Raw genomic sequence first — 72,089 nt, 5'->3', positions numbered from 1 at the left:
ATGTCAAACCAGGCTAAGAACTGCTCCACCAGCAGCACATTTACTAAGGTTGTGGAATGACTCCTTTACCTTTGATCTGGGAAAAACTTTTTTTATTTTATTTTATTTATTTTATGTCTTTGCAAACAGTACATTGAGATTTTGTATTTACAATAGTGGGTTGCAATGCAAAGAGAGCCTCTATTATGCCTAGGCATTATGGGCCAACTTAACATTATTGGCTTACAGTCTATTTAATACTAAGGAGTATATCATAGTTGTACAGTAGGATAGTAATTATAAATAAATCAAAATTGTATAATACAAAGATATATTTATATTCGAAAATGCTTTTTGTGAAAACAATGATTCAATTATATTCCTGTGAGCAATGGATAAAAGGTTCAAAGTGATTGTTTCAGTTATGATGTGGGAGTACATAGGTGAGTATGTGTGTACTGAGTATTTAGCATTTTAGTCTAGGTTGATTAAGTGGCTTTTGAGAAGTGTCTTAAATTGATTTTCAGACTGGACAGGCAAACTCGCAGCATACATGTTTTTTTTTTTTCACAATAATTGTCTGCCAATACGTTGTGACACCATCAGCCGCCTCCCATTGGTGCTGAAGATTACCGTCCTCAAATGCAAAACGTTACTATGCGTCCAGTGGTTCATGATGGCTGCCACCTTTTTTTGCAGGCTAGTCTGGTGCTCTTAGGTGTTGCATGATGGGCTGCAGATCATGGTCTTCAATCTTCAGCTTCCCAGTATCAACCACAGCATTTCTGGCTCGAGAAGTCAGGCAGCATCTCTGTACAGGAAGTTCTCTCAACTAGCAAAGGGAAGAGACACCTCCAGGCACTATTTGCATTTTCATGCTATCATCATGAGCAATACTCGATTTCAAAATTATATTGACACTACCTGCCAGTCCAGAATGACAATTTTCCCCCTCTCAAGAGTTTCAGGATCAGCAGCCACCACAGTGTCATGTGAGCAATACAAACTCTGAATTTAGCACCACAGATGGAAGTGGTTCAAGCTCTTTATGAAAGTTAACAACTCCTGGTGATGCAGCAGTTTTGTTGTGTTCCTGGTCATTCTCTTCTGTAACATCCCCCACCCCAACTTCCTCCAACACCCCAACTTCCTGCCTCGCTCCACCTTCCTCCAACACCCCAACTTCCTCCCCGAACCCAACTTCCTTCCCACTCACATGTGTACAGCAAACCGGGAACCAGGAAACCAGTACCTGAACACTTATTTGGACAGTTTTCACCTATAGAAAGAGGAGCACTGCAGGAGAGAAAAGGGCCCATAAGGGGTAAGACCAAAAACACAGGGAGATGAAAGTGGGGGATAGAACACCCAAGGCAGAAGAAAGGAAACCCAAAACAAGAACAAGGAAAAATAAAAAAGGAGAAAGGTAGAGAAAGGAGAAAAAAAAAATCAGGTTAAATCACGTGTGTTCTGAAGTTAGGAGCATTTGACAATGTAATGAGAAAGGAAGGCATCTACAGAGACAGAGCCAGGACTAAGATTCATACTAGGAAAGTTGTGTATAAGGGATGATTCAACAAGACGGCAACTGTGAAAGTTAGAAGTATGGTAGACAGTTTTAGCAGATGACCAGTCAATAGGATGACTGTGATCTCTAACATGACAGAAAAAAGCATTACTGGTGTTGGCAAGCCTAACACTACTTGTGCATCTTAAATCTGTCAGAAAGAGAACAGCTAGTTTCTCCAAAGTACTGAAGAGGACAAGAGGAGCCTGAAACAGAGTAGTCACCAGGGGCATCTATAGTGGGAGAAGAGGTACGAACTATATTACTGCAAAGGGTGTTAGTTTGGCAAAAAGTAAGCTTGACGAAGATTGAGACACTTATGCAACATATGGGAATCTTTATTTAGGAAACATTTCGCCACACAGTGGCTTCATCAGTCCATTACGAAGCAGAAAGGTGTAAGGAGAGGAAGAGTTTGAGGTAATCAGTCCCTCAGCCTGGAGTCGATGTGTTCAGTCCATCAATCTTGTAGAATGTATGGCATATGGTAAACTCCAGATGTGGCTTGTCGGTTTTCAAAACTGTAGACTTTTCGGTATTCAAAACGATTCATCACAACTGTCAGACACTGCATCATCATGGGGTCTTGATACAAAGAATTCTTCAAACTTGTCCAACCTTTGGACGAAGACCTGCTTCAACTAGTGGATGGCACCACTATGACCCCGCCTCCTGATTCGCCTCACCTGACTACAGTATATAAGTCACGTCTACGGCCCTATGCTGTACTTTCTACAAGATTGATGGACTGAACACATCGACTCCAGGCTGAGGGACTGATTACTTCAAATTCCTCTTCTCCTTACACCTTTCTGCTTTGTATTGAACTGATGAAGCCACTGTGTGGCAAAACATTTCCTAAATAAAGATTCCCATATGTTGCATAAGTGTCTCAATCTTCAACTTGTCAATTTTCAAAACCATTCATCACACACAGTAAGCTTGATGTCTAAGGAACAGAGAGAGTTGTTGAGCTTAGAAAGACTGGAAATAAGGAGAAGGCAGAGAACAGGATATTTCACAGGAGTAGAGTTTGGGAGAGAAGAAAATCCATTTAGACATGAGAAGGCAGAGTTTTTGAAATGGGACTGGCTCCATCTCTCTTTTCTGTTAGTGTGACTTTGTAAATGGGCCAAGTCAGACCGAAACCTCATCATAAGCTCCTCTCTCCTATGTGCAGGTTATTTGTGCATTAAGTGCAATCCTCATGTGGCTCTTATTCTGGTAGATCATAAACAAGGGTTCTTCAATAGTCTCAACTCCACGTGTCATGACCATGAGAATGGCCTTACCTGGAGTTTACCTGGAGAGGGTATACTGCCATACCCTGATTACAAGTTATTTCAGATTTGTCTATTTAACTGACGTATGTGCATTTCCATGCGCAAATAAAATGTTTGCAATTTAAAAGAGTATTATTTGTAAGCACGTGTTTGTTTTCTCTACATTGGTAGCTGATATAGAGGAGGTGGGAGAGGAGCTGGCCGAGACAGGCTTCGGGAGTCCAGCGATGGAGAGAAAACAACACATCCCTTCTGTATCTCCATCACTGTCTTCCTCCAACAACAGCAACTCCGGGAGTTTGGCAAGGGAGAGCCAACACCAGCGGTTCATCGTTCCTGAGCCTCCATCATATCCTCCTTCCTCCAACAGCATCTCCAAGAACTTGAGGGAGAGGCAGCACCAACACCAGAGGCACCTCCCTCCTGCAGCTCCAATACTGCCTCACTCCAGCAACAGCAGCACAGAAAATAAGACAAGGAAAACGGGGTAAACTATCAAAAGCATTTTCCTTCGTTTTTATGTATCAATATGGATTTCAAATGTTCAGAAGAGTTATTGTAGGCTTGAATGTAACTCATAACAGTTATTATAGCCATATGAAAGTAATGTATTTTGTGTATATATTGTAGCCGAGGACATGATGGCAGGCCTCCTTCAGTGAGAACAACCCCGACAGACCAACCCACTGATTCCCTTCGCTGCCTCAGTCACCATCCAGACCTACCTACCAAGGCCTCTAGACCATCAAAGCCATCATCTCTTGAGGTTAATGCACTATTATAATTTGTTTGGTTTATATTAAAACGAATATATACTATTCCTTAAATTCACATCGGCTAAACAAAAGTGATTTGGAATCTACCACTCTCCATCTTGAATAACAAGTCACAATACAGTGGCTGCAACAAGTCACATTAACCAACAAATTAGAAAACTGTATTACATTTGCATTTCCAATTTTAAATCAGATGTGAACACATCCATCTTTCCTGACAGACCGCAAGCAGCAATTGGCGAAGGGCAGAGTCTAAGGCCCAAGAGCTGGTGCTCGACACCATCAAGACACAGGAGCCGATGCTTGACCTTGCCAAGACCCACACTAATGGTGTCAAGTCCAGGAGAGAGAACAGGCACCAGCAGGACCGCCATCAACACCCACCACAAGTCACGTAATACCACCTCCCGTGTTATACACAACGGGCATTATTTTTACACCAGAGATGGGTCTTCTAATGCTAACATAGGTTAAACACAAAATATACTCGTTATTGATGTTTTAAGTTTGATTAATGAATTTAACATATCTTTGGTGCCCCTCCAGGAAGGAACTGATCGGGCTGCCAACTGACTTCCAGCATGTCGCTCATGTCGGGTTTAACAACGCTACACATGTCACTGACGACCGACTGTCACATGATTCTACTAAATCGGTGAGCATTCAGTTAGGTACATGTGCGTACTTTGGTTTTATTTTAGATTAAGTTGGTTTCAGTCTGTGGTGGATCTTATGCTTTCTCCGTATTCTGCCAACAGAATACATGTACTCTTGGAGAGCAGCAGATTATGGATAGCAATACCCTGAACCTTTCTTGTGATAACTGGGACGATGGAGACCAGCAGAATGACCATCATTCCTCAACAAATGATGATGTGGACCAAGAGGAGGTTCAATGGGTGAACAAGGGCTGGTCTAGATCCGACAGTGTAGACAACCCCATCCTGTCGTTTCCTCTGCCTCCTGCAGTACTCAGGTACGACTAGCCATTAAGGACTGTTGCCATACCAAAGATACATGAGCTATAGGACTTTCACTACGAACCTTGAATTATCTGTTGTCATTTTTCCCACTTGGCAGTAAGGCGATGATTGGCCTACCTACTGACTTCGAGCACATACTTCATATTGGGCGAGACACAGATGACCTCGAGCTGCAGAAACTTATGGAGATGGTTCGTTGTTCCACTGAAGTGTTAAAAATATATCTGTTTCTAATTGTAGTAACCAGATAACTGCTAAATTTGAACACTTCAGATTTACCTTATTTTAACATTCTTTAAATTTTTGTTGTTGATTATGAATTTATGATTGTACTTGCATTGTCTTGGAACTGATACTAGCTCTATTGCTTTGCTGAATTACCATTCATAAACAGTAACAGACACACTCTTAACAGGCCAGTCTTAGACAAGAACAAAGACCTAATTGGAAAAGTCCTGATTGTGTGGTGGGTTTGGAAATGGTGGAGGGTCAGTCCCACGGTGCCTCGCCCACCACAGTCAAGACCTCAACTGCTTCCACTACCAGAGCCACATCTTCTACCACCAGTGCCTCACTTTCCACCAGAGCCACATCCACTATCAGAGCCACATCCTCCACCAGGCTGCCTCCACCACCCCCACCACCTAGGTAAGTTCACAAGTTTAAAATTCATTCTCAAAAATGTTTACATGTGTAGTGTACAAAGGACAAATAATTATGTACACAATAATGGCACAAATTCAAGTTATGGGATTTACATGAGCTTGCATGAGCCTTTTCCATGACTCTCCTGATGCATATCTCAGAGAGCCTCAATCTCTCTCTGACTTCTGGTAAAATTTAAAAACTGGACCATATCTAGAATTAAGCTATGTATGAGTGACAGTCATGACAACTCACAGGAAAGACATGATGGGACAGCCCAACCACTTGCAGTATGCCCCTCACAACAGGTTCAACATGTCAAGGCAGAATTATGAACATCAGCAGCAGCAGCAGCAGCCACCCATCATGGTTAGTCTTGCATCCTAAGTCTCAGGGTTGTGGCAATATTTTATTTGCTGTCATCGCGCATTAATATTCTGTACTTCATCAGCAAAGGAATAATGTTTATGGGTTTGAACAATTAAAAAAAAAGTTGCAGTTTAGTGTTGAATTTGCTGTTCTTTAACTTTTTTTCTCAACATTGAACATAATTAATTATAAAAAGGCAATTAAAGTTTTTAAAATCATGTCACTTAAATCATGAAATATTATACTCACTTACCCAAAGTCTTGTTCTCCTTTCATGAGACTTACATCACAGTCTGCCTTAGGGACAAGCTCCAATATATTTTCATTGTCTATCGCAAAATTTGACTTGTGGTTACAATTCCAATACCACTGTACAGCTACAAGACTCAACTTGTAATACTCATGACAGGCCTGTATGGAGGAACAAGAACACACATCAGACTTCAAGACTCACGACTTAATTTGCGACTTGGTGGAGGGCGAGAGGGAAGCCGAGGATGAGAGAGAAGAGTGGGAGCATCGAGGAGCCTCAACTAACACTACTGGTGACTCTCCTCCGCCCCTTCCTCCACCACCTGATGACCTCGGGTACACTTCCTTAGAATCACTGTTTACTCTTGAAGCAATAAGATTGGAATGTCATACAGTATATTATACTTCAAGATTATTTGTCACAAAATAACACAATAAGCCTCTTTCCTCTATCCAGTAAGGACGTGATTGGTCCACCTACCAACTTCAAGCATGTTTTACATATAAATCATGATACAGCCGATCAGCAGTTGCAACAACTGACAAAGGTAACCTGTGTACAACATTTTATTTTCAAATAAACTCCGACATACTGACAAAACAAGAGATGACAAATTTCAAACACCTTCAACCATGCTAGTGGCCATATATTCATTCTTTATGTTTTTAAAAAGTAAAGTATACACCTTCCAGGAAGGTCGTTCAAGAAGGCGCGTGAACCCTCTAAAGACTCGAAAATCATTACCGAACTTGTATGAGGGGTGTGAGGCTCCAAGAGAAGATAAGGATCTTCAGCCTCAGTATGGGAGACACCAAGGCAAGGTTCCTCCTCCCAGGATGCGAGCGCCCTCTCCGAAGTTGAGGTAGGGGAGATCTAAGGACTCGAAGAAGTAAAAGACAAAAGAGACTGGCATTATTGTGTTGATAAAGTGGGGTAAAATATACAGCATGTTCTTCATACATCTGGACCTGAGTCTCTTCTAATTTTCCAGGAAGGACATGATTGGGCCACCCTATAACTTCCAGCATGTTAAACACGTCGGGTTCAACAGCACTTCGACTCAGGGCACCACTGAGGAACAACTGGATGACCTCTCCAGAATGGTGAGTGCTCCATCCCTGTGCCCACTAAACTAGTGCTGTAACGTGACTCATGAAATCGTAATGACACGATTGCGACGGTCTGGAGTTTTGAGACTATGACCGCGGGTTCAATCCCGGCCGAGGTATGGTTTGGCTAGTACTATACTCTGAAGGATTACTCAAGTTAAATCTCCTATAACGAAGGCTACCATTTCATAACTATTGTATTCAGTTCTGATTGATTTGTTTGACAGGTTTATAAATGTTAAGTTAATTGTTGGGAAGCCTAAAGACAGTTTATTAGGTTAATGCAATTAATAAAACATTTATCTCAGCTATGTTTCGCTCACTGGAACCTTTTTAAAGCCACTACAAATAGTATATTGGAGAGACACAGAAGATATATGAAGAGTAAGATGAGGTGTCCACAAGACTGAACCTTCATAAAGATAGTAATAGTGGTAACTTTAGAATAGTAGTAGTGGGTGACCACTACCACTGCTATATAACTACTGTCACCATTATAGATACCTTCAAGCAGGTGCTGTTTTCTGAACACCTCTCCTCTGTCCTTCCACTATATTGTTTACACTGGCTTGACAAGGTTCTTAAGGAGCAAAGCGTAGCTGTGGTATATGTCTTACGAGTTACACAGATGGCCATTGCCTAAGCTAACTTTATTAATGAAAATAATATACTAGTGCTTTTACAAAAAAAAATTTAGTTTTTACAATATGTAGTAACATTAATGATTGAGCAGTGGTGATAAATTGTAAAGACTGTACGATAATCTGGCTAATTGAAATAGCATGATTTATGTCCATTAAACTCCCTTCGGTATCTGTTTTTGTCAATATAAGTCTGAAATCTTTAATCTCAATAATACTGCTGTTGAAAAGTTATTATATCTGATGTTCTGCTACCATAAGAAGTCAAGGTCAGATGTGGAGACAGAGGAGAGTGAGAGACAGCAGCAGGAACCCCAGTGGCAGGAAAGACAGCAGCAGGAGCCCAAGTGGCAGGAAAGACAGCAGCAGGAGCCCAAGTGGCAGGAAAGACAGCAGCAGGAGCCCAAGTGGCAGGAAAGACAGCAGCAGGAGCCCAAGTGGCAGGAAAGACAGCAGCAGGAGCCCAAGTGGCAGGAAAGACAGCAGCAGGAGCCCAAGTGGCAGGAAAGACAGCAGCAGGAGCCCAAGTGGCAGGAAAGACAGCAGCAGGAGCCCAAGTGGCAGGAAAGACAGCAGAAGGAGCCCAAGTGGCAGGAAAGACAGCAGCAGGAACCCCAGTGGCAGGAAAGACAGCAGCAGAAGCCCAAGTGGCAGGAAAGACAGCAGCAGGAGCCCAAGTGGCAGGAAAGACAGCAGCAGGAGCCCAAGTGGCAGGAAAGACAGCAGCAGGAGCCCAAGTGGCAGGAAAGACAGCAGCAGGAGCCTAAGTGGCAGGAAAGACACCAGCAGGAGCCCAAGTGGCAGGAAAGACAGCAGCAGGAGCCCAAGTGGCAGGAAAGACAGGAGCAGGAGCCCAAGTGGCAGGAAAGACAGCAGCAGGAGCCCAAGTGGCAGGAAAGACAGCAGCAGGAGCCCAAGTGGCAGGAAAGACAGCAGCAGGAGCCCCAGTGGCAGAACCAGAGGTGGTCAACACCTCACATAGTGGAAGTGTTCCCACCGTTCACACCACTATCTTCTGCACTGAGGTAGGTGGGTGTGTTTAACATCATTATACACTCCAGACCCATCCTGTGGGTGGCAGTCAAAAGATTACAGAAATATATAATGGGTCCAGGGACTGGGCCTCAAAGTTACTGTGGAAATAAACTATTTACATGTTTATATCTGGTTACAGTTGTAATGAGTTATTTATGCAGATATGAATTAGGTCACAAAAATATTGTGTGTATGTCATTTGGCACAATCTGTTGCGAATGATATTTCAGAATGTCTGTAGCTATAAACATGAGTATGGATGATATTTTTGCAACCACATCCTTGTACGTAACATCGTAAATATGTCCACTAATAATGTCATGTTTCTTTGGCGGCAGTAAAGACATGATTGGTCCACCCACTAACTTCCAGCACGTCTGCCATATCGATCACGACACCATCGACTGGGAACTCAACAAGAAAGATGTAAGTTATGTATGTTTGTTAGTTTTGTGATGATGAATGGATGAGGGAGGAATGATGGAAGGGAGGGACAAGAATATTTAATACTGTATAAACAAACTTGGGCACTCCCGCAGTGATGGAGCAAAAACAAGCTATGTTTTCCTTGTCACATACAACCAGGCAGAATGGGTTGCTGCATGCACGAGGAAATGGCATATTACCAGGATATTACCAAGCAGTCCACTGTGAGTTCAGTAGCTGTGGCACCTTAAATGGCTTCCTTCCAGCAGGACTGGACTTACTATTACATGGGAATTACCATCTCTCAGAATAGAAGGAGAAAAGGGAGAGAGGGTGGAAAGGTAGAGAAAATATAGAAAGGGAAGAAATATTGAAGAGGAAAAGAAAAATTCTTGCCCAGGTATCTATAAAAATATATCCCTTGAATTTCATTTCAAAGGCAAGCCTGTAAATTTTTTGTGCTTTTAGTTATTTAAAAGATATTTAAAGCAGAGTTAATGTTACACATTTTTCTGTTATGTATTTGTGTATAACATTGTGGTAGTGTATACCACTGTATGAGATATGTGCACAATACGTAGCATTGATGTATAATGTATATAATGTAGGTCTCATGATGTATAATATTTATATTGTATACGAACAGGAAGATGACAGATCCAGCAGAGGTTTCTCATCCCACCATGCCCAGGGCAACACTCAACCTGCTAGGCTCAGGTAAAGTTATCCAAAAGCCTGCTAAGCTCAGAGGTTAAAAAGCTTGCTACATCAAGTAAGGTCACCATTGAGGATAGCATCACTGGTTCCAGCACTGATCCTTGTGGCACTGCAGTGGTGACTGTACCATTGAGGATAGTGTCACTGGTTCCAGTGCTGATCCTTGTGGCACTCTGCTTACAGTTACTGATAATAGCATTGTTTCTTCAGGAAGGTGATCGGACCACCCACCAACTTCCAGCACGTCGCCCACGTAGGCATCAACACCTCGTGGCAGGCAGGTGATGTCCGCCAGTAGAAATAGCACTAGATGTAGCAATAGCAACAGCAGCAGATGTAGCAGCAACAGCAATTTGCCAGAATGGTGGGTTCAGTGTAATGGTAGTGGTGATTTTAACCCTTTGACTGTTTCGGTTGTATATATACGTCTTACGAGCCACCGTGTTTGATATATATATACGTACTCATGAATTCTAGCAGCTTCAAATCAAGCAGGAGACAGCTGGTAGGCCCACATGTGAGAGAATGGGTCTGTGTGGTCAGTGTGCACCATATAAAAAAATCTTGTATCACACAGTGCATAATGAGAAAAAAAAAACTCCAACCGTTTTTTTTTTTTAATTAAAATGCCGAATTTGTGGTCTATTTTCGTATAGTATTTATGGTTTTATTCTCGTTTTCTTGGTCTCATTTGATAGAATGGAAAACATATTATAGAAATAGAGGTGAATTTGATCGGTTTTACTATGAAAAGAACCTGAAAATGGAGCTCAAAGTAGGGGAAATGTTTGATTTTTGCCGATGCTCAAAAGTAAACAAATGATATCATTGTCCAATAAATGTCCAAGTAGCCATTCTAATATGCAGTCATGAATGGGTTAACATTATTTATACAATTATTGCAATATTGCAGTAGTCTGCATAACAGTAAATCTTCTATTTTTTGTTTGAATAAATTCAAAATAGAAAGCAAGAGTAATATTAGAAGGGCCTGGAGACACGACTGATGAACAAAGAAAACGTTATTTTAGAGCCAAGAATGTCTGCATTGTTCATTCTGGACCCTATTTTGAAATTGTCATATTTTTTAATTTTCATGAAATTGGCCAATTTGCAAATTTCTGACCATGTTATTGAGTAGTTGAAATTGGTAAATGGGCAGTTTCTTGTACTCAATCGATAGAAAAAATGGAGTTCTAAAGAAAGAGCTATGAGTTTGGTCAACTGGAACAACAGAATTAGCCGAAAATATAGCTCAAAGTGGGCGAAATTGCCGATTCGTAAATATCGCCGAGGTTGCTAACTTCGTGAGAGCGTAATTCCGTCAGTTTTCCATCAAATTTCATTCTTTTGGTGTCATTACCATTGGGAAAAGATTCTCTATCATTTCATAAGATTTTTTTTGTTTTTTTTCCAAAAAATTTTTGACACCAGGAGACACCTCAGGATTTGGGGTTTCGACAGTCAAGGGGTTAAGTGTTGAAGGAAAGTGGTGACTTTCTCTTCTGTACTTAAAACAAAATATTTACCATTGATTCAGATCAAAGATTTACACGTGCAATTACCTAGATTCATATTTTATATCTAAATAATAGTTCTACTTACAGCTAGGGACTGCCAGTACAAGGCTGTAGTGGAGACTTCCTAGTTAGCTCAATGGATTCGTGAATTCAGTTCGGCCAGACACTGACTCATTTTGCCAGATATATTCTAGACATCTTGGAGATATGCCCAGTAACTCGAAGACCTGAAAACTGAACCAGCTAGTAATGGTGACTGGGAGACTAACTTTTAACACTGAGAAGCAGGCAAATCACCACCTAGTGGTCGTGGCTCTGGAAGACAGTTTACAGTTACAGCCAAGCAATTTTCTCCCAATATATAAATTTTTCAATTTAAATGTTGATTTCTGCAATTTTTTTTAAAGGGGTGAACCAGTAAGCCAGCAGAAGACCTTGGTTAGATGACCAAAACCTCCAACTGCTGGTCATCACTAAGACCCTTTAGGGAAAATTTATCCATTTCCTGACAAACCTTAACCTACTTTCCAGGTACGACTAGCCTACAGAGACTAGTACTCTTCCAGTTCTGCTAGACTAAAAACAAGCAATCTTCAAATATTACTAAGCTACAGAGACTAGCAACCTTTTTCCAGTGGTACTAAGCTACAGAGTTGAGCAGTCTTCTTCCAGTACTACTAGGCTACAAAGATGAGCAACCATCTTCCAGTACAACTAGGCTACAGACCAGCACTCTTCCTCCAGTTCTACTAGGCTAGAGACCCTAGGGAATAAACCCTCAAGACTCTATATACATTCGTCTCAATAATTATATATGTATTCAAATGTTTTCTATATACTACGTACAAATATTTTTAATACGTTTTTTATTTATGCCTTTTCAATTTTATATTAAAGAAAACTTTATTCACTATTATTGATTGTATTTATATATATATCAATAAATGTAACCCTCACGTATTTAACGCTTGTTAAATAAAATATAAATAATTAAGATAATTATAAATGAAGATCATAAGCGTGATTTTTGGAGAATAAACACTATTAGAAACAGACCATTACCAGGTATATTTATCAGTAATTAAGAAGTCATACACTGGATATATACACTGAGGTGCATGTCTCAGTGTATGTAGCCCATGTGTATGTCTGTGTATATACATGTACATTGATGGTGTACTTTAAATGCCTATATTAAGTATGTAAGTATTTTGACTGGTGGTGTATAGGTGACGTGCAGCCTTACTGACCCTCATATAGCAGCTAAGCTTTAACCTCATTAACCAGTCAATCAATAATAAAATATTCATAAAAGAATGTATCATGATTGTATAATGCATCACTGAGGATGTAAAATACAAAAACAGGGCTGCAGCAACTTTATCGCTATCAGTTCATAGATAAGAGATAAAATATACAAGTCTGCTAGTTGGGCATTTTTTTGAAGACCTGAGAGAGATTAATAAAAGCCCACACAAAATTTTCATAAAATTCAAAGTAAGTACTGCATTATGCATAATTAAATTCAAAGTCGAAAAACATGATATGGCAGGTACATAATGCATACAAGATTTTTTTTTTTTCAACACGTTGGCCGTCTCCCACCAAGGCAGGGTGACCCAAAAAGAAAAAGATCCCCAAAAAGAAAATACTTTCATCATCATTCAACACTTTCACCTCACTCACACAATCACTGTTTTTGCAGAGGTACCCAGAATACAACAGTTTAGAAGTACAGTGGACCCCCGTTTCACGATATTAATCCGTTCCTGAGAGCTCATTGTAAACCAAAATTATCGGAAAGCGAATCAATTTTCCCCATAAGAAATAATGGAAATCAAATTAATCCGTGCAAGATACCCAAAAGTATGAAAAAAAAAACTTTTACCACATGAAATATTAAGTTTAGTGCAATATAATAATTACAATAACAATAATAACAATAGAATTATCACAATAGAATAATTGACACTTACACCCTACTCTTCTTCACTCCTAAAAGATGGTATACCTCCCTGGCCAGTGCATGAAATTACTGCCTCCCTTTCTTCGTCGATATTTAAAAGTTCCTCAAAATATTCTCCCCATCTACTAACTCCCCTACTCTGTTTTTAACTGAAAAATCCATTTGTTCCCTAGGCTTTCTTAACTTGTTTAACTCACTCCAAATTTTTTTCTTATTTTCATTAAAATTTCTTGACAGTGCCTCTCCCACTCTATCATCTGCTCTCCTTTTGCACTCTCTCACCACTCTCTTCACCTTTCTTTTACTCTCCATATACTCTACTCTTCTTATAACACTTCTGCTTTGTAAATACCTCTCACAAGCTACCTTTTTCTCTTTTATCATGCCCTTTACTTCATCATTCCACCAATCACTCCTCTTTTCTCCTGCACCCACCCTCCTATAACCACAAACTTCTGCCCCACATTCTAATACTGCATTTTTAAAACTATTCCAACCCTCTTCAACCCCCCCACTACTCATACTTGCACCTGCCCACCTTTCTGCCATTTTTTTTTTTTTTTTTCAACAAGTCGGTCGTCTCCCACCGAGGCAGGGTGACCCCAAAAAAAGAAAGAAAATCCCCAAAAAGAAAATACTTTAATCATCATTCAACACTTTCACCACACACATACATTATCACTGCTTTTGCAGAGGTGCTCAGAATACAACAGTTTAGAAGCATATACGTATAGAGATACACAACATATCCCTCCAAACTGCCAATATCCCAAACCCCTCCTTTAAAGTGCAGGCATTGTACTTCCCATTTCCAGGACTCAAGTCCGACTATATGAAAATAACCGGTTTCCCTGAATCCCTTCACTAAATATTACCCTGCTCACACTCCAACAGATTGTCAGGTCCCAAGTATCATTCGTCTCCATTCACTCCTATCTAACACGCTCATGCACGCTTGCTGGAAGTCCAAGCCCCTCACCCACAAAACCTCCTTTACCCCCTCTTTCCAACCCTTTCAAGGACGACCCCTACCCCTCTTTCCTTCCCCTATAGATTTATATGCTTTCCATGTCATTCTACTTTGATCCATTCTCTCTAAATGACCAAACCACCTCAACAACCCCTCTTCTGCCCTCTGACTAATGCTTTTATTAACTCCACACCTTCTCCTAATTTCCACACTCCGAATTTTCTGCATAATATTTACACCACACATTGCCCTTAGACAGGACATCTCCACTGCCTCCAACCGTCTCCTCGCTGCTGCATTTACCACCCAAGCTTCACATCCATATAAGAGTGTTGGTACTACTATACTTTCATACATTCCCTTCTTTGCCTCCATAGATAACGTTTTTTGACTCCACATATACCTCAACGCACCACTCACCTTTTTTCCCTCATCAATTCTATGATTAACCTCATCCTTCATAAATCCATCCGCCGACACGTCAACTCCCAAATATCTGAAAACATTCACTTCTTCCATACTCCTCCTCCCCAATTTGATATCCAATTTTTCTTTATCTAAATCATTTGATACCCTCATCACCTTACTCTTTTCTATGTTCACTTTCAACTTTCTACCTTTACACACATTCTCAAACTCATCCACTAACCCTTGCAGTTTTTCTTTAGAATCTCCCATAAGCACAGTATCATCAGCAAAAAGTAACTGTGTCAATTCCCATTTTGAATTTGATTCCCCATAATTTAATCCCACCCCTCTCCCTAACACCCTAGCATTTACTTCTTTTACAACCCCATCTATAAATATATTAAACAACCATGGTGACATTACACATCCCTGTCTAAGACCTACTTTTACCGGGAAGTATTCTCCCTCTCTTCTACACACCCTAACCTGAGCCTCACTATCCTCATAAAAGCTCTTTACAGCATTTAGTAACTTACCACCTATTCCATATACTTGCAACATCTGCCACATTGCTCCTCTATCCACTCTATCATATGCCTTTTCTAAATCCATAAATGCAATAAAAACTTCCCTACCTTTATCTAAATACTGTTCACATATATGCTTCAATGTAAACACTTGATCTACACATCCCCTACCCACTCTGAAGCCTCCTTGCTCGTCCGCAATTCTACATTCTGTCTTACCTCTAATTCTTTCAATTATAACCCTACCGTATACTTTTCCTGGTATACTCAGTAAACTTATTCCTCTATAATTTTTACAATCTCTTTTGTCCCCTTTCCCTTTATATAAAGGGACTATACATGCTCTCCGCCAATCCCTAGGTACCTTCCCCTCTTTCATACATTTATTAAACAAAAGTACCAACCACTCCAACACTATATCCCCCCCTGCTTTTAACATTTCTGTCATGATCCCATCAGTTCCAGCTGCTTTACCCCCTTTCATTCTACGTAATGCCTCACGTACCTCCACCACACTTACATTCTGCTCTTCTTCACTCCTAAAAGATGGTATACCTCCCTGGCCAGTGCATGAAATTACCGCCTCCCTTTCTTCCTTAACATTTAAAAGTTCCTCAAAATATTCTCGCCATCTACCTAATACCTCCCTCTCCCCATCTACTAACTCCCCTACTCTGTTTTTAACTGACAAATCCATACTTTCCCTAGGCTTTCTTAACTTGTTTAACTCACTCCAAAATTTTTTCTTATTTTCATTAAAATTTCTTGACAGTGCCTCTCCCACTCTTTCATCTGCTCTCCTTTTGCACTCTCTCACCACTCTCTTCACCATTCTTTTACTCTCCATATACTCTGCTCTTCTTATAACACTTCTGCTTTGTAAAAACCTCTCGTAAGCTACCTTTTTCTCTTTTATCACACCCTTTACTTCATCATTCCACCAATCACTCCTCTTTCCTCCTGCCCCCACCCTCCTATAACCACAAACTTCTGCCCCACATTCTAATACTGCATTTTTAAAACTATTCCAACCCTCTTCAACCCCCCCACTACTCATCTTTGCACTAGCCCACCTTTCTGCCAATAGTTGCTTATATTTCACCCGAACTTCCTCCTCTCTTAGTTTATACACTTTCACCTACGTCTTACTTGTTGTTGCTATTTTCCTCTTATCCCATCTACCTCTTACTCTAACTGTAGCTACTACTAGATAATGTTCCGATATATCAGTTGCCCCTCTATAAACGTGTACATCCTGGAGCCTACCCATCAACCTTTTATCCACCAATACATAATCTAACAAACTACTTTCATTATGTGCTACATCATACCTTGTATATTTATTTATCCTCTTTTTCATAAAATATGTATTACTTATTACCAAACCTCTTTCTACACATAGATCAATTAAAGGCTCCCCATTTTCATTTACCCCTGGCACCCCAAATTTACCTACTACTCCCTCCACATTTTTACCCACTTTAGCATTAAAATCCCCAACCACAAGTACTCTCACGCTTGGTTCAAAACTCCCCATGCATTCACTCAACATTTCCCAAAATCTCTCTCTCTCTCCTCTATACTTCTCTCTTCCCCAGGTGCATATATGCTTACTATAACCCACTTCTCACATCCAACCTTTATTTTACTCCACATAATCCTTGAATTAATACATTTATAGTCCCTCTTTTCCTGCCATAGCTTATCCTTCAACATTATTGCTACTCCTTCTTTAGCTCTAACTCTATTAGAAACCCCTGACCTAATCCCATTTATTCCTCTCCACTGAAACTCACTCACCCCCTTCAGCTTTGTTTCACTTAAAGCCAGGACATCCAGCTTCTTCTCATTCATAACATCCACAATCATCTCTTTCTTATCATTTGCACAACATCCACGCACATTCAAACTTCCCACTTTGACAATTTTCTTCTTATTCTTTTTAGTAATTATTACAGGAAAAGGGGTTACTAGCCCATTGTTCCCGGCATTTTAGTTGACTTTTACAACACGCATGGATTACGGAGAAAAGATTCTTATTCCACTTATCCATGGATATAAAAGGAAAAGTAATAAGAACAAGAACTAAACTAAAATCAAAGAAAACTCAGATAAGTGTGCATAAATAAACGTGTACATGTATGTTTAGTGTGACCTAAGTTTAAGTAGAAGTAGCAAGATGTACCTGTAATCTTGCATATTTATGAGACAGACAAAAGACACCAGCAATCCTACCATCATGTAACACAATTACAGGCTTTCGGTTTACACTCACTTGGCAGGATGGTAGTACCTCCCTGGGCGGTTGCTGTCTACCAATCTACTACCTATGAAATACTAAATATCTGCTAAACTTCCGAGCAATTGTTAAAAAATCCTGTTTTTAAAACTAAGTGAACGTCAAAGTGAACTTATCTGTGGAACTTGCAGCTCAGAGCTCAGCAAAATAGTCATTCAGGCCACTGCTACGTTTCAGCTCACAATCTCGTTCAGGTCACTGCTACATCTCAGCTCTAATTCAGCCATCATACTGGCTTTGCCCTGTGGAGTAATATCCCCTACCATGGCAAATAAAATTCCTCATAACTTTAACAGCAAGACATCTTGGCATTTTTAACCATATATGTATTATAAACTCAATAACTATCTTAGCATTTGCTAAAGAAATTTGAAGAAAAATATATAATATTAATGGATAATGCAATGCAAACAACTGTTTACATACTCATTACCTGTTAACCTGACTGAATCAATGTCAAAAATGACTTATATTGATCCACGCACAGGAAGCGAGGGATGTATGTCTTAGTGAATAAATGAGAGTTCACTTTGATCCCTATTTTAGGTACAGTATTAAAGTATTCTTGACTGGTGATGAACAGGTTATGTGCAGCCTTATAATTAATGACCCTCATGTAGTCTATAGGCTTCAAACCCCATTAACCAAGCAATAGATGTATTATTTATAGTTAATAAGTGACTGCAAGGTACTCTGTGACATGACACCCTTACAGGTTCAATGTTTCCACGTGAACACAGTAATATGAGGCCTCGACATAGTCATCTGAGGAAACAAGAAAGGTGGGACAAAGATGAGGGCAAACAATTTAAATGGAAATTAATCACCTTAATCAAAGAGCTAAAACTCGTAGGGGTCATACAAGGCCTGGTCAGAGGTGACTGAAACCCACACGGCCATTCCTTCAGCCCCCAAAATAAAAATAATAAGGTAGGTTCAAGACAAGTCCCCTAGTCCCCACTCTTATTCCAACCACACTGTCACCCTTAAACCCCTCCTATATAAAACTTCTGGAGCTCCCTTTTTGTAGAATGGGAGAGGGGAGGTAAGGGGGTTTATTCAGGGTTGATACAAGGATTGGGAAGGTAGCTCCTATTCCTCGCATCAAAAACTCTTAACAAGCATCAAAGCATCTCAGTTGAAAGGTGATCTAGTGAGGGAGATAATAAGGAACTTGTTCAGGACGAGTGACACCAATGCCAGACCCAAGATCTGGAGCCTCTCTAAGAAAACAATACTTCCTGTATGTATTTTTAATAGAAGCATTTAAAGCATGGTAAGGGTTAACATGGACCTACTGGGCAGAGTTAGATGTAGCAATGTTAATCAGCTGATGTACATTTGGTGCATGTAAACATAAAAAGTAAAGCCAAATCTCCTTACCAAATTGTACCAGGCTTAATCATGAACATTTTCAACAACTGTACAAATGCAGTTACAGTACATACATATGTCACTGTTAAAGAAACACTATTGTGTGATTACAAATTATAATTTTTTTTTTTCAACAAACCGGCCGTATCCCATCAAGGCAGGGTGGCCCAAAAAGAAAAATGAAAGTTTCTCTATTTAAATTTAGTAATTTATACAGAAGGGGTTACTAGGCCCTTGCTCCCGGCATTTTAGTCGCCTCTTACAACACACATGGCTTACGGAGGAAGAATTCTGTTCCACTTTCCCATGGAGATAAGAGGAAATCAACAAGAACAAGAACCAGAAAGAAAATAGAAACCCAGAGGGGTGTGTATATATATGCTTGTACATGTATGTGTAGTGTGACCTAAGTGTAAGTAGAAGTAGCAAGACGTACCTGAAATCTTGCATGTTTAAGAGACAGAAAAAAGACACCAGTAATCCTACCATCATGTAAAACAATTACAGGACAAATTATAATAATGTATGATATTAGGTTACTAATCTTCAGGGTTTAATAATCTGAATTAAGTCTTCTTCCTCTTCTATTGAAATTTTGTCAATTCCTGATATTAATACATGTATATTGAATAATCTCTTCAAACATTTTATACAGGACTCATGAAATCGTAATGACACAATTGCAAACAAACCAAACCATACTCTCTAATTGCGGGTTCTATCCCCGCCCGTGGTATGGTTTATTTTATACAGATCTTTTATATAAACTAAGCATTCATAATCTACACAAAAATTGGAAAACATTAGTTAGGTAAGAAAAATGCAGTCTAGAAGACATGACTTGCTCTTGCTGAGTACAAGCAGTGGGAGGCTGGGGGCGGGGTGTTGCTTATAGCCTGGTAAACAGACTAAGAAATATCTCTGGAGTGTACTACCCAAATTTTGGAAACTGCTTAATGTATGTACATATGTACATATTTTATTACCATTGTGTAAAATCGAGATTGTTTTGTGCCATGAAATTTTGATTGCACTTGGTCAATTTTGTTTACACAAAATTGTACTACAGTATAAAAGGTTGCAGTATAAAAGGTTTTACTGTATATGTGTTCAGTATATGCATGTCCTTTTTAGACAGAGCTTGTATTCTTGGATTATAAAGCAAAGATCATTTTGCAAAGTGTAGCTTGATTTTTGCAGTTATTGCAATAGTAGTCTCAATGTCACAAAATAAATATATTTAACTGATGTAAAATATTACTAACTAAATTTTAACTGACTTAACATAAGCTGGGCGAGATTAAGCTAGATTATAATAGAACCCCCATATCTGCAGGTTCGGTTTCCAAGGTTCCAGTAATCCATGGTTCAAGGTGGCCTGGAAATATTAAGAGGGAAGCAGGCTTCTACTAGGTAATTTTTAATAATAGTTTAATTTCAATTATTTTTTATTTTAAGTTAAGGTGGTCCAAAGAGAAGTTTGCCCAAAAATAAGAAAATAAATAAAAATAATGATTTTTGATATGGCAACACCTTGGTAAAATTTGTGCCAAATTGTTAACATTTAGGATGTTATAGTTAACTTTATATGAACAAGGTTAAAGACGAACTGCATAGAAGGAATTGAACAACATATCATTATTCTGCATCCTCCAAAATTCTTAATTTATTTTTGGGTATTTTAAAATAAATAAAACAAACAGTAAAGGCTATTACAAATTCCCTTCATGGGATTGTAAAACCATGATTCCTTCTTTTCCTCAATCTCTCCCCAGTATACAACACAGATTTTCCACCTACTGTTTGCCAATTCTACTCCTCTTTGCATCGCTTCCTCACTAGTCAATCACCTAACACAATCACAGTACCTACACCATCACCTCACTTCATCTCATCCTCACAGGCACTGTATCATCATCACATTATATCATCACAGCAACAATAAAGAACTGAGAAGCTGGTGAGTACCTACAATAGGCTAAGATATTTTATAATTAAGGGGAGGTAGCCAAGCTTGGGCAGGTATGAAAACCATCAAAAATATTTGGAAAATAAGTTAAGGTTACCAAAAAACAGTTCAGCAATCTGGCAACATTTGGTGTAAATCTCAGCCTTCATCCATACCGTCCCGACCAACAATCTACCCCCACACAATCTGCAGATACAATTTTCCCCAAGGCCACACGCTCACACCTATACCATTCTCCCCGCAATCACCATTCCCTCATGGCCATATATCCCCTATGACCTCACTTGCACACCTTACCTGACCTTTCACCCTAACATGCTGTCACCATACCTAATCACTTAGTTACCCACCACACTCATTACCACCAGCTGTATAATTGTCCACTCTGTCACCCATCATCCAATCACCACCTACACCATGCCAATGACAAGCACACCTTTCACCCACACCACTCCCTGACAGCTTCAAGCCCACATGGCCCCACACCATACTCATGCTTTCACTCACCACTCCCTGACAGCTTCAAGCCCACATGGCCCCACACCATACTCATGCTTTCACTCACCACTCCCTCACAGCTTCAAGCTCACATGGCCCCACACCATATTCATCCTTTCACTCACCACTTCCCCACAGATTCTAGCCCTCACTGCCCCACACCCCCACCTTACCCATGTTTTCATGCCCCACACATTCCCCAAACATTCCATTGAGCCACTAGCCACTCTAATTACTGTCCACACCAACTGCACACTCACCTGCTCAACATCCATCATCCACACTACCACCCACATGGTCACCATCACACCTCATTGCTTCCAGCATCCATCCCTATACCCCTCCAAAACCCAACATCATAAGTACAAAAAAATGACATACTGTATATAGGATTCACTACTATCCACGGTTTCAGTATCCGCAAGTCTTGGAACTTATCTCCCGTGGCTATGGGGGACCTAATATTGTTTTAATTTAACAAAGGTTGGTAAGTTAGTTTAAAAGAAAAATTAAATATTTATTTTTCATGTTGATTCTCAAAAATTTCTGTATCAACAGATACAATTTTTTTTTTAATTTAAAGGCAGTTTTAGTGTCTCTTGCTCATCTTTTACTTTCCAATATACTCATGAAACTTACCATTTCAATTCTGATATGACTAAGAACACACAAAAAGTTGCTCCACCAATAATAATAATGCTATTTTCTATTATTTTTTAAATCATAGCCATACCCACAATAAGTTAACTGTCTGCCAAAAATATCTAACCTTATTGAAGCCCTCACAGATGTCATCTTGTTGAAATGCCACATATATATACAAAATTCTTCACGTAAATCTTTGCCCTGGTAATATTTCTGTTTATACTGGTCTTCCCAGTACACTGTCAAATGCTCTAATCATCAGACTTGACCTGATCTTGGCTGCCTCCTCATCTCTTCACCTGACTTATTGTCTGGTTTTCTCTACCTCTTTGCTCTTGCTTGCAACTTAATAATGATCCAGGACACATGTTCAAGCATCGTCTTCAAACTGTGGATTAGTCTTGAATAGTTCCAACATCAGCATTGTGACTTATTCTTTTATTATTATTACTATTATTATTAACAATGACTGGTACATTAAAATAATGGCTATGCAAAAAATTTAAAAAATCTGCATGAATCACAATGGTTCAACGCTTGTTTTTAATATACTGTACTAATAATACTGTATTTTGATCAAAATATTGTACTGTAGACTGGCACTGATATAATCATGACATGAAAATACAATTTTATCTTTGAATTGTTATCCACACTTATAAAATTTCACATAAAAAGTTAAGTAAAAATATTACAGCATCATACTCACTGGAACAGCAGGACTCAGAATTTCATCAGTGCATTTTTGTGCTTCCTGCATGGTAAGGTGCATGGGTACCTCTCTTCTTTGCATAATTTCTAAAAATCGTGACAAAGTTGCAATATCCTTTGAAATACTTAAAGGTGATACGTCCAGCACAAACAGCTTGTCCACAACGGAGGGCTGGAAAATTAGTTTACTAAAAATATTGTAGAGTACCATGAAGATGAACCAATATACAAGGTACTGCAGTAATGTGACAACCCATGATCATCATTGGAAAACATTCATAGAGAAAAGATAAAAATAGTGATGGCATTTTCTTGAGGTGAGAGGCTAATATAAGCTCAAATGTCGAACTATCGTAACAGTTTAACATGTGATAAATATTTTAGTAACTATCACCTCTGAATTATTATTTTATTTTTTTTTTTTTTTTCAACAAGTCGGTCGTCTCCCACCGAGGCAGGGTGACCCAAAAAAAAAGAAAGAAAATCCCCAAAAAGAAAATACTTTCATCATCATTCAACACTTTCACCACACTCACACATTATCACTGCTTTTGCAGAGGTACTCAGAATATAACAGTTTAGAAGCATATACGTATAGAGATACACAACATATCCCTCCAAACTGCCAATATCCCAAACCCCTCCTTTAAAGTGCAGGCATTGTACTTCCCATTTCCAGGACTCAAGTCCGACTATATGAAAATAACCGGTTTCCCTGAATCCCTTCACTAAATATTACCCTGCTCACACTCCAACAGATCGTCAGCTCCCAAGTATCATTCGTCTCCATTCACTCCTATCTAACACGCTCATGCACGCTTGCTGGAAGTCCAAGCCCCTCACCCACAAAACCTCCTTTACCCCCTCTTTCCAACGCTTTCGAGGACGACCCCTACCCCTCTTTCCTTCCCCTATAGATTTATATGCTTTCCATGTCATTCTACTTTGATCCATTCTCTCTAAATGACCAAACCACCTCAACAACCCCTCTTCTGCCCTCTGACTAATGCTTTTATTAACTCCACACCTTCTCCTAATTTCCACACTCCGAATTTTCTGCATAATATTTACACCACACATTGCCCTTAGACAGGACATCTCCACTGCCTCCAACCGTCTCCTCGCTGCTGCATTTACCACCCAAGCTTCACATCCATATAAGAGTGTTGGTACTACTATACTTTCATACATTCCCTTCTTTGCCTCCATAGATAACGTTTTTTGACTCCACATATACCTCAACGCACCACTCACCTTTTTTCCCTCATCAATTCTATGATTAACCTCATCCTTCATAAATCCATCCGCCAACACGTCAACTCCCAAGTATCTGAAAACATTCACTTCTTCCATACTCCTCCTCCCCAATTTGATATCCAATTTTTCTTTATCTAAATCATTTGATACCCTCATCACCTTACTCTTTTCTATGTTCACTTTCAACTTTCTACCTTTACACACATTCTCAAACTCATCCACTAACCTTTGCAATTTTTCTTTAGAATCTCCCATAAGCACAGTATTATCAGCAAAAAGTAACTGTGTCAATTCCCATTTTGAATTTGATTCCCCATAATTTAATCCCACCCCTCTCCCGAACACCCTAGCATTTACTTCTTTTACAACCCCATCTATAAATATATTAAACAACCATGGTGACATTACACATCCCTGTCTAAGACCTACTTTTACCGGGAAGTACTCTCCCTCTCTTCTACACACCCTAACCTGAGCTTCACTATCCTCATAAAAGCTCTTTACAGCATTTAGTAACTTACCACCTATTCCATATACTTGCAACATCTGCCACATTGCTCCTCTGTCCACTCTATCATATGCCTTTTCTAAATCCATAAATGCAATAAAAACTTCCCTACCTTTATCTAAATACTGTTAACATATATGCTTCAATGTAAACACTTGATCTACACATTCCCTACCCACTCTGAAACCTCCTTGTTCGTCCGCAATTCTACATTCTGTCTTACCTCTAATTCTTTCTATTATAACCCTACCGTATACTTTTCCTGGTATACTCAGTAAACTTATTCCTCTATAATTTTTACAATCTCTTTTGTCCCCTTTCCCTTTATATAAAGGGACTATACATGCTCTCCGCCAATCCCTAGGTACCTTCCCCTCTTTCATACATTTATTAAACAAAAGTACCAACCACTCCAACACTATATCCCCCCCTGCTTTTAACATTTCTGTCATGATCCCATCAGTTCCAGCTGCTTTACCCCCTTTCATTCTACGTAATGCCTCACGTACCTCCACCACACTTACAGTCTGCTCTTCTTCACTCCTAAAAGATGGTATACCTCCCTGGCCAGTGCATGAAATTACCGCCTCCCTTTCTTCCTTAACATTTAAAAGTTCCTCAAAATATTCTCGCCATCTACCTAATACCTCCCTCTCCCCATCTACTAACTCCCCTATTCTGTTTTTAACTGACAAATCCATACTTTCCCTAGGCTTTCTTAACTTGTTTAACTCACTCCAAAATTTTTTCTTATTTTCATTAAAATTTCTTGACAGTGCCTCTCCCACTCTTTCATCTGCTCTCCTTTTGCACTCTCTCACCACTCTCTTCACCTTTCTTTTACTCTCCATATACTCTGCTCTTCTTATAACACTTCTGCTTTGTAAAAACCTCTCGTAAGCTACCTTTTTCTCTTTTATCACACCCTTTACTTCATCATTCCACCAATCACTCCTCTTTCCTCCTGCCCCCACCCTCCTATAACCACAAACTTCTGCCCCACATTCTAATACTGCATTTTTAAAACTATTCCAACCCTCTTCAACCCCCCCACTACTCATCTTTGCACTAGCCCACCTTTCTGCCAATAGTCGCTTATATCTCGCCCGAACTTCCTCCTCCCTTAGTTTATACACTTTCACCTCCCTCTTACTTGTTGTTGCCACCTTCCTCTTTTCCCATCTACCTCTTACTCTAACTGTAGCTACAACTAAATAATGATCCGATATATCAGTTGCCCCTCTATAAACATGTACATCCTGGAGCCTACCCATCAACCTTTTATCCACCAAAACATAATCTAACAAACTACTTTCATTACGTGCTACATCATACCTTGTATATTTATTTATCCTCTTTTTCATAAAATATGTATTACTTATTACCAAATTTCTTTCTACACATAGCTCAATTAAAGGCTCCCCATTTACATTTACCCCTGGCACCCCAAAATTACCTACTACTCCCTCCATAACATTTTTACCCACTTTAGCATTGAAATCCCCAACCACCATTACTCTCACACTTGATTCAAAACTCCCCACGCATTCACTCAACATTTCCCAGAATCTCTCTCTCTCCTCTACACTTCTCTCTTCTACAGGTGCATACACGCTTGCTATAACCCACTTTTCACATCCAATCTTTATTTTACTCCACATAATCCTTGAATTTATACATTTGTAGTCCCTCTTTTCCTGCCATAGCTTATCCTTCAACATTATTGCTACTCCTTCTTTAGCTCTAACTCTATTTGAAACCCCTGATCTAATCCCATTTATTCCTCTCCATTGAAACTCTCCCACCCCCTTCAGCTTTGTTTCACTTAAAGCCAGGACATCCAGTTTCTTCTCATTCATAACATCCACAATCATCTCTTTCTTATCATTTGCACAACATCCACGCACATTCAGACTTCCCACTTTGACAATTTTCTTCTTCTTGTTCTTTTTAGTAATCTTTACAGGAAAAGGGGTTACTAGCCCATTGTTCCCGGCATTTTAGTTGACTTTTACAACACGCATGGCTTACGGAGGAAAGATTCTTATTCCACTTCCCCATGGATATAAAAGGAAAAGTAATAAGACCAAGAACTATTAAGATAAAATCAAAGAAAACTAGACGAGTGTGTATAAATAAACGTGTACATGTATGTGTAGTGTGACCTAAGTGTAAGTAGAAGTAGCAAGACGTACCTGAATTATGTATGTGGAAAATGAAAGACTAAGTGTTATGAGACAAACTAAAAGAATTAAGAGTTATGCCTCAATACAGAAACTCCCATCAGAACACAAGGAGGCCAAATGATGAAATTAAGTCTGAATAGACATGTTAGTTCAAGTCCTACTGGAAACACTGAATATAAAATGGGCTTTGTATAAAGATTACTATATAAGGGAAGAAATCACTGGAAAATGTTTGATTAAAAATATGAGAGAAAAAAAAAACATTCAAAACATTAACTGCACATAACCATCTGAATTCTTTTGTACATTTACAAGTACGTACATCTTCAGAAGAGATAAAAATGTAAACAACTGCTTGTGTAATCAATTATTTCCCAATTTTCCCAATTACATGATTTTGTAATAATTACAGTAGAACACAGGTACTCCTCACTTAATGACCTACCTGTTTAACGACTGCTCGGACTTACAACCAGCTCTCCAACCAGTGTACTGTATGTGTACGAAGAGACTTATTTCCATTGGGTCCTTGTAGTAATATTGCTGCATGTAACCTTTTCACCCTAGACAAAAATACTTAAATTCTTAAAACAGAGACTAAAACAAATTCTCAGAATATCTATCAAAATTTCCAGTTCCAGTTCTTGGACACATTATGTGCCTCTGTAAGAGGCACATAATGTGTCCAAGACAAGATGGGCATGGGGTGATTACCACCCACACCATGGGTATATAGGGTGACTACCACCCACACAATGGGTATATAGGGTGACTACCACCTACACCATAGGTATACAGGGTGACTACCATCCATACCATGGGTATATAGGGTGACTATCACCCACACCATAGGTATATAGGGTGACTACCACCTACACCATAGGTATATAGGGTGACTACCACCCACATCATGGGTATACAGGGTGACTACCACCCACTCCTTGGGTATTGGGGTGCATAATAAAAATATTACGATATAAACAGATATACAGTGGTACCTTGACTTACGAGTTTAATTCGTTCTGTGACCAAGCTCGTAACTCAATTTGTTCGTATATCAAATCAATTTCTCTCACTGAAATTAATTGAAATGCCATTAATCCGCTCCAGCCCCACAAAAAACCACCCCAATTTTTTTTGTTATGGGTTTTTAAATAAGAAAAATGTATGTATTTATAAATAAGAAATATTGTATACTCCAACCACCACCTTCACTACTCCACCCACCACCATCTCTACTACACCCACCACCCTCACTATTTCACCCACCACCATATCTACTACACCCACCATTATCACTACTCCATCCACCACCATCACTAATCCACCCACCACTATCACTACTGCACCCACCACCATCACTACTCCACCCACCACTACCAGTACTCCACCCACCACCATCACTACTCCACCCACCACTATCAGTACTCCACCCACCACCATCACTACTCCACCCACCACCATCACTACTCCACCCACCACTATCAGTACTCCACCCACAATAACTAATATTTCCGGAAAAACTCTGAGTGTTAAAATGGAGATTACCTCTTCCCCAGATTTATACAAGAAACAAACAAGGGAGAAGGTGCCTCACTACAATCTCGGATTAGTGTAGGGAGTATTACCCTTCCACTTATGTCTTGGAAGAGCATGTGGGATGGGATGAAGTACCTGACATTCCTCTGTGTACAGAGTTGGATTTGACTTTAAATATGCCGCCACTATTTGGCGGCATATCTGAAGCTCACTCATAAATAGGATTTTGGCTTGCAACTCAAAGCAAAAATCAACTGAGCGACGGCTTGTAACTCGTTTTGTTAATTTTTTTTTTTATTATCACACTGGCCAATTCCCACCAAGGCAGGGTGGCCCGAAAAAGAAAAACTTTTACCATCATTCACTCCATCACCGTCTTGCCAGAAGGATGCTTTACACTACAGTTTAAACTGCAACATTAACACCCCTCCTTCAGAGTGCAGGCACTGTACTTCCCATCTCCAGGACTCAAGTCCGGCCTGCCGGTTTCCCTGAACCCCTTCATAAATGTTACTTTGCTCACACTCCAACAGCACGTCAAGTATTAAAGACCATTTGTCTCCATTCACTCCTATCAAACACGCTCACGCATGCCTGCTGGAAGTCCAAGCCACTCGCACACAAAACCTCCTTTACCCCTTCCCTCCAACCTTTCCTAGGCCGACCCCTACCCCGCCTTCCTTCCACTACAGACTGATACACTCTTGAAGTCACTCTGTTTCGCTCCATTCTCTCTACATGTCCGAACCACCTCAACAACCCTTCCTCAGCCCTCTGGACAACAGTTTTGGTAATCCCGCACCTCTTCCTAACTTCCAAACTACGAATTCTCTGCATTATATTCACACCACACATTGCCCTCAGACATGACATCTCCACTGCCTCCAGCCTTCTCCTCGCTGCAACATTCATCACCCATGCTTCACACCCATATAAGAGCGTTGGTAAAACTATACTCTCATACATTCCCCTCTTTGCCTCCAAGGACAAAGTTCTTTGTCTCCACAGACTCCTAAGTGCACCACTCACCCTTTTCCCCTCATCAATTCTATGATTCACCTCATCTTTCATAGACCCATCCGCTGACACGTCCACTCCCAAATATCTGAATACATTCACCTCCTCCATACTCTCTCCCTCCAATCTGATATCCAATCTTTCATCACCTAATATTTTTGTTATCCTCATAACCTTACTCTTTCCTGTATTCACTTTTAATAGCTGACATCAATGACATACTACTATATAGAAAGTCCCTTGTTATGCAGAGCATTTCCCACAAATTATGTCAGTTTTGTCCCAGGATGCAACCCACACCAGTTGACTAACACCCAGGTACCCATTTTACTGATGGGGAAGAGACAACCAGTGTAAGGAAACATGCCCAATATTTCTACCCAGCCAGGAATCTTTTACTTGAATGTGATGTATGTATAATATTCTAAAGCCAGGGCCAGCCCTTCAAGCCCCACCCGGCCACTATGCTGGCACCCTTCCATGCCCATGATGTCAGCAATGTCACATGATATGCCAGGTTCCCAGTAACTTCCACTACAGAGCCCAGAGCCAACACCGTGGAACTCTACCATGAGGCAGCTGTTGGGTGTGCCACAGGAAGTGTGCATTCAATCCTCAAATATCAACATTTGTGCATATAATGGATGTCTAAGCTCCCAGAGAGTTAAAAGATGGAACACCCAACAGCCCCTCCCAGCAGACAGAGCTGACAGTTACTGCGACTTCAGCTCTACAGAGAACCTAAAATCTGCAATCAAATTAACATCCACCAGGATGCTGACACATATACACAAAGCAGCTCACCCTCAAGCTGCTAGCAAATTTGCTGGCCTGTTGAAGAAAGTCAATGATGCCCCTGCAAACAATGGATCCTGGCAAAACCTATTGCTATTTGCATAGGTTGTCTGGCTGTCTCACCAACGACAGACAAGTCCCTATCAACATCTGTTATTAGGGCAATAGAGATGATTAATTTCAAATATATATTCATTGTTTTCTATTTTTCATTGTATTCCAACAGATTGTTAATTAATTTCTAGGGACCCCTCAAGGAACCTTCCTTCAGGGGTCTCTAGAGCCTGACCAGCATCAAAGAACCTTCCTTCAGGGGTCCCTAGAACTAGAGCCTGACCAGCATCAAGAAACTTTCTTTGAGGAGTCCCTAGATCTAGAGCCTGACCAGCATCAAAGAACCTTCCTTGAGAGGACCCTACAGCCAGAGCCTAACCAGCATCAAGGAACCTTCCTTGAGGGGACCCTAGAGCTAGAGCCTAACCAGCATCAAGGAACCTTCCCTGAGAGGACCCTAGAGCTAGAGCCTAACCAGCATCAAGGAACCTTCCTTGAGGGGACCCTAGAGCTAGAGCCTAACCAGCATCAAGGAACCTTCCCTGAGAGGACCCTAGAGCTAGAGCCTAACCAGCATCAAGAAACCTTCCTTGAGGGGACCCTAGAGCTAGAACCTAACCAGCATCAAGGAACCTTCCTTGAGGGGACCCTAGAGCTAGAACCTAACCAGCATCAAGAAACCTTCCTTGAGAGGACCCTAGAGCTAGAACCTAACCAGCATCAAGAAACCTTCCTTGAGGGGACCCTAGAGCTAGAACCTAACCACCATCAAGAAACCTTCCTTGAGAGGACCCTAGAGCTAGAACCTAACCACCATCAAGAAACCTTCCTTGAGAGGACCCTAGAGCTAGAACCTAACCACCATCAAGAAACCTTCCTTGAGAGGACCCTAGAGCTAGAACCTAACCACCATCAAGAAACCTTCCTTGAGAGGACCCTAGAGCTAGAACCTAACCAGCATCAAGAAACCTTCCTTGAGGGGACCCTAGAGCTAGAACCTAACCACCATCAAGAAACCTTCCTTGAGGGGACCCTAGAGCTAGAACCTAACCAGCATCAAGGAACCTTCCTTGAGGGGACCCTAGAGCTAGAACCTAACCAGCATCAAGGAACCTTCCTTGAGGGGACCCTAGAGCTAGAACCTAACCAGCATCAAGGAACCTTCCTTGAGGGGACCCTAGAGCTAGAACCTAACCATCATCAAGGAACCTTCCTTGAGACGACCCTAGAGCTAGAACCTAACCATCATCAAGGCACCTCACAAGTATGGAACAAACCTGTCCTACACTGCCACTTCACACGTCTTATAATCATCAAACACAGTTATATATACCACACAAACTTTCCTCTTCCACAGTAACTTATAATTACAGTCTTACATTATATTTATGACGAAAATTATTATAAATAATGTCAGACTAGGAGTGTCTCTGATATGTATTGTGTGCAAAGCCATGGAGAAGATTATCAGGAGGAGAGTGGTCGAACACCTGGAAAGGAACAAGATTATAAATGAAAACCAGCATGGGTTCATGGAAGGCAAATCTTGTATCACAAACCTCATGGAATTTTATGACAAGGTAACAGAAGTAAGACACGAGAGAGAGGAGTGGGTAGATTGCATTTTCCTAGACTGCAGGAAGGCCTTTGACACAGTTCCCCACAAGAGATTAGTGCAGAAGCTGTAGCATCAGGCGCATGTAAAAGGCAGGGCACTGCAATGGATAAGGGAATACCTGACAGGGAGGCAGCAACGAGTCATGGTACGTGAAGAAGTATCACAGTGGGCGCCTGTTACTAGCGGGGTCCCACAGGGGTCAGTTCTAGGACCAGTGCTATTTTTGATATATGTGAACGACATGATGGAAGGAATAGACTCTGAAGTGTCCCTGTTCGCAGATGACGTGAAGTTGATGAGAAGAATTAAATCGGACGAGGATGAGGCAGGACTGCAAAGAGACCTGGACAGGCTGGACATGTGGTCCAGTAACTGGCTTCTCGAATTCAATCCAGCCAAATGCAAAGTCATGAAGATTGGGGAGGGGCAAAGAAGACCGCAGACAGAGTATAGGCTAGGTGAACAAAAACTACAGACCTCACTCAGGGAGAAAGACCTTGGGGTGACCATAACACCGAGCACATCACCGGAGGCACACATCAACCAAATAACCGTGCAGCATACGGGCGCCTGGCAAACCTGAGAATAGCGTTCCGATACCTTAATAAGGAATCGTTCAAGACACTGTACACTGTGTATGTTAGGCCCATACTGGAGTATGCAGCACCAGTCTGGAACCCACACCTGGTCAAGCACGTCAGGAAGTTAGAGAAAGTACAAAGGTTTGCAACAAGGCTAGTCCCAGAGCTCAAGGGAATGTCGTACGAGGAAAGGTTAAGGGAAATCGGACTGACGACACTGGAGGACAGAAGGGTCAGGGAAGACATGATAACGACATACAAGATACTGCGGGGAATAGACAGGGTGGACAGAGATAGGATGTTCCAGAGAGGGGACACAGGGACAAGGGGTCACAACTGGAAGCTGAAGACTCAGACGAGTCACAGGGACGTTAGGAAGTATTTCTTCAGTCATAGAGTTGTCAGCAAATGGAATAGCCTAGCAAGTGAAGTAGTGGAGGCAGGAACCATACATAGTTTTAAGAAGAGGTATGACAAAGCTCAGGAAGCAGAGAGAGAGAGGACCCAGTAGTGATCAGTGAAGAGGCGGGGCCAGGAGCTGAGTCTCGACCCCTGCAACCACAATTAGGTGAGCACACACACACACACACTCCCACACACACTCACACACACACACACACACACACACACACACACACACACACACACACACACACACACACACACACACACACACACACACATAGTAGTCCCCATATTTAAGAAAGGAAACAGAAACGAGGCACTAAACTACAGACCTGTGTCTCTGACATGTATTGTGTGCAAAGTCATGGAGAAGATTATCAGGAGGAGAGTGGTCGAACACCTGGAAAGGAACAAGATTATAAATGAAAACCAGCATGGGTTCATGGAAGGCAAATCTTGTATCACAAACCTCCTGGAGTTTTATGACAAGGTAACAGAAGTAAGACACGAGAGAGAGGAGTGGGTAGATTGCATTTTCCTAGACTGCAGGAAGGCCTTTGACACAGTTCCCCACAAGAGATTAGTGCAGAAGCTGTAGCATCAGGCGCATGTAAAAGGCAGGGCACTGCAATGGATAAGGGAATACCTGACAGGGAGGCAGTAACAAGTCATGGTACGTGAAGAGGTATCACAGTGGGAGCCTGTTACGAGCGGGGTCCCACAGGGGTCAGTTCTAGGACCAGTGCTATTTTTGATATATGTGAAGGACATGATGGAAGGAATAGACTCTGAAGTGTCCCTGTTCACAGATGACGTGAAGTTGATGAGAAGAATTAAATCGGACGAGGATGAGGCAGGACTGCAAAGAGACCTGGACAGGCTGGACATGTGGTCCAGTAACTGGCTTCTCGAATTCAATCCAGCCAAATGCAAAGTCATGAAGATTGGGGAGGGGCAAAGAAGACCGCAGATGGAGTACAGTCTAGGGGGTCAGAGACTACAAACATCACTCAAGGAAAAAGATCTTGGGGTGAGTATAACACCAGGCACATCTCCTGAAGCGCACATCAACCAAATAACTGCTGCAGCATATGGGCGCCTGGCAAACCTCAGAACAGCATTCCGACATCTTAATAAGGAATCGTTCAGGACCCTGTACACCGTGTACGTTAGGCCCATATTGGAGTATGCGGCACCAGTTTGGAACCCACACCTAGCCAAGCATGTAAAGAAACTAGAGAAAGTGCAAAGGTTTGCAACAAGACTAGTCCCAGAGCTAAGAGGTATGTCCTATGAGGAGAGGTTAAGGGAAATCAACCTGACGACACTGGAGGACAGGAGAGATAGGGGGGACATGATAACGACTTACAAAATACTGAGAGGAATTGACAAGGTGGACAAAGACAGGATGTTCCAGAGACTGGACACAGTAACAAGGGGACACAGTTGGAAGTTGAAGACACAGATGAATCAAAGGGATGTTAGGAAGTATTTCTTCAGCCACAGAGTAGTCAGGAAGTGGAATAGTTTGGGAAGCGATGTAGTGGAGTCAGGATATAGCTTTAAGCAGAGGTACGATAAAGCTCATGGTTCAGGGAGAGTGACATAGTAGCGACCAGTGAAGAGGTGGGGCCAGGAGCTTGGACTCGACCCCTGCAACCTCAACTAGGTGAGTACACACACACACACACACACACACACACACACACACACACACACACACACACACACACACACACATGGTAATGCATTATTTACAGCTAGCAAAGTCAGGGTATTTCTCCAGAATGGTCTGCAATATACCACTGTGGATAAAATACTTTGCCATTTCTTGAACATTTCTGAGTGAGTTGTTTCTAAATTCATTAATTTGATCACACTCCAGTACATAATGACGCAAGGTGTGACAATAGTCCATCTGGCAAAGTTTACATTTTGTTTGGTCTACATCTGGTGGTGGTGATTTAACCCGCCATAGATACTTGTAACCCAGCCGGAGCCGGGCAGTAGTGACATCCAAGAGTCTGCTTATCTTGTTGGATGCACCATAGACATGTGGCTCCTGCATGATGGAATAATGATAGATGGACTGACTTGTGTCAATCTCCCTAAGTCTTAAGTCAATAAAGTTCATTTGAAGTTCTTTTCGTATACCTCTGTAACTTGCTCAGCTATCAAAACTTTGAGGCCCAGTCCCTGGACCCATTATGTACCTCTGTAATCTTTTGACTACCGCCCACAGGATGGGTATGGGGTGCATAATAAACATATTAAACTAACTTATTGTTCTCAAACTGCTAACTGACAACCCAAGATTGTAATCTACCCCCTCTTTGAAAGCATACAGCTTAGCCAATTTATCAGTTCTATCATGCATCTGAAGACCAATGTGAGATGGAATCCACAGCATGTGCACTGTGAAAATTTGTTTGGACTGCCTCCAAGTGAGTCGCCTACCCTGGCAAACTCTGTTGACACCGAGCTCTGAGGTGGGTACCTCAGCCTCACAAGTGGCTTATAGGACAGATTTTCACAAATGATTGATGTTGCAGAAAACTCGCCTGCATGCACGTATAAAGGACTAACTTACTTGGTGTTGCAGCATATATCCTGATCTTCAACTTCCCTAAGCTTAGCCTTAGCCCCTTTGGACTTCCCCTCAGAAACCATGTGCAACCGGTAGCCTTAATTCCTGCAATATTCAATAGCTATTAGTGTCCTGCCTGCACCTCAGAAATTCCTATATCCAAGAGGGTATGTATCCCCTAGTATAACTATGCAGACACGGACACTAGCTTCCAGACTGCCCTGAGACACTGATACTTACTGGGCATGCACTGCCTGTTGCACACCGGGCCCACAGATCAAACTCACTCACAATTCTCCCCAGACACTGGCCAGAAATCTACGAGATAAAGTGGAGGTCTTGTCTTACTGTATGGGCCTGATGGAGGTCATCTACAGTACATCGAGGTGCCTCTACCAGATTTCCCTAGGTCTCAAATGTGAAGACACGTGGGGGGCGCCGTCTGCTGATCACGGCACGTCTTGTCCAGTTGGTGTCTGTCTTAAGAAGAACGAGCTGGTCTCTCTTCCAGACCCTCGTCTCTTCGTTCAAACTAGGGCTGCCAGTTCTCCCTAGCTAACTTATCCTAGTGTTTGCCTACATTATCGGCCTATTACTACCTATGTTAAGGTCTTAGGTCTACATTATTGTTATCTACAGTTGCCTTAGTAAACCTAATATTAATATACTAACAGTAAAACTACCTACTCCTTCCCTGAAGGGTAACTGTATAAATTAAATAAGCTTACCAACAATCAATGCCAACTAGAGAATGCTTTGTTTATTTGGGAGGGTTTAAGGGCCACCCACCCCAGCCGTTCTATTAAGGCCATGCCGGATCTGTCCTGTGGAACTTTCGGGACCAAATAAGTTTCCACATCCTCCCGCCGGCGAAGGTAGGCGCTAAGTCTAAATCAAGTTCACCTTCCGCGAGCCCCCACAGTGGACCCTGGACATGAGTGCCGTCCGGCCACTCTCGTCGAGCAGACTCCAGTCTAACTTCAACCGTCCAGTTTCCCCTGTGTGGACCTCTGGGGGTGTAAACTTGTTGGTTCCGGTGGTCTTAGCACCCTTTCCTTTAACTTTAGCGTCTTTCGTATGTCTAGCCTTGACTGAGTGGCTCCGTACTTTCCCACCCAGTGGCCCACATGCCCTGGTAGCCTTTCCTCCCACTGTTACGAGGTTCCCTGGATTTAATGGCAATCTATCTCCCTCTTTACGTACCCTGTAAAAGTGTTTTCCCAAGGTGGCCGAGTGTTCGTCACTACCTACCTGGTTCAGCTTCCCTGGTGGTTCATCGTGTATACTGGTATTCATTATCACTACTCCCCCAGCTATCATGGGGACAGCTTCTCCTCTTATCTGGCGTGGCAGGGAATTCCGGTGGAATCCTGCCGCCTATGATGTATCTTACTGGGGATCTGTATAAACCGATTCCTTCCTTAAACGTCCGTCGTGTAGACAGGAAGTCATCTATATGATTGGCTCCCACCAGGATACCTACATTTCTGACTCTGTCAGTGGTAATTCCCTGGTCTGCCAGCTTCACGTCAAGGTCTTTCAATCGCTTAGCTGCTGCAGCAAGACCTCTCGCTGTAATTGCTGTGGGTAGCGTCTCTACCACCAAGGCTGTAATGTCTCTGTGATGTCCACCTAATTTGACTGTGACATCCACCACATCATAAGATTTGGGTGGGACCTGACTTATAGCCCCTCCCAACATCATACTAACTTTCTTTGTGGCCTTCAACTTTAATTTAGCCACCAACTTCTTTGTTATCAAGGATACTTGTGCTCCTGGGTCAAAGAATAATCGGGTTGTTTCGGACCTGTGCCCACTCACAACCTTTGCCATGACTGTAGGTAGGGCAGCACCTCCGTGATTCTCACTCGGATTAGAGACTTCACTCCCACTAATCACGCTGGCTACCATTTCAGGCTTGGACTCACTTTCTATCTCTACCTGAGAGATATCCCTACTAGCCTGGGGTTCCCTTAAATTATTGGGACATAGTGCAGTATGGTGCTTACCTTTGCAACAGACTCGACACTCACTGAGCTGGGTGCCACAGTCTCTCGCAAAGTGTTCCCCACAACACTTGAAGCAGAGTCTCAACTCCCTTAGTCTCTGTTGCCTACTGCTCAGTGTTATATACTCCGAGCAACTCGTGCTAGCGTGTTCGCCTTCGCAGAACACGCATATTCTGGCATGAGTGCCTCTGAGGTTCTGCTTAGAGGTTCTTACCTTAGACACCTCTTTACCATAGTACACTCCAACGTTAGTCGTACGAGCTTTAGACTGATCTCTCGAGATCTTTGAGTGACTGTCTGGGTTTTTATGTGGCGATGGTGGTGACTCTTCTCTCACACCTATACTCAAATGAGAAACGAGATCTCCCAACCCCTCAACAATTTGTTGTATCGTGAACCTATTCGTCCGATATTTTAAGTGTAACTCATGCACTGTAGTGCCAGCCAGTTTCCTCTGAATCACCTGACTGATGAACCATTCTGACTTACCCCAATCATGTAAATCTTTAAGACCATTTGTCAAACTCATAACTTCGATTCGGAACTTCTCTAGGCTCTGACGGTCATGGCGACAAGCCTCTAGATCCAACAACCGATGAAGTATAGCTACCTTTATCTCCTCAGTGTTGCCAAACATGTCCTTTAATTGGTCTTTGGCATGTTGGTAATTGGTGTCGGTGGTTTGGTAATGCCGGACCAAGTCCAAGGCCGGACCAAGTCCAAGTCCCTTGAGCTGTGAACGTAAATATTGTAATTTGACGCCATCTGACAAATCATCTCTGTCATCTATCTGGGCTTTAAACTGATCCCAGAAAGCAATGTACTCTGTTAAGGTTCCGTCGAACGTTGGTAAATTCAACTGGGGCAATCTGGGCAACACATTAACAGGCGTGCTGTTGTTCGTGTTCCTTGAAACATTTGCTCCCCCTGCTGTACCGGCCTTCAAAGTCTTTATTAACTGCCTGCAGAGTCTCATCTCTGCTTTACACTCTGCCCTTCGTTCATCATAGTCTGTCCGTGCTACTTCAACTGTATATTCAGACTCACCTGTAGTATAGGCCTCTGTCTCACAAAGGATAAATGATCTCTCAAAGGCCTCCAGTCTTTGCTCCAAAGGTTTCAGGCAACTCTCTAGTTCCTCCCAGTCTACGTCTTGATCTTGCCTGACCGTACGACACTCCTCACATGCTTTGCTCAGGCGCCCCTTATAGGCTCCCATAGACTGCTTTAATTGACTTAGAGCTGGGACAGCTGGTACTACATCTTCACCTACCATAGTTGCGGTTTAGTTAAGATCACAGTACTAATTTGTACTTCAATTAGCCCACCCCACAGCACGAATGGTATTAGGTGAGAATGAACGAGTCTCAAGGCTTCTCAACAAGCTTAAAAACTCCCTTTATTATATTGACTCTACTCTGAATCAAAAATGTACACTGTTAGCTCTCAAATCCCAATCGAAATGTGTATCGGTGTGAAAGCTTAACCTAGCAATTTCCTGTACAATGCCAGCAAATAATTACAGGACTTAACCTAGTCTCAGGTACAATTCACAAATCCCACATTAAAATGAATCAAAGACAATGAAAATCACACAATAAAAAGTGCAGTATACAAATTAAAATCACTTGGTTAGCACAAATAAATTCAACAATTCAACTTGTGAAACAGTAAATGAATAATGTATGTAAATAGCTTGGCCTAACTGCCCAGTTTACTCTGTCTAGCGTGGATGGTTGGATAAGGTAAATCCTAACCTAGCTAGTGTGCTATAGCTTAAACCTGGCTTTATAACTCCCTGTAAATAATAACTAGGTTAAATCTGTCCTAGCTACTATAACTGTTGTAAATATTGCACAAGCCTAGCCTAACTGTGGCTACCTTGCAAATCCACTGTAAGTAATCAACACACAAGTCTCCTACTCTGGATTACTTGTAATCACTGTAAATAATTAAATTCACAAGCTTCTCTAGCCTACCTGGCCTTCCTGTAAATTACTGCAAATAACAACTTCTGTGTATAGTCAGCTTGGCCTAGCTCTGTGTAACTTTGGGCCTAGGAGTGCTAACTTAACCTAACTTTGTTAAACTGGTTCCTAACTGTGGCCTAGCTATGATAGTTTAACCTAGCTATTCCACATCACAGTTTTCGAAGGACCACTTTTGTGAAAATTTGTGTGGACTGCCTCCAAGTGAGTCGCCTACCCTGGCAAACTCTGTTGACACCGAGCTCTGAGGTGGGTACCTCAGCCTCACAAGTGGCTTATAGGACAGATTTTCACAAATGATTGATGTTGCAGAAAACTCGCCTGCATGCAAGTATAAAGGACTAACTTACTTGGTGTTGCAGCATATATCCTGATCAACTTCCCTAAGCTTAGCCTTAGCCCCTTTGGACTTCCCCTCAGAAACCACGTGCAACCGGGAGCCTTAATTCCTGCAATATTCAATCATTATTAGTGTCCTGCCTGCACCTCAGAAATTCCTATATCCAAGAGGGTATGTATTCCCTAGTATAACTATGCAGACACGGACACTAGCTTCCAGACTGCCCTGAGACACTGATACTTACTGGGCATGCACTGCATGTTGCACACCGGGCCCACAGATCAAACTCACTCACAATTCTCCCCAGACACTGGCCAGAAATCTACGAGATAAAGTGGAGGTCTTGTCTTACTGTATGGGCCTGATGGAGGTCATCCACAGTACATCGAGGTGCCTCTACCAGATTTCCCTAGGTCTCAAATGTGAAGACACGTGGGGGGCGCCGTCTGCTGATCACGGCACGTCTTGTCCAGTTGGTGTCTGTCTTAAGAAGAACGAGCTGGTCTCTCTTCCAGACCCTCGTCTCTTCATTCAAACTAGGGCTGCCAGTTCTCCCTAGCTAACTTATCCTAGTGTTTGCCTACATTATCGGCCTATTACTACCTATGTTAAGGTCTTAGGTCTACATTATTATTATCTACAGTTGCCTTAGTAAACCTAATATTAATATACTAACAGTAAAACTACCTACTCCTTCCCTGAAGGGTAACTGTATAAATTAAATAAGCTTACCAACAATCCATGCCAACTAGAGAATGCTTTGTTTGTTTGGGAGGGTTTAAGGGCCACCCACCCCAGCCGTTCTATTACGGCCATGCCGGATCTGTCCTGTGGAACTTTAGGGACCAAATAAGCTTCCACATGCACTCTGACTCCACTGTCCACAATCTTACCATACCTATGTCTGGCTTCTGACACAAGCATGCCACAATTTATACTTAATGAGTTGAGAGCATTTATGGATGACAGAGAATCAGTTATAATTAAAATGTCAACCTTAGATACATGGACACATTTGAGTGCAAGGAGTATGGCGAACAGTTCTGTTTGAAGGGTAGAGGCCCAGTTATTGATGCGTGCTCCAATTTCTTTATGAGAGCCATCACTCTGTGTGACAACAGCAGCACTACCAGCTGCACCAGTGGACTGGTGAACAGAACCATCGACGTAAATAATTTGTGAAAGAGTGTTCTGTGTGACTAAGTTATCAATAAGCTTAAAGCATCATGTTTGGCTTCAAGACGAAGCTTTGGTTGTGATTTAAGAAGAGTTTTGGGGGGAAATGGAGGAATGGTAGTTTGGAATGGGGTAATATCCCATGGAGCAGGGAAATGTCTCTGTTGTCTAACTTGATATAGATCATGTAGCTGGTTCATGCGGAGGTCGGTTCCAGTTTTTTCTATCCATCTGGAAGGATGTTCACCAGTGCTGAGGAAAGTTTGGAGGGCTTCTGTGCAGGGGTTTGAATGGGCTAGCCTAAGCATATTGACCCCAATAAGGATATTTCTTTCAGTAACATGATCTTGGAATATTAAGTTCTTTCCGCATCTTTAAAATTTTGGCAGTACGAGGGCATCCTAGGATGATCCTCATTGCTTCGTTTTGCAGTTTTTCCAGCCCTCCAAGCTTCCAGTCAGACACGAGTGTAAGTAGTGGCGCCGCATAATCAACCAATGATCTAATATAAGCAAGATACATCATTTTCACAATTTTAACATTAGCTCCATACCTGGGATGAAAACCTGCCGCAACTCTAATTGCTCTCAGCCTTTCTTTGTATTGGCGACAAAGTCTCGTTACAACAGGTCCAAGTAGTGGAACCTCAAAGCCTAGATACCTGTATCTGCTTACATATTCTAGAAGAGACCCATCATGCAACTGGATCTGACGAACTGTGCCTCTCTGCCGAGGAGGACGCCTGTTGAGTATTTTTGTTTTATCCCCTGAGATTATTAACCCCAGGTCCTGACACGAGGCTAGTACATGATTAAGAATGTTTTGGGTGTTGGAGAATCCGGTGGTGTGAATCATTATGTCATCAGCAAAACTAACCATATAATGATGGGGCTGGCTAGGCATGGCATTAAGTAAGGCATTAATCAAAATGTTGAAAAGGGTGGGACTAAGCACACCTCCCTGTGGGGTTCCTAATTCAAAATTTTTAGTTACACTTCTATGTCCCTGGAACAACACAGACGACTTTCTGTTGGACAGGTAACCTTTAATCCAGTGGAGAAGCCATCCTCCAACATCCATTCTGGCAAGTTCACTGTAGTGATACTGGTCCTGTGAGGAGCAGCAGCAGGATAATACTGCACCACCTCTAGGGGCCCTTAACAACAACAACAACAGTTTGGTGTGGTCATGGGCACCAACACATGGTGTGTGATTCTCTTATACTTTATCCATTTATCTGCGATGCAGATTACATGGTGAGTTTAAATATGTGGCCTGTAGTTATAACTTTTCTCTTGACATATGCAAGACATCACCATCCCTGTAGAAGCCATTATTAGATGTACTAGTCATTATATTTTGTTGTTGCAGAAGTACTATGAAGATTCTATGTTCAATAAAGCCTAGAGATAAGGCCTGTGTTTCTATCACAACAATTTATTGAACATAGAATCCTGGGCTACCTGGTGGTGATCCTGCGCTAGACTACATCACAACATGGAGCGTTTACTGAAACCTGAGAGGCTAGACTGTGACCCCAGCTTATCAACGGCTGCTCAGGAATGGAAGCACTGGTTTAAGACTTTCGAAAACTTCTTGGGAGCCCTTCCTAAAGAAGATCTAGATAAACTAAGTCTGCTCATCAATTTTGTGTCACCTAAGATATATGAGGCTATTTCTGAGTGTAATACCTACGAAGATGCTATCAAAACCCTCAAGTCTCAGTATATTAAACCTACAAATGAAATCTTTGCACGCTATCGCCTTGCAACTCGCCGCCAGCAGATTGATGAGTCCTTAGAGGAATACTTTCAAGCACTGAAAATCTTAGGTAAGGACTGTCACTTCCAAGCAGTGACAGCTGCTCAGTATTGTGAAGAGTCCATCAGGGATGCTTTTATCAGTGGCCTGCAATCACCAATAATAAGGCAGCGTTTATTGGAGAATAAAACTCTCGACTTAGCTGCTGCCTTTGACCAGGCAAGAGCTCTAGATTCAGCCCAGAAGAATTCTGAAGTATACAGTACCGCTCAGCCTTCTCGAGTGGTAAGTGCTGCAATTCCTGACCAAGACTCTTGCAATGAAGTTACTGTGGAACCTGCCTCAGTGACAGCAGCAGCAGGTACGGTGTGTTTCTTTTGTGGTTTTTCAAGACATCCACGTCCAAAGTGTCCTGCTCGTGAAGCAATGTGCCATAAATGCCACAAGAAAGGTCACTTTGCGAAAGTATGTCGTGCTAATGCATCAACAAGAGCTAGTGCCTCCACACATTCCAGTGATCATGCGACTCTAGCAACAGTGACTTCTGCGGCTACTCCAAATTCACTGTCAAAGGCAGTTGTGAAAGTATTCATCAAAGGAACAGAAGTAGATGGTCTTATTGATAGTGGCAGCTCAGAGAGTTTCATCAACCTTGACTTAGTTAAACGGCTCTCCTTGACTCTACATCACTCATCAGGTACCGTTTCCATGGCATCAACATCTCTCTCTATTCAGACCTTAGGGTTTTGTAAGGTAAATCTCAGAGTTAATGGAAAGGATTATCAAGATGTACATTTAGCTATTCTGCCACAACTGTGCTCTGATGTTATCCTTGGTCAGGACTTTCAGAAGCTGCATGGTAGTGTCACCTTAACATATGGAGGTGAACTGCCTCCTCTTGTTGTCTGTGGACTTAGCACTTTAAGGGTAGACCCACCAAAGCTGTTTGCAAATCTTACCGCGGATTGCCATCCTATATCAGCTAAGTCACGCCGCTATTCTTATGAGGATCGGATGTTCATTGAGAAAGAAACTCAGAGGCTGCTGAAGGAGGGTATTATAGAACCGAGTGATTCTCCTTGGCGTGCACAGGTTGTTGTTGTTAAGGATGGTTATAGGAAACGGAGACTGGCTATCGATTACTCTGAGACAATCAACAAATTTACACTTCTTGATGGGTACCCTCTACCTCGAATTGACGATACAGTGAACAAAATTGCTCAGTACTACGTGTTTAGCACAATTGATCTGCAGAGTGCCTATCATCAAGTCCCTATAAGGAATGAAGATAAACCATACACAGCGTTTCAGGCTAGTGATGGCCTGTATCAGTTTACCAGAGTCCCTTTTGGAGTCACCAATGGGGTAGCCTGCTTCCAACGAATTATGGATTCACTCATTCAGGAAGAGCAACTCATGGGAACTTACGCGTATTTAGATAATGTTACCATTTGTGGCAAGACCCAGGAGGAACATGATGCAAACCTTGATAAGTTTTTGGAAGCCGCCAAGAAGAAAAATATCAGTTACAATGAGGAAAAGTGCACTTTTTCAACTAAAAGGCTTAGCATCCTTGGTTATGTAGTGGAAGGAGGTTCAATATTCCCAGACCCTGAACGACTACGACCTCTACGGGAACTTCCAATGCCTCAAGACAAAAAGTCACTCCGAAGAACTCTTGGTCTCTTTGCTTATTACTCACAATGGATCTACAACTATTCAAGTAAAGTCCGCCCATTGAGTGCTACCACATTTCCTGTGACAAAGGAAGCAGAAGCCGCTTTCCATACTCTCAAACAGGACATTGAAAACTCAGTAGTTCAAGCCATTGATGAGTCCCTACCATTCGAAGTGGAAACGGATGCATCTGACATTGCCATTGCTGCAGTCTTATCTCAGGCAGGACGACCAGTAGCCTTCTTTTCGAGAACTTTTCAAGGATCAGAGAAATGTTATGCTGCTGTAGAAAAGGAAGCCCAGGCCATCATAGAAGCAGTTCGCCACTGGAGGCATTATTTAACTGGTAGACATTTCACCATAAGGACTGACCAACGGTCCGTGATGTATATGTTCGACAAGAGGCACAAAAGTAGGATAAAGAATGACAAGATATTACGCTGGAGGATGGAACTATCGTGTTATGACTTTGATATCCTGTACCGACCGGGTCAAGAGAACATCTCACCTGATGCATTCTCTAGGTCCCACTGTGGAGCAGCATGTCATGATTTGCAATCACTCTCATCTCTCCACAAGGCTTTGTGTCACCCAGGAGTTACACGCCTGTACCATTTTGTCAAATCAAAGAACATGCCCTACTCAGTGGAAGATGTGCGACAAGTGATCAGAGCATGCAGAGTATGTGCAGAGTGCAAGCCAAACTTTCATCAGCCAGAGAAGACTCATCTCATAAAATCCACCCAGCCTTTCGAAAGATTGAATATAGATTTCAAAGGACCTCTACCAAGCACAAATCAGAATAGGTATTTCCTTAACATAGTAGATGAATATTCAAGGTTTCCCTTTGTATTCCCCTGTGCAAATATGGCTGCTTCAACTGTTATTAGTTGTCTTTCACAGTTGTTCTCTATTTTTGGTATGCCAGCTTATATCCATTCAGACAGGGGATCCTCGTTCATGAGTAACGAACTTCAGGAGTTTTTGGCTAGCAAAGGTATTGCCTGCAGCAGAACAACAAGCTACAACCCTCAAGGCAATGGTCAAGTGGAGCGGTTCAATGGTACTATATGGAAGGCAGTTACAATGACATTAAAGTCGCGCAATCTACCTGTTCAACACTGGCAAACTGTCCTACCGGATGCTCTTCACTCTATTAGATCACTGCTGTGCACAGCTACTAATGCAACCCCTCATGAAAGACTCCTCAACTATTCACGTCGTTCCTCTACGGGAGCCTCCGTGCCCACTTGGTTATGTCATCCTGGACCTGTTCTCCTGAAGAGTCACCGTAGGATGAACAAGACGGATCCTTTAGTGGAAGAGGTAGAGCTCCTGCAAGCTAATCCACATTACGCCCACATTCGCTACCAAAATGGTGAAGAGACTACAGTATCTACAAGACATTTAGCCCCAGTTGAAATCCCTATTAGTGTGGAATCTCAAGATACACCAATAGATGTGAAAGATGCTTCGTTTTCTCCTGGAAAGCCCCTTGAGACTACCCCTATGGAAATAGAGGATTCTGCTCCAGCAGTTAATCAAACCCCGCTGGAAAATATCGAACCTGGTGAAGAGGCTCAAGGGCTACGAAGGTCGGGACGTGTACGTCGCCCACCTAACAGTTTGGGAGATTACTGTCTCTGATATTTTAGAAGGGGGAGATTGTAGTGATACTGGTCCTGTGAGGAGCAGCAGCAGGATAATACTGCACCACCTCTAGGGGCCCTTAACAACAACAACAACAGTTTGGTGTGGTCATGGGCACCAACACATGGTGTGTGATTCTCTTATACTTTATCCATTTATCTGCGATGCAGATTACATGGTGAGTTTAAATATGTGGCCTGTAGTTATAACTTTTCTCTTGACATATGCAAGACATCACCATCCCTGTAGAAGCCATTATTAGATGTACTAGTCATTATATTTTGTTGTTGCGGAAGTACTATGAAGATTCTATGTTCAATAAAGCCTAGAGATAAGGCCTGTGTTTCTATCACAACATTCACTAATGATTACATGTCTGTTGGCTACATCAAAAGCGGATTTAAGGTCAAGGAACGTAGTGTATGAGCTGTCAGTGTGCAGAGTGAGAAAGGTGGTAATGCAATGATGCACACTCCTTCCATGCATGAAGCCATGCAACCAGGGTGACAAGAATTCCTTAATTCTGTGCATAAGACGATTAAGAATCATCCTTTCGAATGTTTTACACAAGCAACTAGTAAGGGATATTGGGCGAAATGAGTTTTGTTGATTGGGCTTCGGAATGGGAATAATGAGGCTATTGGTCCATGATTTAGGGAGCTCCCCAGTGACATAACTCTTGTTATATAATTCAAGTAAAGGATTACATGGTACTCGACACAGCAATCTGAGTATGTTGTAAGTAATACCATCCTCACCAGGCGACGTGGAGTTGCCCTTAGTGCTGCATCAAGTTCATAATTAGTGAAAGGAATGTTGCAGTCAAAAAAGAAATTCACTGCTATAAATCTCCTCCTGTAAATATTATCATCGTTTAATATTTGATAAAAGATGTTGTATAAAGTAGGAAGACGGATGAAAAGGTAATTATAGGTATGTGGAAGAGTGGAGAGTAGAGTTGAGGAAGATTGAGTAGAGAGCAGTGATGTACGCAGGTGACGGCCATACTGAGTCTGTACTCACCTATTGTGGTTGCAGGAGTCGAGTCACAGCTCCTGGCCCCGCCTCTTCACTGGTCTCTACTAGGTCACTCATCCTGCTTCATTAGCCCTGTGGCCTGGTGGCATGTTTCTTTACACAGGTTGTCTGTTCCCAATCAGAAAAATGGGTACCTGGGTGTTATTCAACTGGTGTGGGTCGCATCTCGGGACAAAACTGACTTAATCTGCAGAAATGCCCTGCAATTCCAGGAACAGCTGTTAAAAATTGACCACTGTCTGGAAAATCTTCCAGCTCCTGCACCCAACATCTTGCTCCTGGGGGATTTCAATTTAAGGCACCTAAAATGGAGGAATATAGCAAATAATATTGTTGCAATAATAACACCAGGAGGCAGCTCTGATGAAAACTCACACTCACACGAGCTTTTAAATCTCTGCACAAAATTCAATTTAAACCAGCAAATAATAGAGCCTACTAGACTGGAGAATACACTAGACCTCATCTTCACTAACAATGATGATCTGATAAGAAATGTCACTATATCAAAAACAATATACTCAGATCACAACATAATTGAGGTTCAGACATGTATGCGTGGAGCCCCAGACCGACAAAATGAGACTAGTCACGAGGGAGCATTCACCAAATTCAACTTCAATAACAAAAACATAAAGTGGGACCAAGTAAACCAAGTCCTAACCGATATAAGCTGGGAAGATATACTAAGCAACACAGACCCAAACTTATGCCTAGAACAGATTAACTCGGTGGCACTCGATGTATGCACAAGGCTTATTCCTCTAAGAAAAAGGAGGAGTAGATGTAAAATAGAAAGAGACAGGCGCTCCCTTTACAGGCGACGGAAAAGAATAACAGAGCGGCTAAAAGAGGCCAATATATCTGAAATGCGCAGGGAGACACTGGTCAGAGAAATAGCAAGCATCGAACTTAAGCTAAAAGAATCCTTTAGGAGTCAGGAATCGCGGGAAGAACTAAAAGCCATAAATGAAATCGAAAGAAACCCAAAGTATTTCTTCTCCTATGCCAAATCAAAATCGAGAACAACGTCCAGTATTGGGCCCCTACTTAAACAAGATGGGTCCTACACAGATGACAACAAGGAAATGAGTGAGCTACTCAAGTCCCAATATGACTCAGTTTTTAGCAAGCCGCTAACCAGACTGAGAGTCGAAGATCAAAATGAATTTTTTATGAGAGAGCCACAAAATTTGATTAACACAAGCCTATCCGATGTTATCCTGACGCCAAATGACTTCGAACAGGCGATAAATGACATGCCCATGCACTCTGCCCCAGGGCCAGACTCATGGAACTCTGTGTTCATCAAGAACTGCAAGAAGCCCCTATCACGAGCCTTTTCCATCCTATGGAGAGGGAGCATGGACAAGGGGGTCGTCCCTCAGTTACTAAAAACAACAGACATAGCCCCACTCCACAAAGGGGGCAGTAAAGCAACAGCAAAGAACTACAGACCAATAGCACTAACATCCCATATCATAAAAATCTTTGAAAGGGTCCTAAGAAGCAAGATCACCACCCATCTAGAAACCCATCAGTTACACAACCCAGGGCAACATGGGTTTAGAACAGGTCGCTCCTGTCTGTCTCAACTACTGGATCACTACGACAAGGTCCTAAATGCACTAGAAGACAAAAAGAATGCAGATGTAATATATACAGACTTTGCAAAAGCCTTCGACAAGTGTGACCATGGCGTAATAGCGCACAAAATGCGCGCTAAAGGAATAACAGGAAAAGTCGGTCGATGGATCTATAATTTCCTCACTAACAGAACACAGAGAGTAGTCGTCAACAGAGTAAAGTCCGAGGCAGCTACGGTGAAAAGCTCTGTTCCACAAGGCACAGTACTAGCTCCCATCTTGTTCCTCATCCTCATATCCGACATAGACAAGGATGTCAGCCACAGCACCGTGTCTTCCTTTGCAGATGACACCCGAATCTGCATGACAGTGTCTTCCATTGCAGACACTGCAAGGCTCCAGGCGGACATCAACCAAATCTTTCAGTGGGCTGCAGAAAACAATATGAAGTTCAACGATGAGAAATTTCAATTACTCAGATATGGTAAACATGAGGAAATTAAATCTTCATCAGAGTACAAAACAAATTCTGGCCACAAAATAGAGCGAAACACCAACGTCAAAGACCTGGGAGTGATTATGTCGGAGGATCTCACCTTCAAGGACCATAACATTGTATCAATCGCATCTGCTAGAAAAATGACAGGATGGATAATGAGAACCTTCAAAACTAGGGAGGCCAAGCCCATGATGACACTCTTCAGGTCACTTGTTCTATCTAGGCTGGAATATTGCTGCACTCTAACAGCACCTTTCAAGGCAGGTGAAATTGCCGACCTAGAAAATGTACAGAGAACTTTCACGGCGCGCATAACGGAGATAAAACACCTCAATTACTGGGAGCGCTTGAGGTTTCTAAACCTGTATTCCCTGGAACGCAGGAGGGAGAGATACATGATTATATACACCTGGAAAATCCTAGAGGGACTAGTACCGAACTTGCACACGAAAATCACTCACTACGAAAGCAAAAGACTTGGCAGACGATGCACCATCCCCCCAATGAAAAGCAGGGGTGTCACTAGCACGTTAAGAGACCATACAATAAGTGTCAGGGGCCCGAGACTGTTCAACTGCCTCCCAGCACACATAAGGGGGATTACCAACACACCCCTGGCAGTCTTCAAGCTGGCACTGGACAAGCACCTAAAGTCAGTTCCTGATCAGCCGGGCTGTGGCTCGTACGTTGGTTTGCGTGCAGCCAGCAGCAACAGCCTGGTTGATCAGGCGCTGATCCACCAGGAGGCCTGGTCACAGACCGGGCCGCGGGGGCGTTGACCCCCGAAACTCTCTCCAGGTAAACTCCAGGTAACAACCATGGATGATTGTGATCAATACACTACACTACACAACACTGCACTACACAACACTACACCACACAACACTGCACTACACAACACTGCACTACACAACACTACACCACACAACACTGCACTACAGAACACTGCACTACACAACACTGCACTACACAACACTAAACAACACTACACAACACTACACAACACTACACAACACTGCACTACACAACACTACACAACACCACACTACACAACACTACACTACACAACACTACACTACACAACACTACACAACACTACACAACACTACACAACACTGCACTACACAACACTGCACTACACAACACTACACAACACCACACTACACAAGACTACACTACACAACACTACACTACACAACACTACACTATACAACACTGCACTACACAACACTGCACTACACAACACTACACAACACCACACTACACAACACTACACTACACAGCACTACACTACACAACACTACACTACACAACACTACACAACACTACACAACACTACACAACACTGCACTACACAACACTACACAACACTACACTACACAACACTACACTACACAACACTACACAACACTACACTACACAACACTACACTACACAACACTACACAACACTACACAACACTACACAACACTGCACTACACAACACTACACAACACTACACTACACAACACTACACTACACTACACAACACTACACAATACTACACAACACTGCACTACACAACACTACACAACACTACACTACACAACACTACACAACACTACACTACACAACACTACACAACACTACACAACAATGCACTACACAACACTACACAACACTGCACTACACAACACTACACAACACTACACTACACAACACTACACAACACTACACAACACTACACTACACAACACTGCACTACACAACACTACACAACACTACACTACACAACACTACACTACACAACACTACACTACACAACACTACACTACACAACACTACACAACACAACACTACACAACACTACACAACACTACACAACACTACACAACACTACACAACACAACACTACACAACACTACACAACACTACACAACACTACACAACACAACACTACACAACACTACACAACACAACACTACACAACACTACACAACACTACACAACACTACACAACACTACACTACACAACACTACACTACACAACACTACACAACACAACACTACACAACACTACACAACACTACACAACACTACACAACACTACACAACACTACACAACACTACACAACACTACACAACACTACACAACACTACACAACACTACACAACACAACACTACACAACACTACACAACACTACACAACACAACACTACACAACACTACACAACACTACACAACACTACCTGGAGTTTACCTGGAGAGAGTTCCGGGGGTCAACGCCCCCGCGGCCCGGTCTGAGACCAGGCCTCCTGGTGGATCAGAGCCTGATCAACCAGGCTGTTGCTGCTGGCTGCACGCAAACCAACATACGAGCCACAGCCCGGCTGATCCGGAACTGACTTTAGGTGCTTGTCCAGTGCCAGCTTGAAGACTGCCAGGGGTCTGTTGGTAATCCCCCTTATGTGTGCTGGGAGGCAGTTGAACAGTCTCGGGCCCCTGACACTTATTGTATGGTCTCTTAACGTGCTAGTGACACCCCTGCTTTTCATTGGGGGGATGGTGCATCGTCTGCCAAGTCTTTTGCTTTCGTAGTGGGTGATTTTCGTGTGCAAGTTCGGTACTAGTCCCTACACTACACAACACTACACAACACTACACTACACAACACTACACTACACAACACTACACAACACTACACAACACTACACAACACTACACAACACTGCACTACACAACACTGCACTACACAACACTACACAACACAACACTACATTACACAACACTGCACTACACAACACTACACAACACAACACTACACTACACAACACTGCACTACACAACACTACACAACACTACACAACACTACACAACACTACACAACACAACACAACACTACACAACACAACACTACACTTCACAACACTGCACTACACAACACTACACAACACTACACTACACAACACTGCACTACACAACACTGCACTACACAACACTACACAACACTACACTACACAACACTGCACTACACAACACTACACAACACAACACTACACTACACAACACTGCACTACACAACACTACACAACAGTACACAACACTACACAACACTACACAACACTACACAACACTACACAACACTGCACTACACAACACTACACAACACAACACTACACAACACTGCACTACACAACACTACACAACACAACACTACACTACACAACACTGCACTACACAACACTACACAACACAACACTACACAACACTGCACTACACAACACTGCACTACACAACACTACACAACACAACACTACACTACACAGCACTGCACTACACAACACTACACAACACAACACTACACAACACTGCACTACACAACACTACACAACACTGCACTACACAACACAACACTACACAACACAACACTACACTACACAACACTGCACTACACAACACTACACAACACAACACTACACAACACTGGACTACACAACACTACACAACACTGCACTACACTACACAACACTACACTACACAGCACAACTACACTACACAACACCATGCTACACAACACCACTATACAACACTACACTACACTGGACTACACAACACTACACAACACTGCACTACACTACACAACACTACACTACACAACACTACACTACACAACACTGCACTACACAACACTGCACTACACAACACTACACAACACAACACTACACTACACAACACTGCACTACACAACACTACACAACACAACACTACACAACAGTGCACTACACAACACTGCACTACACAACACTACACAACACAACACTACACAACACAACACTACACTACACAACACTGCACTACACAACACTACACAACACAACACTACACAACACTGCACTACACAGCACTGCACTACACAACACAACACTACACAACACTACACTACACAACACTGCACTACACAACACTACACAACACAACACTACACTACACAACACTGCACTACACAACACTAAACAACACTACACAACACTACACAACACAACACAACACAACACTACACTACACAACACAACACTACACAACACTACACTACACAACACTGCACTACACAACACTGCACTACACAACACTACACAACACAACACTACACTACACAACACTGCACTACACAACACTAAACAACACTACACAACACTACACAACACTACACAACACAACACTACACTACACAACACTGCACTACACAACACTACACAACACAACACTACACAACACAACACTACACTACACAACACTACACAACACAACACTACACAACACAACACTGCACTACACAACACTGCACTAGACAACACTAAACAACACTACACAACACTACACAACACTACACAACACTGCACTACACAACACTGCACTACACAACACTACACTACACAACACTACACAACACTACACAACACTACACAACACTGCACTACACAACACTACACAACACAACACTACACAACACTACACAACACAACACTACACTACACAACACTGCACTACACAACACTGCACTACACAACACTACACAACACAACACTACACAACACTGCACTACACAACACTGCACTACACAACACTAAACAACACTACACAACACTACACAACACTGCACTACACAACACTGCACTACACAACACTACACAACACAACACTACACTACACAACACTACACAACACTACACAACACTACACAACACTGCACTACACAACACTACACAACACTACACTACACAACACTACACTACACAACACTACACAACACTACACAACACTACACTACACAACACTACACTACACAACACTACACAACACTACACTACACAACACTACACTACACAACACTACACAACACTACACAACACTACACAACACTACACTACACAACACTGCACTACACAACACTACACAACACCACACTACACAACACTACACTACACAACACTACACTACACAACACTACACAACACTACACTACACAACACTACACAACACTGCACTACACAACACTACACAACACTACACTACACAACACTACACTACACAACACTGCACTACACAACACTACACAACACTGCACTACACAACACTACACAACACTACACTACACAACACTACACTACACAACACTACACTACACAACACTGCACTACACAACACTACACAACACCACACTACACAACACTACACTACACAACACTACACTACACAACACTACACTACACAACACTACACAACACAACACTACACAACACTACACTACACAACACTACACTACACAACACTACACTACACAACACTACACTACACAACACTACACTACACAACACTGCACTACACAACACTACACAACACTACACTACACAACACTACACTACACAACACTGCACTACACAACACTGCACTACACAACACTACACAACACCACACTACACAACACTACACTACACAACACTACACTACACAACACTACACTACACAACACTACACAACACAACACTACACAACACTACACTACACAACACTACACTACACAACACTACACTACACAACACTACACTACACAACACTACACTATACAACACTGCACTACACAATGCTACACAACACTGCACTACACAACACTACACTACACAACACTACACTACACAACACTACACTACACAACACTACACTACACAACACTACACTACACAACACTACACAACACAACACTACACAACACTACACTACACAACACTACACTACACAACACTACACTACACAACACTACACTACACAACACTACACTACACAACACTACACTACACAACACTACACTACACAACACTACACTACACAACACTACACTACACAACACTACACTATACAACACTGCACTACACAATGCTACACAACACTGCACTACACAACACTATGCTACACAACACTACACTACACAACACTACACTACACAATACTGCACTACACAACACTACACACGCCAGGCGGACATCAACCAAATCTTTCAGTGGGCTGCAGAAAACAATATGAAGTTTAACGATGAGAAATTTCAATTACTCAGATATGGCAAACACGAGGAAATTAAATCGTCATCAGAGTACAAAACAAATTCTGGCCACAATATAGAGCGAAACACCAACGTCAAAGACCTGGGAGTGATCATGTTGGAGGATCTCACCTTCAAGGACCATAACATTGTATCAATCGCATCTGCTAGAAAAAATGACAGGATGGATAATGAAAACCTTCAAAACTAGGGATGCCAAGCCCATGATGACAGTCTTCAGGTCGCTTGTTCCATCTAGGCCGGAATATTGCTGCACACTAACAGCACCTTTCAAGGCAGGTGAAATTGCTGACCTAGAAAATGTACAGAGAACCTTCATGGCGCGCATAAGTTAGTTTAATATGTTTATTATGCACCCCATACCCATCCTGTGGGCGGTAGTCAAAAGATTACAGAGGTACATAATGGGTCCAGGGACTGGGCCTCAAAGTTTTGATAGCTGAGCAAGTTACAGAGGCAATGAATTCACAATTTACAAAGGTAATGAACTCACAATTTACAAAGGTAATGAACTCCAGGTAGGTCTAGTCACAATCATTACAAGTTACAAAGGTATTTACAGATTACAGAGGTACACAATGGGTCCAGGGACCGGGCTCCAAAGTTTTGATGGCTGAACTAGGTACAAGGTAATGAACTCACAAGTTACAAAGGTAATGAACTCACAAGTTACAAAGGTAATGAATACTGTAAGAGATAAAAAACCTCAATTACTGGGAGCACTTGAGGTTCCTGAACCTGTATTCCCTGGAATGCAGGTGGGAGAGATACACCTGGAAAATCCTAGAGTGACTAGTACAGAACTTGCACATGAAAATCACTCACTACGAAAGCAAGACTTGGCAGACGATGCAACATCCCCCCAATGAAAAGCAGGGGTGTCACTAGCAGATTAAGAGACCATACAATAAGTGTCAGGGGCCCGAGACTGTTCAACTGCCTCCCAGCATACATAAGGGGGATTATCAACAGACCCCTGGCAGTCTTCAAGCTGGCACTGGACAAGCACCTAAAGTCGGGTCCTGACCAGCCGGGCTGTGGCTCGTACGTTGGTTTGCGTGCAGCCAACAGTAACAGCCTGGTTGATCAGGCTCTGATCCACCAGGAGGCCTGGTCACAGACCGGGCCGCGGGGGTGTTGACCTCCGGAACTCTCTCCAGGTAAACTCCAGGTAAACACACACACACATACACACACACACACACATACACAGGGACTTAACACACACACACACACACAGGGACTTAACACATGCACACAGGGACTTAACACACACATACACAGGGACTTACACACACACACACACACAAAGCTCATGGAGCGGGGAGAGAGAGGGTCTAGTAGCAACCGGTGAAGAGGCGGGGCCAGGAGCTAGGACTCGACCCCTGCAACCACAAATAGGTGAGTACAAATAGGTGAGTACACACACACACACACACACACACACACACATTCAGCATGTCGTTCCTGACAATCAACTTCTTGGTGTTCTCTGTAACTTCTAATTCAGGGCTTTATCAGTTTTTGTGGTGGTCCTGAGGGCGTCTCGCTGTCCAGTTGACGTTTACCAGACGTATTAGTCTTCCTTAATTCAACCAGATGACTTTTAATCACTTCCTTCAATACACTATTTTGGAAATCATCGCAGGAAGTATCTATATTATTCTTGAATTCAGTCAGCATTGACCTGACCCTGTTGATTGCCTTAATATCCGGGAAATATCTCATTCTAATGCGGAACCAGTAGATGATATTGTTGTGATAGAAACACAGGCCTTATCTCTAGGCTTTATTGAACATAGAATCTTCATAGTACTTCTGCAACAACAAAATATAATGACTAGTACATCTAATAACGGCTTCTACAGGGATGGTGATGTCTTGCATATGTCAAGAGAAAAGTTATAACTACAGGCCACATATTTAAACTCACCATGTAATCTGCATCACTAATATAGGGATAGAAGAGAAGAGAATCACACACCATGTGTTGGCGCCCATGACACACACCAAACTGTTGTTGTTGTTAAGGGCCCCGAGAGGTGGTGCAGTATTATCCTGCTGCTGCTCCCCACAAGAGCAGTATCACTAAAATCTCCCCCTTCTAAAATATCAGAGACAGTAATCTCCCAAACTGTTAGGTGGGCGACGTACACGTCCCGACCTTCGTAGCCCTTGAGCCTCTTCACCAGGTTCAATATTTTCCAGCGGGGTTTGACTAACTGCTATTTCCATAGGGGTAGTCTCAAGGGGCTTTCCAGGAGAAAACGAAGCATCTTTCACATCTATTGGTGTATCTTGAGATTCCACACTAATGGGGATTTCAACTGGGGCTAAATGTCTTGTAGATACTGTAGTCTCTTCACCATTTTGGTAGCGAATGTGGGCGTAATGTGGATTAGCTTGCAGGAGCTCTACCTCTTCCACTAAAGGATCCGTCTTGTTCATCCTACGGTGACTCTTCAGGAGAACGGGTCCAGGATGACATAACCAAGTGGGCACGGAGACTCCCGTAGAGGAACGACGTGAATAGTTGAGGAGTCTTTCATGAGGGGTTGCATTAGTAGCTGTGCACAGCAATGATCTAATAGAGTGAAGAGCATCAGGTAGGACAGTTTGCCAGTGTTGAACAGGTAGATTGCGCGACTTCAATGTCTTTGTAACTGCCTTCCATATAGTACCATTGAACCACTCCACTTGACCATTGCCTTGAGGGTTGTAGCTTGTTGTTCTGCTGCAGGCAATACCTTTGCTAGACAAAAACTGAAGTTCGTTACTCATGAACGAGGATCCCCTGTCTGAATGGATATAAGCTGGCTTACCAAAAATAGAGAACAACTGTGAAAGACAACTAATAACAGTTGAAGCAGTCATATTTGCACAGGGGAATACAAAGGGAAACCTTGAATATTCATCTACTATGTTAAGGAAATACCTATTCTGATTTGTGCTTGGTAGAGATCCTTTGAAATCTATATTCAGTCTCTCGAAAGGCTGGGTGGATTTTATGAGATGAGTCTTCTCTGGCTGATGAAAGTTTGGCTTGCACTCTGCACATACTCTGCATGCTCTGATCACTTGTCGCACATCTTCCACTGAGTAGGGCATGTTCTTTGATTTGACAAAATGGTACAGGCGTGTAACTCCTGGGTGACACAAAGCCTTGTGGAGCGCTGAGAGTGATTGCAAATCATGACATGCTGCTCCACAGTGGGACCTAGAGAATGCATCAGGTGAGATGTTCTCTTGACCCGGTCGGTACAGAATATCAAAGTCATAACACGATAGTTCCATCCTCCAGCGTAATATCTTGTCATTCTTTATCCTACTTTTGTGCTTCTTGTCGAACATATACATCACGGACCGTTGGTCAGTCCTTATGGTGAAATGTCTACCAGTTAAATAATGCCTCCAGTGGCTAACTGCTTCTATGATGGCCTGGGCTTCCTTTTCTACAGCAGCGTAACATTTCTCTGATCCTTGAAAAGTTCTCGAAAAGAAGGCTACTGGTCGTCCTGCCTGAGATAAGACTGCAGCAATGGCAATGTCAGATGCATCCGTTTCCACTTCGAATGGTAGGGACTCATCAATGGCTTGAACTACTGAGTTTTCAATGTCCTGTTTGAGAGTATGGAAAGCGGCTTCTGCTTCCTTTGTCACAGGAAATGTGGTAGCACTCAATGGGCGGACTTTACTTGAATAGTTGTAGATTCATTGTGAGTAATAAGCAAAGAGACCAAGAGTTCTTCGGAGTGACTTTTTGTCTTGAGGCATTGGAAGTTCCCGTAGAGGTCGTAGTCGTTCAGGGTCTAGGAATATTGAACCTCCTTCCACTACATAACCAAGGATGCTAAGCCTTTTAGTTGAAAAAGTGCACTTTTCCTCATTGTAACTGATATTTTTCTTCTTGGCGGCTTCCAAAAACTTATCAAGGTTTGCATCATGTTCCTCCTGGATCTTGCCACAAATGGTAACATTATCTAAATACGCGTAAGTTCCCATGAGTTGCTCTTCCTGAATGAGTGAATCCATAATTCGTTGGAAGCAGGCTACCCCATTGGTGACTCCAAAAGGGACTCTGGTAAACTGATACAGGCCATCACTAGCCTGAAATGCTGTGTATGGTTTATCTTCATTCCTTATAGGGACTTGATGATAGGCACTCTGTAGATCAATTGTGCTAAACATATAGTACTGAGCAATTTTGTTCACTGTATCATCAATTCGAGGTAGAGGGTACCCATCAAGAAGTGTAAATTTGTTGATTGTCTCAGAGTAATCGATAGCCAGTCTCCGTTTCCTATAATCATCTTTAACAACAACAACCTGTGCACGCCAAGGGGAATTACTCGGTTCTATAATACCCTCCTTCAGCAGCCTCTGAGTTTCTTTCTCAATGAACATCCGATCCTCATAAGAATAGCGGCGTGACTTAGCTGATATAGGATGGCAATCCGCGGTAAGATTTGCAAACAGCTTTGGTGGGTCTACCCTTAAAGTGCTAAGTCCACAGACAACAAGAGGAGGCAGTTCACCTCCATATGTTAAGGTGACACTACCATGCAGCTTCTGAAAGTCCTGACCAAGGATAACATCAGAGCACAGTTGTGGCAGAATAGCTAAATGTACATCTTGATAATCCTTTCCATTAACTCTGAGATTTACCTTACAAAACCCTAAGGTCTGAATAGAGAGAGATGTTGATGCCATGGAAACGGTACCTGATGAGTGATGTACAGTCAAGGAGTGGCGTTTAACTAAGTCAAGATTGATGAAACTCTCTGAGCTGCCACTATCAATAAGACCATCTACTTCTGTTCCTTTGATGAATACTTTCACAACTGCCTTTGACAGTGAATTTGGAGTAGCCGCAGAAGTCACTGTTGCTAGTGTCGCATGATCACTGGAATGTGTGGAGGCACTAGCTCTTGTTGATGCATTAGCACGACATACTTTAGCAAAGTGACCTTTCTTGTGGCATTTACGGCACATTGCTTCACGAGCAGGACACTTTGGACGTGGATGTCTTGGAAAATCACAAAAGAAACACACCGTACCTGCTGCTGCTGTCACTGAGGCAGGTTCCACAGTAACTTCATTGCAAGAGTCTTGGTCAGGAATTGCAGCACTTACCACTCGAGAAGGCTGAGTGGTACTGTATACTTCAGAATTCTTCTGGGCTGAATCTAGAGCTCTTGCCTGGTCAAAGGCAGCGGCTAAGTCGAGAGTTTTATTCTCCAATAAACGCTGCCTTATTATTGGTGATTGCAGGCCACTGATAAAAGCATCCCTGATGGACTCTTCACAATACTGAGCAGCTGTCACTGCTTGGAAGTGACAGTCCTTACCTAAAATTATCAGTGCTTGAAGGTATTCCTCTAAGGATTCATCAATCTGCTGGCGGCGAGTTGCAAGGCGATAGCGTGCAAAGATTTCATTTGTAGGTTTAATATACTGAGACTTGAGGGTTTTGATAGCATCTTCGTAGGTATTACACTCAGAAATAGCCTCATATATTTTAGGTGACACAAAATTGATGAGCAGACTTAGTTTATCTAGATCTTCTTTAGGAAGGGCTCCCAAGAAGTTTTCGAAAATCTTAAACCAGTGCTTCCATTCCTGAGCAGCCGTTGATAAGCTGGGGTCACAGTCTAGCCTCTCAGGTTTCAGTAAACGCTCCATGTTGTGATGTAGTCTAGCGCAGGATCACCACCAGGTAGCCCAGGATTCTATGCTCAATAAATTGTTATGATAGAAACACAGGCCTTATCTCTAGGCTTTATTGAACATAGAATCTTCATAGTACTTCTGCAACAACAAAATATAATGACTAGTACATCTAATAACGGCTTCTACAGGGATGGTGATGTCTTGCATATGTCAAGAGAAAAGTTATAACTACAGGCCACATATGTAAACTCACCATGTAATCTGCATCACTAATATAGGGATAGAAGAGAAGAGAATCACACACTATGTGTTGGCGCCCATGACACACACCAAACTGTTGTTATTGTTAAGGGCCCCGAGAGGTGGTGCAGTATTATCCTGCTGCTGCTCCCCACAGGAGCAGTATCACTACAGATATCAATGGGGTCAGTGAGGCCGGAGCTGACAACTATGTCCATGAATGCCAGGGCATGGTACGTGTGTGTGTGTGTGTGTGTGTACTCACCTAATTGTGGTTGCAGGGGTCGAGACTCAGCTCCTGGCCCCGCCTCTTCACTGATCGCTACTGGATCCTCTCTCTCTCTGCTTCCTGAGCTTTGTCATACCTCTTCTTAAAACTATGTATGGTTCCTGCCTCCACTATTTCACTTGCTAGGCTATTCCACTTGCTGACAACTCTATGACTGAAGAAATACTTCCTAACGTCCCTGTGACTCGTCTGAGTCTTCAGCTTCCAGTTGTGACCCCTTGTCCCTGTGTCCCCTCTCTGGAACATCCTATCACTGTCCACCCTGTCTATTCCCCGCAGTATCTTGTATGTCGTTATCATGTCTCCCCTGACCCTTCTGTCCTCCAGTGTCGTCAGTCCGATTTCCCTTAACCTTTCCTCGTACGACATTCCCTTGAGCTCTGGGACTAGCCTTGTTGCAAATCTTTGTACTTTCTCTAACTTCTTGACGTGCTTGACCAGGTGTGGGTTCCAGACTGGTGCTGCATACTCCAGTATGGGCCTAACATACACAGTGTACAGTGTCTTGAACGATTCCTTATTAAGGTATCGGAACGCTATTCTCAGGTTTGCCAGGCGCCCGTATGCTGCAGCGGTTATTTGGTTGATGTGTGCCTCCGGTGATGTGCTCGGTGTTATGGTCACCCCAAGGTCTTTCTCCCTGAGTGAGGTCTGTAGTCTTTGTCCACCTAGCCTATACTCTGTCTGCAGTCTTCTTTGCCCCTCCCCAATCTTCATGACTTTGCATTTGGCTGGATTGAATTCGAGAAGCCAGTTGCTGGACCACATGTCCAGCCTGTCCAGGTCTCTTTGCAGTCCTGCCTCATCCTCGTCCAATTTAATTCTTCTCATCAACTTCACGTCATCTGCGAACAGGGACACTTCAGAGTCTATTCCTTCCATCATGTCGTTCACATATATCAAAAATAGCACTGGTCCTAGAACTGACCCCTGTGGGACCCTGCTCGTAACAGGCGCCCACTGTGATACCTCTTCACGTACCATGACTCGTTGCTGCCTCCCTGTCAGGTATTCCCTTATCCATTGCAGTGCCCTCCCTTTTACGTGCGCCTGATCCTCCAGCTTCTGCACTAATCTCTTGTGGGGAACTGTGTCAAAGGCCTTCCTGCAGTCTAGGAAAATGCAATCTACCCACTCCTCTCTCTCGTGTCTTACTTCTGTTACCTTGTCATAAAACTCCAGGAGGTTTGTGATACAAGATTTGCCTTCCATGAACCCATGCTGGTTTTCATTTATAATCTTGTTCCTTTCCAGGTGTTCGACCACTCTCCTCCTGATAATCTTCTCCATGACTTTGCACACAATACATGTCAGAGAGACAGGTCTGTAGTTTAGTGCCTCGTTTCTGTTTCCTTTCTTAAATATGGGGACTACATTAGCTGTCTTCCATTTCTCAGGTAGTTGCCCAGTTTCAAGGGATGTTTTGAAGATTGTGGTTAGAGGCACGCACAGCATCTCTGCTCCTTCTCTAAGGACCCATGGGGAGATGTTGTCCGGTTCGTATGTCATCCAACACTTGTTGGTATATTCCCTCTTGATGTTCCCTTCTGTGCTGTCTTCCCACAGCCCTTCCTGTCTCTACTGTAAAAACTTTCTTAAATCTCCTGTTCAGCTCCTCACATACCTCCTGATCATTTCTTGTGAGTTCTCCACCTTCTGTCCTTAATCTGATCACCTGGTCTTTGGCTGTTGTCTTCCTCCTGAAGTTCTTCAACCCTATGTAGTCCCCTCTTTTATAGTCAGGCTTTTCCCATTCAACTCCTGTTACTCTCTCCACTTGCAGTTCTACTATGTATTCAAAGCACAGAACCACGTGGTCGCTAGCTCCTAGGGGACTCTCATACTTGATGTCCTCAATATCTGAGCTGCCCAGGGTGAACACAAGGTCCAATCTTGCTGGTTCTTCATCCTCCCCTCTCACTCTGGTAGTGTCCTTAACATGTTGGTGCATGAGGTTTTCCAGCACCACGTCCAACATCCTGGCTCTCCATGTTTTGGGACCCCCATGTGGCTCCAGGTTTTCCCAGTCAATCTCCCTGTGGTTGAAATCCCCCATAACCAGCAACTTTGCTCTGCTGGAGTGAGCTCTTCTTGCCACCTCAGCAAGTGTGTTCACCATTGCTCTGTTGCTCTCTTCATATTCCTCTCTTGGCCTCCTGCAGTTCTGTGGTGGATTATACATCACTGCAATGACCACTTTGTGTTCCCCAGACTGAAGTGTACCTGCTATGTAGTCTCTCCCATCTCATCTATTCCTTCCATTTTCTCGAATTTCCATCTGTTTTTTACGAGCAGAGCAACCCCACCTCCCCCCCTGCCCCTTCTATCTTTCCTCATGATCTGGTATCCTGGTGGGAAGATTGCATCTGTTATTGTCTCCATGAGTTTTGTTTCTGTAACTGCTATGATGTCTGGGGACTTCTCATTGATTCTTTCTTGCCATTCCTCATGTTTATTCGTTAATCCATCTGCATTTGTGTACCAAACCTTCAGCTTCTGTTCTAATACTGTAACTGTGGTGCGGGGGGTGGAAACAGAGGGATCGGTGTGTGATGGTTGGTTTGGATTGTTCAGTTGCCTTGGGGGTGTCATAGCTGGAGTCCTTCTGCAGGTGTTTCTGGGGGGTGCACTTGTCCTTCCATTTGATCCTGGATTATTCTGCTCTCCTTTTTCGTTTCCTCCCATTTCTCCTTTCGTTTTTGAACTCTCTCTTTCATTGTCTTCCTTTCGTCCTGTGTTCTGTCTCGCTCGAGGTACACACTCCGGAACTCCTGCTTGCCTCTCAGCCGTGCTTTCTCCTGCAGGATCATGGTTCGGGTTGATTCTGCCTTGAAAATTACTTTGAGAGGCCGATACCTTTTCTTTGTGAACCACCCAATTCTCCGAAAATTTGCCACCTGGGTCATGTGTGTGTGTGTGTGTGTGTACTCACCTATTTGTACTCACCTATTTGTGGCTGCAGGGGTCGAGTCACAGCTCCTGGCCCCGCCTCTTCGCTGATTGCTACTAGGTCCTCTCTCTCCCTGCCCCATGAGCTCTATCATACCTCGCCTTAAAACTATGTATGGTTCCCGCCTCCACTACGTCACTTTCTAGGCTATTCCACGGCCTGACTACTCTATGACTGAAGAAATACTTCCTGGAGTTTACCTGGAGAGAGTTCCGGGGGTCAACGCCCCCGCGGCCCGGTCTGTGACCAGGCCTCCTGGTGGATCAGAGCCTGATCAACCAGGCTGTTGCTGCTGGCTGCACGCAAACCAACGTACGAGCCACAGCCCGGCTGGTCAGGAACCGACTTGTGTCTTGTGTCTGTGTCCCTTCTCTGGAACATCCCGTCTTTGTCCACCTTGTCTATTCTGTGCAGTATTTTATATGTCGTTATCATATCTCCCCTGACCCTCCTGTCCTCCAGTGTCGTCAGGCCGATTTCCCTCAACCTTTCTTCGTAGGACAATCCCCGTAGCTCTGGGACTAGTCTTGTTGCAAACCTTTGCACTTTCTCTAATTTCTTGACGTGCTTGACTAGATGTGGATTCCAAACTGGTGCTGCATACTCCAGTATGGGCCTGACGTTAATGGTATACAGAGTCTTAAACGAATCCTTACTGAGGTATCGGAACGCTATCCGTAGGTTTGCCAGGCGCCCGTATGCTGTAGCAGTTATCTGATTGATGTGCGCCTCAGGAGATATGCTCGGTGTTATGTGTGTGTGTGTGTACTCACCTATTTGTGGTTGCAGGGGTCGAGTCATAGCTCCTGGCCCCGCCTCTTCACTGATTGCTACTAGGTCCTCTCTCTCCCTGCTCCATGAGCTTTATCATACCTCGCCTTAAAACTATGTATGGTTCCCGCCTCCACTACTTCACTTTCTAGACTATTCCACGACTTGACTACTCTATGACTGAAGAAATACTTCCTAACATCCCTTTGATTCATCTGAGTCTTCAACTTCCAATTGTGACCTCTTGTGTCTGTGTCCCATCTCTGGAACATCCTGTCTTTGTCCACCTTGTCTATTCCGTGCAGTATTTTATATGTCGTTATCATGTCTCCCCTGACCCTCCTGGCCTCCAGTGTCGTCAGGCCGATTTCCCTCAACCTTTCTTCGTAGGACAATCCCCGTAGCTCTGGGACTAGTCTTGTTGCAAACCTTTGCACTTTCTCTAATTTCTTGACGTGCTTGACTAGGTGTGGATTCCAAACTGGTGCTGCATACTCCAGTATGGGCCTGACGTAAATGGTATACAGAGTCTTGAACGACTCCTTACTGAGGTATCGGAACGCTATCCGTAGGTTTGCCAGGCGCCCGTATGCTGCAGCAGTTATCTGATTTATGTGCGCCTCAGGAGATATGCTCGGTGTTATACTCACCCCCAGATCTTTTTCCTTGAGTGAGGTTTGCAGTCTTTGGCCATCTAAACTATATTGTGTCTGCGGTCTTCTTTGCCCTTCCCCAATCTTCATGACTTTGCATTTGGCAGGGTTAAACTCAAGGAGCCAGTTGCTGGACCAGGCTTGTAGCCTGTCCAGGTCTCTTTGTAGTCCTGCCTGATCCTCATCCGATTTGATTCTTCTCATTAACTTCACATCATCTGCAAACAAGGACACTTCTGAGTCAGAGTGGGCGCTTGTCACAAGCGCCCACTCTGACACCTCGTCACGTACCATGACTCGTTGTTGCCTCCCTGTCAGGTATTCTCTGATCCATTGCAGTGCCTTTCCTGTTATGTGTGCCTGATCTTCTAGCTTTTTCAGTAACCTCTTGTGAGGAACTGTGTCGAAGGCCTTTTTGCAGTCCAAAAAAATGCAGTCGATCCACCCCTCTCTCTCTTGTCTTACTTCTGTCACCTTGTCATAAAACTCTAGTAGGTTTGTGACACAGGATTTTCCTTCCCTGAAACCATGCTGGTTGTCAATTATACACTTGTTTCTTTCCAGGTGCTCCACCACTCTCCTCCTGATGATCTTCTCCATGACCTTGCATACTATACACGTTAGTGATACAGGTCTGTAGTTTAGTGCCTCATGTCTGTCTCCCTTTTTAAAAATTGGGACTACATTTGCCATCTTCCATACCTCAGGGAGTTGCCCAGTTTCAAATGATGTGTTGAAGATCTTTGTTAATGGCACACACAATATCTCTGCTCCCTCTTTAAGGACCCACGGAGAGATGTCTGGTCCCACCGCCTTTGAGGTGTCAAGTTCGCATAGCAGCTTCTTCACTTCACTGTGTGTGTGTGTGTGTGTGTGTGTGTGTGTGTGTGTGTGTGTGTGTGTGTATGTGTGTGTGACCCAAAAATTTATATTTGCACCAATAACTCATTACAGTTGTGACCGGTTGTGGAAGTGTGAATTGCTTATTACTGTATAATTTGTTCTTGATTGTAGCTATGTATAAACGTAAGTAAATTTACTTACTTACATGATTCATTACCTTTGTACCTAGTTCAGCTATCAAAACTTTGGGAGATTGGATCTGGATTTTGCCACCGAAGTGGCTAGTTTATTGTGCACCCCATATCCATCCTGTGGACGGTAGCGCGAGAGCATATGGATACACAAAAGGCCTAGGAACTAGGCCCCAAAGGGTTAACAGGAATACATATGGATTTATATCTACATATCTATAGTTCACTTTGGGGGGCAAGTCCCTGGACCTATTATGTACCTCTGTAACTTTTTGACTACTGTACTGTAATACAATATAATACAATTAAAATTACTTCTAATTACTTTCATTTAATTTCCTTGGTTAGCTCAGTCGGTAGAGCGTCGGACTGTAAATGTGAGGACGGCGGTTCGATCCCCACCTGAACCTTACTGTTTATTAATGGACAGTTGTTAATTAAATTTAATTTGAGTTAATATACATAACTAAGTATGAGAGTGAGAGTCAGGATGACTTGGTCATTATTGTTTGTGTGTAAGATCATCCCTGGATCCCTGGAGATCACAGTAAAGTGAAGCAATAAAATCCTCCATAAGACAACATTCAGATGCAAGATTATCATAAGACAACATTCAGTTGCAAGATTATTATAAGGCAACATTCAGTTGCAAGATTATCATAAGACAACATTCAGTTACAAGATCATCATAAGACAACATTCAGTTGCAAGATTATCATAAGACAACATTCAGTTGCAAGATTATCATAAGACAACATTCAGTTGCAAGATTATTATAAGGCAACATTCAGTTGCAAGATTATCATAAGACAACATTCAGTTGCAAGATTATCATAAGACAACATTCAGTTGCAAGATTATCATAAGACAACATTCAGTTGCAAGATTATCATAAGACAACATTCAGTTGCAAGATTATCATAAGACAACATTCAGTTGCAAGATTATCATAAGACAACATTCAGTTACAAGATTATCATAAGACAACATTCAGTTGCAAGATTATCATAAGACAACATTCAGTTACAAGATCATCATAAGACAACATTCAGTTGCAAGATTATCATAAGACAACATTCAGTTGCAAGATTATCATAAGGCTGGAATATTGCTGCACACTAACAGCACCTTTCAAGGCAGGTGAAATTGCCGACCTAGAAAATGTACAGAGAACTTTCACGGCGCGCATAACGGAGATAAAACACCTCAATTATTGGGAGCGCTTGAGGTTCCTAAACCTGTATTCCCTGGAACGCAGGAGGGAGAGATACATGATTATATACACCTGGAAAATCCTAGAGGGACTAGTACCGAACTTGCACACGAAAATCACCCACTACGAAAGCAAAAGACTTGGCAGACGATGCACCATCCCCCCAATGAAAAGCAGGGGTGTCACTAGCACGTTAAGAGACCATACAATAAGTGTCAGGGGACCGAGACTGTTCAACTGCCTCCCAGCACACATAAGGGGGATTACCAACAGACCCCTGGCAGTCTTCAAGCTGGCACTGGACAAGCACCTAAAGTCAGTTCCGGATCAGCCGGGCTGTGGCTCGTATGTTGGTTTGCGTGCAGCCAGCAGCAACAGCCTGGTTGATCAGGCTCTGATCCACCAGGAGGCCTGGTCTCAGACCGGGCCGCGGGGGCGTTGACCCCCGGAACTCTCTCCAGGTAAACTCCAGGTAAGACAACATTCAGTTGCAAGATTATCATAAGACAACATTCAGTTGCTAGATCATCATAAGACAACATTCAGTTGCTAGATCATCATAAGACAACATTCAGTTGCAAGATCATCATAAGACAACATTCAGTTGCTAGATTATCATAAGACAACATTCAGTTGCAAGATTATCATAAGACAACATTCAGTTGCAAGATTATCATAAGACAACATTCAGTTGCAAGATCATCATAAGACAACATTCAGTTGCAAGATCATCATAAGACAACATTCAGTTGCAAGATCATCATAAGACAACATTCAGTTGCAAGATCATCATAAGACAACATTCAGTTGCAAGATCATCATAAGACAACATTCAGTTGCAAGATCATCATAAGACAACATTCAGTTGCAAGATCATCATAAGACAACATTCAGTTGCAAGATCATCATCTTGCAACACCAGTTGCAAGATGACTGTCTGTCTTATTTCCATTGTGGTCCTCAGTCTTGTTCCCCCAGGATGCCACCCACACCAGGCCATTAACACCCAGGTACCTACTTGCTGCTAGGTGAACTGTACAACAGGTATAAGGAAACACGTCGAAATGTTTTCACCCCGTAGGGAATCGAACCCGGGTCCTCCGTGTGTGAAATGGCCGCCTGGTTCAGCGCCTCATGAAACACAATGCTTACAAGGTCTAGGAACGGCATCCAGACTACGAGACTGTACCTCAACATTACAGAGGTACAGGGACTGTACCTCAACATAACAGAGGCACAGGGACTGTACCTCAACATTACAGAGGCACAGGGACTGTACCTCAACATTCCAGAGGCACAGGGACTGTACCTCAACATTACAGAGGCACAGGGACTGTACCTCAACATTACAAAGGCACAGGGACTGTACCTCAACATTACAGAGGCACAGGGACTGTACCTCAACATTACAGAGGCACAGGGACTGTACCTCAACATTACAGAGGCACAGAAACTGTACGTCAGCATTATAGATGCACAGGGACTGTACCTCAACATTACAGAGGCACAGGGACTGTACCTCAACATTACAATGGCACAGGGACTGTACCTCAACATTCCAGAGGCACAGGGACTGTACCTCAACATTACAGAGGCACAGGGACTGTACCTCAACATTACAGAGGCACAGGGACTGTACCTCAACATTACAGAGGCACAGGGACTGTACCTCAACATTACAGAGGCACAGGGACTGTACCTCAACATTACAGAGGCACAGGGACTGTACCTCAACATTACAGAGGTACAGGAACTGTACCTCAACATTACAGAGGCACAGGGACTGCACCTCAACATTACAGAGGCACAGGGACTGTACCTCAACATTACAGAGGCACAGGAACTGTACCTCAACATTACAGATGCACAGGGACTGTACCTCAACATTACAGAGGCACAGGAACTGTACCTCAACATTACAGAGGAACAGGGACTGTACCTCAACATTACAGAGGCACAGGAACTGTTCCTCAGCATTACAGATGCACAGAGACTGTACCTCAACATTACAGAGGCACAGGAACTGTACCTCAACATTACAGAGGCACAGGGACTGTACCTCAACATTACAGAGGCACAGGAACTGTTCCTCAGCATTACAGATGCACAGAGACTGTACCTCAACATTACAGAGGCACAGGAACTGTACCTCAACATTACAGATGCACAGGGACTGTACCTCAACATTACAGAGGCACAGGAACTGTACCTCAACATTACAGAGGCACAGGGACTGTACCTCAACATCAGTCTCGGCTGAGTGGTTGAGGGAAGTAGACGTGTGCTGGGGGATGATCTGGACCTACTAATTTGCAGGCCTACCCATTTCTCCCGACTGATAAGTCATCATTAAAACTCATACTGTTGGAAGACAGCTTCAGGGGGCTGTATACCAAATAAATGTAGCACTTTTGTTTACCGTCCGATTTCCTCCAGTTTCGGTGCACAAGACAAAGTGGTTTCACTCTTTCTTGAAAATATTTATCAAAAATATACCTCAAACAACAACTGAGAAAAGACTGAAAAAGGACTGATTTACTGAAAATGCCCTTTGGTCCGGTGGTAGGCCTATATGGGACGACGTAAGGTTGTTTGGACACTTGGTGCCGAGAGAACAATGCTTATACGTATTTATAATTGTTACCTTTCCTCCAAATAACTTATCTTTATTTCACAAAAAATAAAGTTTGTTAGTTCTTGGAATGTTGTAAAAAAAATCTTCACTTTATTCCCACATAATTCCCAAAGTATTTGGAATATTTCCAAAAATGAATAACTGTTAATTAGAGAAATCATTATTCTACAATTTCTGTGAATATTATTACATTTAATTAAGTAATAAAGGCAGACTAGGTACCGTAAAGTGAATAAGTTACTTCCCAGATATTGACCTGGAGCGCCGACAGGCCCACCGTCTCAAAAAAAAAACAAAAAAAAAAAATAGCGAAAATCGCGTTTGTTTGGGTGTATTTCTTAGTAAACTGATGTTCTAGTGCAGTTAACCTCTTCAAAACACCGTTTTCTCTTACTCAGAGACCAAAGAATACGACATGAGAGTAGTAACTTATTTATATCGAAATATTCCCGAGGGTCTCTCGCCATATTATGGCTTATTTTATTCAGTCTAGAGTATATAACATGTTTGTATGTTATTTATAGTGTTTATTATATCATATTAGATCGATTCTGATAGATAAATAAGCCGTAGAGTTGATATATAAGCTGATATAAGCGTAATAATGAAGTAATTTCTCCTGGCACTCTCTGGAGCGGGAACACTGCCGAGTGATACCATATGGTGCCAGGTTGGCTCTAAGTCTACGGATAATCTCCGCCTACTGTTTTATGATGCCAAATAGTCAGTTATTATATTAGAAAGAATAATGCAAGAAAAAGAGATAAAAAACAAGGAAAAAATTCCAAAAAATATATGGGCTGTGAGCAGACTCGCTACCCACATCGCCGTCACCATACCTGATATAAATGGCTATAATTTCTTGTAGAAACGTCGTAGAACATTCATTCTGGTACCATTGTTTTGCCAAAGAGTTAAGCTATTTTTCGGTATGAATAACTCAATTTCCATAACTTTTCGATTTTTTTTTTTGACAGCGCGCTGAGAGCGCGCGGAAAATTGCAATACAGCCCCCTTCAGTGTTGTGAGAACTCTTATGTGTGAGTTGTGACTAGGGATATACCTAGTGAAACACTGGAAAAAGTTTTCAGTTTTGAAAATGCCCTCACAGGCCTCTGCTTCCTCTCTTCCTTTCATTTGACTTCAGTCTTTCGCCTCTATCAACATACAGTGTAGAGGTGAATTTTGCTAATCCACTGCTACTCGTGCCTCTGAAAATGCGCACAGCTCATATCTTTACCAACCTGAGGAATAGCGACGAGTGTGCAGTCCTACATCAGTTGGTAATCCAGTTGCAATAGAGAAAAAAGAAGTCCCACTGGGGATCTTCATTGACTTACGTAAAGCTTTTGATACAGTTGACCATAAGTAAGTAAGTAAGTAAGTTTATTCAGGTATACACAAATACAGTTACATAGAATTATCATACATAGCAGCATATGTGTAGAGAACCTAGGATAACCCAAAAAAGTCAGACAGAGTGACTTATTTCCATTGGGGTCCTTTTATTTCCATTGGGGTCCATGACTTGCTCTATATAAAATTGTCACACTATGGTATAAGAGGGCATTCCCTCAACTACCTAAAGTCTTACCTC

The 72,089-nt window shown here is 42.5% G+C and overlaps 1 protein-coding gene and 1 long non-coding RNA gene across 4 annotated transcripts in view; one reads left to right on the top strand and one right to left on the bottom strand.

The window, feature by feature from the left end:
• Positions 1–12,161, top strand: part of LOC138854461 (uncharacterized) — a 23,271-nt gene extending 11,110 nt beyond the window's left edge. For 2 of the 3 annotated variants that reach the window (XM_070097899.1, XM_070097905.1), the window contains exons 2-18: positions 3,001–3,316; positions 3,460–3,595; positions 3,827–3,999; positions 4,152–4,260; positions 4,364–4,581; positions 4,686–4,779; positions 5,004–5,236; positions 5,491–5,602; positions 6,012–6,190; positions 6,312–6,402; positions 6,548–6,717; positions 6,847–6,958; positions 7,867–8,630; positions 8,979–9,066; positions 9,713–9,783; positions 9,994–10,147; positions 11,835–12,161. In XM_070097899.1, the coding sequence (XP_069954000.1) occupies positions 3,001–3,316; positions 3,460–3,595; positions 3,827–3,999; positions 4,152–4,260; positions 4,364–4,581; positions 4,686–4,779; positions 5,004–5,236; positions 5,491–5,602; positions 6,012–6,190; positions 6,312–6,402; positions 6,548–6,717; positions 6,847–6,958; positions 7,867–8,630; positions 8,979–9,066; positions 9,713–9,783; positions 9,994–10,081 (2,954 nt within the window). In that variant the 3' untranslated portion in view covers positions 10,082–10,147; positions 11,835–12,161. The remainder of the gene's footprint in view (positions 1–3,000; positions 3,317–3,459; positions 3,596–3,826; positions 4,000–4,151; positions 4,261–4,363; positions 4,582–4,685; positions 4,780–5,003; positions 5,237–5,490; positions 5,603–6,011; positions 6,191–6,311; positions 6,403–6,547; positions 6,718–6,846; positions 6,959–7,866; positions 8,631–8,978; positions 9,067–9,712; positions 9,784–9,993; positions 10,148–11,834) is intronic. The other variant, XM_070097903.1, reaches the window with a different exon arrangement.
• A 6,000-nt stretch (positions 12,162–18,161) lies between these two features.
• On the bottom strand, positions 18,162–40,522 carry LOC128684475 (uncharacterized). Its single transcript, XR_011393669.1, has 3 exons — positions 40,288–40,522; positions 22,669–22,842; positions 18,162–22,347 (listed from the first exon to the last, which is right to left on the bottom strand). It is a non-coding gene; the product is annotated as an uncharacterized lncRNA (long non-coding RNA).
• Positions 40,523–72,089: the final 31,567 nt, after the last annotated feature.

This window comes from Cherax quadricarinatus, chromosome 4 (genome assembly GCF_038502225.1).
Source record: "Cherax quadricarinatus isolate ZL_2023a chromosome 4, ASM3850222v1, whole genome shotgun sequence".
Taxonomy (NCBI): Eukaryota; Metazoa; Arthropoda; class Malacostraca; order Decapoda; family Parastacidae; genus Cherax; species Cherax quadricarinatus.
Note: the sequence above shows the minus strand (reverse complement) of the source record. Positions and strands in the feature narration are given on the sequence as shown.